Source organism: Bidens hawaiensis, unplaced genomic scaffold, assembly GCF_021521415.1.
Source record: "Bidens hawaiensis isolate Kalapana, Puna unplaced genomic scaffold, B.hawaiensis_p1.1 tig00000097_1, whole genome shotgun sequence".
Classification (NCBI taxonomy): Eukaryota; Viridiplantae; Streptophyta; class Magnoliopsida; order Asterales; family Asteraceae; genus Bidens; species Bidens hawaiensis.
This window is the reverse complement of record NW_027491017.1, coordinates 1,168,841-1,240,929: the sequence shown is the minus strand read 5'-3', so window position 1 is coordinate 1,240,929 and position 72,089 is coordinate 1,168,841. Positions and strand designations below refer to the sequence as shown.

General features: G+C 37.4%; 1 long non-coding RNA gene across 1 annotated transcript; it reads right to left on the bottom strand.

The window, feature by feature from the left end:
- Nucleotides 1-43,214: 43,214 nt before the first annotated feature.
- LOC143570869 (uncharacterized) lies at nt 43,215-46,227 on the bottom strand. The gene is made up of 3 exons (XR_013142014.1): nt 45,258-46,227; nt 44,961-45,044; nt 43,215-44,338 (listed from the first exon to the last, which is right to left on the bottom strand). It is a non-coding gene; the product is annotated as an uncharacterized LOC143570869 (long non-coding RNA).
- Between the last annotated feature and the right edge of the window lie 25,862 nt (nt 46,228-72,089).

The window sequence follows — 72,089 nt, the reverse complement described above, 5'->3', positions numbered from 1 at the left end:
ACACAGTACCTGACTATGTGTGACGAAAAGTTTGACAATAGCCACACTTTAAATTAGGAAAAGCATTATGTGTGACAAACGGTAAGACAATGGCCACACCACAAATTATAAAAGAGTTTTTGACTAGCAAGTTCACATTTTTAGCCACATTTACAATAACCTCCAGTGTCTATAAGTTATGATTAGCCACACAATACTTCAGTATGTGTGACGAAAAGTTTTACAATAGCCACACTTTATATTAGGAAAAACATTTTGTGTGACAAACGGTAAGACAATGGCCACACTATAATCTACAAAGGAGTTTTTGAGTGGCAAGTAAATATATTTAGCCACTTTTAATGTAATATCCAGTGTCTATATAATATAATTAGCCACACTATTATTAATTTTAAGTGGCCATTGCTTTGCTATATCCACACGGTATAGGTCACAATGCACGCTTAACACAACCCTATTGGCCACATTATTATAAAATTCATGTGGCTGAAACATTAATTCATGTGGCTATATACGTGCAATGGTCACTCATAGTAAATATTCATGTGGCCATTTTCTACCGTTTAGCCACACTTATTGGAGAGGCTTCTTGATGGCCAGCCACTAATGCCTGTACCCTTTAGCCACACTTATTACCACATAAGGCCACTAAAAACTACGTGTGGCCATATCATACCCACGGTGTCGCGACCTTTGGCCACATATGATCTGAACCAAATGTGTGTGGCTAAAGGCCTACGGCCACACTTTTTTCGTGTGACCGAAGGTCAATTTTCACGTAGTGCACTAGACGACACGTCGTTGAAAGAAGGACAAACGGAACACAGAATGGCAAAACCAAACAATAAACCAAACATGAGCCAATATGCTAGGCCAACACTTGAAGGCTATGGCAATGGTATAGCACCCTCGAAATCACTGAAAACTTCGAAATCAAATCCAACAACATTCCTATGGTGGAAAGTGAGATTATTCAACCTACACACTCTCATTAATCACTGCCTAAAAATGAGAGTTTAACATCTCAACATTCACTATTTACACATAAAAGTGCAACCACTACTCCAGGTAGCATCAATCTTGATCATAGCCCAAATACATCTCTCACACCAAGATAGCCGAGTTTTTTCCTAAAAGAGTGTTGGTAGAAAAAGTATTTACCAAAATGATGTTTATTGAAAAATATTTACCTAAATAGTGTTATTGAAAGATATTTGTATTTCTCACTCCAAATATTATTGGGTAAAACTATCATAACATCAAGATCCCTCTTTTCTTTTTATTTTAAAGAAAAATAAAATTAACTTAAATCTAAAATATTTTTTTATACAAATATATACATTTCTCCATTTTTAAAATTTATACTCCTCTTTTAAATAAATCCTAAAAAGCTAAAACAGTATACATACTATAGAATTTATAAATGCGCTAAATTAAAAATTTATTTTAATGTGATTAGCACTTCTCACTCGATTAATATAACTGAAGTTAGTTATTTGTTTTATTATATTTCATTTTCATTTTATCTTATCGCTTTCAATTCTAACACTTTCATTATTTAGATTGAAAATCACATGGAACTAGAGGTTGGTGAAAAAACTGATTAACCGATCCTACTAAAAAATCAAACCAAAGTCAAACCTGTTTAATTAAATCATTGAAAAGATTTATTTTACACTTTCAAAACGCTCAAAAATAATATAAACGAAGTTCTAACCATCTTTTGTTAACTGTATCAAAATTAAAATGAATTTAGTGTAAACCATAATTTTTTTTTTCAAAATGTCCAGTGAATGCAACTAAAATATTAAGCAACCATCCAAAGAATTATATCTCAAATTAACAGAAGAAATAATTTGTGAACTTGAGAAAAATGGGACACCCCACGAGACAGATTATTCGAATGAAATGAAAAGATAAATGACTATAATTTAGAACCAATTGTGTGATTGGAAAATTAGATAGATTAATCGAGTGTAATTAATTATATACGCTATTTTACGATTTCTTTAAAATTAATAATAAGAATCAAACTAAATATATAAAAAATATTTATGTATTTTGAATATAAGTTAATGTTATTATTTTAAAGTTATTACAATAGATACATGTTATGGTCCTATCTTACTTTTACCCAATAAGATTTTGAGTGAGAACAAAAAATACTTTAAATAACACTATTTTGGTAAATATTATTTCATGAACACCATTTTGGTAGTTATTTTTCCCACCAATACTAGTTTGGGAAAAAACTCCTCTCTTGATATTCCCTCTACTTTGAACCCTCATATGAAATCTAAAGATCTACACAACTTATTTCAAAATACTCACAAGTTTAATTTAAATGAAGTCATAGATATGTATAGAGAAATGGATAGCTATGTAACTTTTCTTTCCACACTAATTCTTATCCTCTCACTTACGAGGTAGCATGTAAAGAGCAGAAGTGGAGAGAACTTTGAATAGTAAAATAAGTTCCATATTTAAAAAACACACATGGGATATAGTTGATATATGATATCAATCTATTGGAGTAAAGTAGGTATGTAAAACTAATTAAATGAGCATGGTGACGTTAATAAACTATAAGGCACATTTAGTAGTAAAACGGTACAAACAAAAATAAGGAACTGACTATCAAGATTTCCTTGCACTTGTTATACAATTTGAAATGGTTAGGTTAATTATAGCTTAATTTAGCTGCACAATATGGACGGTGTTTTGGTCAAAAGTTTCCTGACGATAATCAAGTAACTAAATTTTATTGTGAGGTAGGATTCTTGTAAGATGACGAATTGACTAGTATGTAAATGCTAAGGTTGGCACAATTATGTACGAGGAAAGTCCTTGATCATTGAGGATCTCTGACACAAAACCTCAAAAGGCGACTAAACATCGGCATGCCATTAAAAAAAATCAGACCTATATATAGTTACAACTTGAGAGTGATTATGATCGCAACTATAATTACATAAGTGTCTTTTGCGATTATATCACCCTTATATACAGTTACAATAGCAATAAATGCACTGTGAGGATCTTAGAGCTGTTAAAAAATATCATAATTTCATTATTTCCTTGATATAATAGCCCCCAACACCAAAGATATATGCTGGAGCAAGTCTTTAGCATGGAATTAATAATAACCGTTAAATGTATGACCAAGTCAAAGATATATGTCAGATAAAACCGTTAATGGATTAGGATGCTGTCTTCTATTCCAAATTCTGGCATGCCGTTAGGATCCTGAATCTGACTATGAACTCTGAGATCCTTAAATTTTACCCATAACAGTTGATGTCTCCATAAAATGGACGTAGAATCATCCTTTCTAAACGAATATCTACATGAAAAAGTATACATTGGTCAACATGAAGGATATATAAAACAATGAGAAGAAGATAAAGTATGTTTTCTCCGAATGACCTTATATGGGTTAAAGCAAGCACCTAGAACTTGGTATAGTAGTAGATTGTTATTCCTCAAACCATAGGTTCAAGAAATTCACATTTGAACATACATTGTTTATGAAGAAAATGATAAACAGAAGATTACTAATTTTTCTTTATGCCGACACTCATTATAGCCCGTGAATCTCTAGTAGAATATTATCATTATAGAGAAAACATGAAACATGAATTCGATATGACCAATATTGGGATCTTATACTACTTCTTGGGCATGGAAATGTCTTAAATTTGAAAAATATTACAATATCACAACAAAAGTATACAAAGAGAATTATTGATCATTTTAGAATGATTAATTGGGTACCCATGACTAAAACCATGGAACAAAACAAGAAACTATCCATGTACGAGTATGGGGAAGATGCTAACCCTCAAATAAATAGAAGGTTGGTCGAATGTTTAATGTATTTGACTTATACACGACCTAATACATTTTACTTTTTCATTTCAATATCGTGAGTTAGGGTTTTTTTGTTAGCCTCAATGTTTTATCACAATGTGTCTTCTTTAATTAGTATTGAGAAAACGTAAATTTGTATCAGTGTTCCACCTTAACTGGTATTGCATCAAAGAAACATAACTTCCATATGTTGGAAAATAACTTACATTAAGTATGGCCTTCTAGATTATTCCTTGAATCTAACCAAATGACAATAAAATGTCTCTATTAAATATTGCAATTATATAATGGGTGTAATTGCATAATGTGAAAACACTTAAACTCTTGCACTTTGATGTCTTTTATATGTGTATAAATATAGATTACTCTAACACCAATTGATAATCTAATATACACGCTCTCCATAAAGTAAAACACATCTAAAAGGATGTAATAAATGCGAGGAATTTGGCTTCATCCTACTCAAAAATAACAATCCCTACAAGTAAGTAACATTAATTTGATGTCCAATTTATCATCATGATTGAGTAGGGTTGTATGATATTTACCCATATGTTTGGATATAATTAACATGTGGTATCAGAGCGTATGTTAATTATATAACTCAATCATAAAATTTAATTTCAGTTCCTTGACAACGGTTAAATTAGTATACAGTTTTCTGATTGAAATCCAATTTTGATTTGAATAACACCACTGAAATTAATAATTCAATTATGTGTAAATCAGTTTTGAAAATTTAAAATCGAAATCACAAACATAAAAACTTTCTGGAAAGAGATATATACCTATGATCATTGATGATTTGAAACTATATGCACAAGTTCATTAACTAATGTTTGCGGGATTATCAAGCGAGAACTATTGATGTTTGCATATACCTAAATTCATCTAACAAAAGCTCAACCCCATATGTTTTCGTTCATAACTGCGAGTTGTTGTCTTAAGATGCCATCGATCTGCGATAAACAAAAACTACAAGAAACTAGCCTTATAGAGACCAAGGTTATATTGAGGACAATAGCCGTCTCTATAACTAAACTTTTATCGATAAATTTTGTCGATATAGGATTGTTCAAACTTTTCTACATTTTATACCCTATATCGACGACATATCGTCGATATAGGGTGGGCCAAACTTTTGGAGGGATTTGCAAAATTTGGCAACCAACTTGAAACCCTTTTTCGACGACTTTCGTCGCTATAGCTTGAACTATTTTTTTCTTTTTATTTTATTGATTGATAAATTAATAAAAAGGAAAACAACTTAAAAAATATATGAATCACCCTGTTTCGATGACTTGTCGTCGCTGCTACTTTAGTTAACTTTTTTACTATTGGTTAATAAGTAAATAAAAAAGAAAAAAAATCAAAATAAATAAATAAATAAATCACTATGTTAGGATGAAATGCCCTTGCTAAAGGTTAAATTAATTTCATTATAACAATTGATAAATAAAAATATATAATTTTAAAAGAAACTTTTTCCCGCTCTTTATATATTTAAATGCATGTGCTTTACTAATTATTTTATTTTTCTTATAATATGTTTGTGTAATTTATAGATGGGTGGGTGGGTGGATGGATGGATTCAATGGATGGATGGATCGATCGATGATTGAATTAATGGATGGATGGATGGATGGTCGATGAAGGGATGAATTAATGGATGAACGAATCGATGGACGGATCAATGAGGGATGGATTGATGGAAGGATGGATGGATGGATTGATAGTTGGTTGATGGATGGATGAATGGCTTAATGGGTCGATGGGTCGATGGATGAATGATGGACGGAAGGTGATGAATGTATGAATCAATGGACGGACGGATCTGTAAGGCCCCGGTCCCCTGCTTTGGCGTTGGATTTACTCATAAACACAATTATAAATATCAGAGTGAATTAAAACTTTTAGCGGAATATAAAAACGTTAATCACTCATTATAAAACATTCTTATTGAGGCCCAAGTATTAAAGAACGTGCCATGTTGTATTTGGAAGCCCAAGATCGTGCTTCCAAAGGTGGCCCACGAAAATGGGCATAACTTAGCCCATGAAGCTCCGTTTCAAGCCTATTACCAGTCAAATCGAAGCTTGAGACGAGGAGCACATTGTGGCAAACAGCCTATAGTGTTTGGCCCATGTCCGAAGCCCAAAAACGCCTCCTAAATAAAGTTATGGGCCTTTTTATGTTTTTATGTCGGTTTTTGCATTTTTCTTTTTGGGTTTGTGTTTGGCCCATGGCCTTTTTTGGGCCCATTTCGTATTAGAAACTCTATTTATATGTTTCTTATGTAATTTGGAGAGACAGACTTAAATTTGATTAATAAATATTTTCTCTTCATTTTCCCTAGCCTTTTGGGTGGGATTTGGGAGTTTGGAAGTTCAACACGGGAATTCGTAGAATCAACGTGTCTTGATCTTCATTTTCATTTTACCGCTGCATCAGTTGGTATTAGATCCGAATTCCTGGCTCAAAATGCCTTCAAGGAGACGGACACCGATCGATGAGGTTTATGAGCGAGAGTTGGAGCAACGACTTATGACACGCGTGAAGCAACGATTGGATCAAGTGGTCGATCAACTCATTGATCGAATGGCTGACTTGATGAATCCTAGAAGACAGGCCCTAGAAAACAGGGAGGGGCGTGACTTTGATAATCCATTTTTTGGTCATGATGATTCGTCTTCCGAAGAGGGGTATGCTAGGGGACCAAGGAAAGAACATGGAGATGGCAACCGGCGTTGGGATGCTAGGATCCGAACTGATATCCCAGAATTTGATGGGGCTAGTTTGGATCCGGAAGGGTTCATTGATTGGTTGGTGATTGTGGAAGAGGTGTTTGAATTCCGGGAGGTTCCTGAAAATAAGCGGGTACCTTTGATCACTACTAGGCTACGCGGGAGGGCGTCTGCATGGTGGCAACAATTGAAGTTGACACGAAATAGAGTTAGGAAGTCACGGATCGTGACATGGGCCAAGATGAAAAAATATTTGCGGATCAACTTTTTGCCTCAAAACTTTCAACGGTTGATGTACCAACGGTTGCAGAATCTGAAGCAGGGATCCAGATCGGTTGACAAATATATGACCGAGTTTTACCATTTGGTTGCTCGAAATGATATTCAAGAAACCGATGAGCAACTCGTTGCTCGGTATATTGGGGGTTTAAGGGTTAAGATCATGGACTCTGTAAATCTTTTTGATCCGTTAACAGTCCCCGAGGCGCACCAACGGGCCTTGGCTTTTGAAAAACAAACCGTCGGGTGGGCGGTTCGTATTCACCAGCCCCTGCTGGAGGAAATTCGGGTTCGGGTGGTGGAGGACCTCTTGGCGGGCCTAATCAGCAGAGGCCGAGGGTTAACAATACTGGGTCAACTTCTAAGGGGGCTAGTAGCAGCGGGGTTAAGTGTTTCAAGTGTGGTGAGACAGGCCATCGTCAAGTTAACTGTAAACAAACGGGTAAGAGGCATTTGTTTGCTGAATCTGAGGATGAACCGTATGAAGAATATGAAAAGGCCCCAGAATATGATGATGAACCCGAGTATGAGTAGGAGGTTGTGACCGGTGATGTGGGGGTGAACTTGGTGGTCAGGCGCTCATGCTATACACCAACGGCTGATGGGGATGAATGGCTTAAGCTTAACATCTTCCACTCCACATGTACCATTCTGGGGAAGGTTTGCACATTTGTTATCGATTCTGGAAGTTGTGACAATCTGAATTCTGAAGAGGCAGTCCAAAAGTTAGCCTTGAAGACCGAAAGTCACCCGAAACCTTATATGCTTCAATGGCTTAAAAAAGGTGGTGAGGTAACGGTCTCTAAGACAGCCATTGTTTCTTTTTCTGTTGGTACAACATATAAAGATGATATTTGGTGTGATGTGGTTCCTATGGATGCGTGTCACTTGTAGTTGGGTAGACATTGGGAGTATGAACGAAGTATAGAACATAACGGGCCATCCAATTCTTAAAGCTTCTTGTTTGGTGGGGTGAAGATAACTCTTGTTCCTAGCAAGCCCAAGCAGTTAGCCACAAAGCATTCAGGTAACCTGTTGACCATTAGTTAGTTTGAAGGTGAGTTGGGGGAGACAGAAAGTGTTTTTGTTTTGATAGGGAAGCCAGTGCCCAAGGAGGTTGAGATTCCTGAAGCTATGATTCCTTTACTTGAGGAATTTTCTGATGTTTTCCTTGATGAGTTGCCAGATGGGATACCACCTTTACGTGACATCCAACATCATATTGATTTGGAGCCTGGTTCACAATTGCCCAACAAGCCACATTACAGGATGAGCCTGAGAGAGCATGAAGAGTTATGTAGACATGTTGAGGAGCTGATTTCTAAGGGTCATGTTCGTGAAAGTATGATCCCTTGTGTGGTTCCTGCTTTGTTAACTCCAAAGAAGGATGGAACCTGGCGGATGTGTGTTGATAGTCGAGCCATCAACAAGATTACTCTGAGGTACAGGTTTCCTATTCCTCGACTTGATGATTTGCTTGACTATATTAGTGGTGCTACTATTTTCACAAAGTTGGATTTGAATATTGGTTATTACCAGATTCGTCTCAGACCTGGGGATGAATGGAAAACGGCCTTCAAAACTCGTGAAGGGTTGTACGAGTGGTTGGTGATGCCTTTTGGTTTATCAAACGCGCCTAGTACTTTTATGCGTGTGATGAATCAGTTGCTCAGGCCTTTTATTGGGAAGTTTGTGGTGGTATATCTTGATGATATTCTTATTTATAGTGCTTCTTTCAGTGAGCAAGTTGTGCATGTTAGGGAGGTTTTGGCCTTACTTTGCAGAGACAACTTCTTTGCAGCAACAAAGAAATGTGTGTTCATGACCCCTAAAGTTTTGTTCTTAGGGTATGTAATTTTAGGTGATGGGATACATGTGGATGACTCTAAAGTTACAGCTATTCAAAACTGGCCAACTCCTACCACCATCACTGAAGTCCGCAGTTTTCATGGGCTTGCTTATTTTTATAGACAGTTCATTCCACACCTATGTTCCATTATGGCCCCTATTACAGATTGCATGAAGGGAAAGACGTTTAAAGGAAAGGCTTACCACCGCACCAATTATGGTATTGCCTGACTTTTCGCAAGTTTTTGAACTTCATACTGATGCCTCAAAGGTTGGGATTGGCGGGGTTATCAGTCTAGGGGGTCGACCTCTTGCTTATTTTAGCGAGAAGTTAACAGGGGAAAAGTTGAGATATAGTACTTATGACCTGGAGTTTTATGAAGTGGTCCAATATGTAAAGCATTGACGTCAATATTTTTTTCATAAAGAGTTTGTTTTATTCACTGATCATGATTCTCTAAGGCATTTTCACACGCAAGATAGGATATCTCATAAACACGGGCGTTGGTTAGCATCTCTTGAAAAGTTTAATTTTGTGGTCAAACACAAAACTGGTGTTTCCAACCATGTTGCTGATGCCTTTAGTAGGATGGGAAATCTGCTTGTTTCTGTGAGAGTCAATGTGCTGGGGTTGGATGTTATTCGTGAGCAGTTAACCACTGACCCGTATTTTTCAGTTGTGTTGCAGGGTGTGCAAGCGGGTCAGAAGTCAGACTTTCTTCTGCATGACGGGTTTTTGTTCAAAGGGAATCAACTTTGCTTTCCTGACTCCAGTCTTCGGTTGAAAATTATTCAAGAGTTACATGGGGAAGGTCATGTTGGTCGTGACCGTACTTTACATTTGGGGCAGTCTTCCTACTTCTGGCCTACTATGATGAAAGAGGTAGATCTTCATGTTAAAAGGTGTCGTACTTGCCAAGTCTCAAAGGGCACGACTACTAATGCAGGTCTTTATATGCCCTTGCCTGTCCCTTCACAGCCTTGGACTGATAGTAGTATGGATTTTGTGTTTGGGCTGCCTCGGACTCAGAGGGGAAACGATTCGATCTTTGTTGTGGTTGATCGGTTTTCTAAGATGGTGCACTTTATCCCTTGCAAGAAGACGACAGATGCAGTTAATGTGGCTCAGCTATTCTTTCGGGACATTTATTGTTTGCATGGTTTACTATTTTCTATTGTTTCTGATCGGGACAATCGTTTCTTGAGTCATTTTTGGTGTAGCCTATGGAAAATGGTGAACACTCAGCTTACCTTCTGGAGTGCCTACCACCCTTAAACGGATGGACAAACGGAGGTTGTTAATCGGTCACTTGGTAATATTTTACGATATCTTATGGGTGATCATGTGAAGTCTTGGGATCAAAAGTTATGTCAGGCGGAGTTTGCTCATAATCACGCAGTTAATCGGAGTACTGCTTTTAGCCCGTTTGAGGTGGTCTATTATGCTAAGCCCCGGGGTCTTCTCGATTTGATGTCACTTCCTGTTTTGGGTTCTGTTCCCAAGAAGGTACAAGATTTTGTTATGGGGTTACATGAAGTTCATGCAGCTGTGTAGGAAAACTTGGCCAAAGCTAATTCAAAGTACAAGCGAGCTGTAGACAAAAGCGTAGGCAAGTTGATTTTGAAGTGGGTGATTTTGTGTGGGCTGTTTTAAATAAAGATCGTTTTCTAGTTGGGGAGTATAATAAATTGTCAGCCAAGAAAATCAGGCCAGTGGAGATTGTGCAGAAAATAAATTTGAATGCTTACCGTTTGAAGTTACCAAGTCATATTCGTTGTTCGGATGTTTTCAATGTCAAACACATGCTGCCGTTTCATGGGGGTTCGTCTGATAATGATCTCACTACATATGCGAGGTCGAATTTTGTCTATCCAGGATGGAATGATGGAGGCCTAAGTATTGAAGAACGTGCCATCTTGTATTCGGAGGCCCAAGATCGTGCTTCCAAAGGTGGCCCACGAAAATGGGCATAACTTGGCCGACGAAGCTCCGTTTCAAGCCCATTACCAGTCAAATCGAAGCTTGAGACACGGAGCACATTGTGGCACACAGCCTACAGTGGTTTGGCCCATATCCGAAGCCCAAAAACGCCTCCTAAATAAAGTTATGGGCCTTTTTAAGTTTTTATGTCGGTTTTTGCATTTTTCTTTTTGGGTTTGTGTTTGGCCCATTTCGTACTAGAAAATCTATTTATATGTTTCTTATGTAATTTGGAGAGAGAGTTAAATTTGATTAATAAATATTTTCTCTTCATTTTCCCTAGCCTTTTGGGTGAGATTTGGGAGTTTGGAAGTTCAACACGGGAATTCGTAGAATCAACGTGTCTTGATCTTCATTTTCATTTTACCGCTGCATCACATTCCAAATCTTGATTTTAAACTTTCAAATTGTCTTAACCTAAAACACTATAACTTTTCTTCACGAGATGCCAGTCAGCTCAGTCCACGCCATGTGCCTCCATCAAGTCAGCTCTTTTATCCTATTTACCTGCGTGCATACTAAAAGTCAGCTACACAGAGTTAGTTCTAGTCAATCAGGCAACATACATTATATTCACATACGTACATATATGTATCCGAAGATACATATTACATACTAAACACGTTTTCTTTATTTAATGTATACATACACACATACATTATTTCTTTCATACTTTCATACTCCCTTACTTTCACACTTTCATACTTTCTCGTTTATCTCATTTAATACATACATAACTATCTCTACGTTTTAAAGATCATTCTGTTCTATAACTCACATATATTATTAGGGTACGGTCCCTACCATCACAGATATTTTAAGGGTCTAGTCCATAATATCACATATATTATAAGGGTCTGGTCCCTAACATCACAGATATTATGAGGGTATGGTCCCTAACATCACAGATATTATGAGGTTCTGGTCCCTTCATTCCGTACCGCCATTCAACCATACAACCATACGACCATACATACATTTCTTTTATTTATATATATACATACTTCTAACTCTTTCTACATTCGTTCAACATTTCTATATCATTCAGATATCGTTCATAAAACATTCATATAGTATACACTTACCACGTAAGGTAAGTGTATTAACTAATCACATCGATTATTGACACAGCCACGAAAATATTACAAGGAAATTGGGCTAGAAACTCACCAGAGTCATGTTCTTCTCCAATAATACTCTTCCTTGGCTATGCACGACTAACCGTGTAATAGTTATAAGTATCAATTAACTACCTCTAACTATATCATCTAATCGAATAATCATTCTAATCGAATGACAGTTCTAATCGAAAGACAATTCTAATCGAATGACCATTCTAATCTAATGACAGATTCTAATTGAATGACAAGTTCTAATCGAATGGCAGATTTTAATCGAATGATCTATCTAATCGAATAAAAATCGATTCGATTACTTTGCCCATTCGATTCGATTACTTTATCCATTCGATTCGATTACTTTTTTCTCATTCGATTCGATTACTTTGTCCATTCAATTAGATTACTTTGCCCATTTGATTCGATTACTTCGTACATTCGATTCGACTACTGTGCTTGCCTATTCAATTCGATTACTTTCTATTCGATTCGATAACCTTTCTTTAAATAAAGTATCTAAAGGGGTTGATTCATATATGGCTTCTATTCTTATCACTTTCAAGCCTTTCCTTTCGACTCGTTTTGCCCATTTTGCATAAGAAATGATCCTTGGACTATAACCACATCATTTCCTTGCATTAACCCGGTCCAAACGTTACCCTTTTGTCATGTTTCATTCCAAACAACTTGTTTACATTCAAGTATACATTTTTCTTACATAATAAGGCCCGATTTACTATCCTACCAAGTTTCATGCAAAACCGACTTCGTTTACCCGTTCTTTTAACAAAACGAACACTACTCGTTTTACCCGAAATGAACCAACTAACCCGTTTACTCGCAAGTTCATTACTTTGTCAATAATCGTGGCCTGTTCTGTCATCCTACCAATTTTCATGCAAATCTGTACACAAAAAGTAAACCTTTTTTACAAAAACGTACCTTTGAGGTTTATGTTCGAAATCACCCGAATAGACCAAAACCATATCAAACAAACTCAAAATTGAGTGACTCAAGTTGCCACGAAACTGTCTCGCCCCGATTTACAAACCCATCAGCTCGCCGTCACTGGAAACCGCTGCTATAGTTGCCGGAATCTTCTATTTTAGCTATTACGGTTATACTGTTAAAAACTAGACTTCCCAACCATGAACACTCAGTTAATTTTGAGACTGATCCGATGGTTAGATCTCTGGAATCATTGTGTCTTTGTGGGTGGTTTTCTTAAAAATGAGAATTATGGTAAAGGAGTTTGGAGGCTATAATTGTTATGAATGAGATGGTGGCTACATTTATAGGAAGAGGGTAGGGTTTCATGTTTAACTTTTCATCTAATTACATTTATTCCCCTCATAGTTTAGATAATTACATTTATCTTCTATAATTTAATTAAACTCAAATTATTTAAATGCCGACGAAACTTGGGATATTACAAGTCTTCCCTCCTTATAAGAGGTTTCGTCCTCAAAAACTGCTTAGTGATGTGCTAGAAACAATCAATTAAATATTAACTAAACTAAACAAGTAACAAAAACTAGACTTAAGACTCAACTACACAAAACACCGGCAAGTGAACCGGTCAATTGTACTAAAGCTAAGTAAGTCCGGAATATCGCACCCACAGGACTCTATAAATTACGTTAATTAACTAATTAGACTCGACTTACGATACGACTGTTTATTATTAATGTTTAAAGGGGGGTTTTAAACTAGGATTTAACTAAGAAAGCAAATAAACAAGTAAGAAATAAGCAATTAAACACAAGATCGAAACCAATCAGAGAAGGAATCTACCTAGGTAAGAATCCCATGCATCAACAATCATCAAGCAATGGACAAATAACATGATTATGGAAACTGATTTCTAAACGTATTCATCTAACAAACCCTAAAGGACCTTTGACTGAATCAAATGAAATCCCAAAGAACAATTATTAGATTATTAAGCAATCAGTTGAATTGATTTTCGCAAAGTTATCAAATAGGGTTAATTAATAGTATCTAAAGAAAGCAATCTTACGAAACACTAAACCCTAGATAACTTGATAAGCTAACATGACATCATGAACATGGATCAACACAATAAGCAAGAATATTGTCACTACTATCCTAGCATGCAATTGACCAAGATACATGAACAACTCTTCACCTCACAGCTATTGGAATTTAGCAAAACATTCAAAACCCTAACCAACTATCAACTAGCTTCTATGATTCAATGGGCCCATTCAATCACAATAATCAAAACACCAAGTAATGATTCAATGGGCCCATTCAATCTTTTGAACACAATCAAAAGATTAGAGATATATGTGAATCAATATTTAACAATTAATCAAGATAACAAACATTCATATGCATCATGAAAGCAAAATCAAGTCTTTTACTATTAAATCAAAAAACCATAATCCAAGCATAAGTCCAAAGCAATAATCAAGTCTCAAACATGTTGATCAAACCTAGGTAGACATGAAGTCTAGCCTAGCATCATTATTAAAAACAATACTAAACAAGTCTTAAAAACAAAGAGGCAAGACATGATAAATAATGAACAAGGATCGAAAGTTAGAGCGATAAAACCCTTGTTGATCGATCCTTGAACACCCGTATGAAAGCTTTCTTGATCCCCCTTGATTCCTAGCTCCAAAACTCCTTCAAACCCTTGGTTCTCCTCTCAAAATCGGCTGGAATATTGTCTAAATCGGCTGGATTTTGCAAGAGATGTTTATATAAACGAGTTATCGGGCTTGGACTTGCAAAACGGGCTGGCCAGAAGACCTAGGCGCTGCGCGGAGGCCTTTGCCCCTTGCCTTCGCGCGGTGTGGCGCCCCTTTGGGTTGCTTCCGGATTTTGTTGTTAATTCTTGTTAAATCTTTGCCAAATCTTGATAACTAGCTCCCTTGATCTCCAAGTAATGATGAGAAACTTCTACAACTTGCTTCCATTGCTTCTCCAAGCCACCATATATATGAAAACATAACTTAACATTAGTGAAGCAATCACGTAACCGTTTGACGAACAAAACTAACATAAGCTTTGCATGAAATGATAGATAGAATTATATTTAACATGCAAGACACCAAAAGATATAAAAACACGATAAATATATAAATCTTGACTCAAAACCTTAAATAAAAAAAGATGAACAAAACACGAACTAAACCAAACTTAAAACATTAAATAAACAAAACTTTACACTGGATTCGAGATGTATAAATAGATGTATATCACTTAGTCATTGTAAAAGGAATACTTTCTATATTCACATCCTTTCTTGAACCGTCTTAGCTTCTTAACTTACCGGTTTATCCTTTTTTCTCACAATCATCGAGTGATGTTCATTAGTTTTAGTTGTCTTAGGTAGCTTGTCCATGAAGTCCTCGTTGATACGCTTCCTTATATAGACTTAGAAAGTCCCCATCATTTCCATAAGGGTGATTTTCTTTCTTGTCCTTCAAACGGAAACATTACACTTACCGTCACAAACACTTAGCACTGAATTACCCTTCTGTCCAATTACAACTTTTAGCAATTATACTGATTTGCAATACGTTTAAAACATATTATTTCCTGAGAGGAAACATTTCCATTTTCTCCTTAAGGATTGTTTCTTGAAATCCCCTTGTCTATTCCTTAAGATATAACACTTCTTGCAATTCTTGAGCAAATTCATTGGATAACTTGTCGGAGAATCCTTAAGTCACCATTTAAACCTTCATTCATTCTCAGCTCTGCATCAACATGTAGGGTTCATGAGTTATAGCGGTCTAATGTGGCTTGATCATGAAGTCCATGAGGATACATCTTCCTTTTCTTGACTAATAAAGTCTCACCTTGTCATATGAATTCATTGTTGTTTGCTGATGCATCTCAGGCTGCCTGATATATTATAACTATTTATCTTAAATGACTTCCTTTCCAGGCATGTCTTGACCTTCATATGGGCATTTATAATACCATTCTATGTTTATCGTTAGTGACATTTGTCAATTTTTATTCGTATTCGTATTCGTATTTGTATATGTATTCGTTAAACCGAACCGTTGTGTCGTTTCAATAAATTCGTTTTTGTCGTTTATCATTTAATATTAATTACAACGATTTATAGTTATTACTCATTCATTTCTCTTTGTTTAGTTCAAATAACGAATCTCCGAGCTATAAAAGTCTATAAAATAATCAAAGTTTAAATCTATCTGGTATAAAATGTAAGCAATCTAACGATATTAAAAATATAACAAGTTTTATTCAACTTTGCAAAATTATAAAGTTAAAGGTTCAAAGTGTAAACAAAGTTTAAAATAAGTTTATATACATTCTTGAGTTTAAATTGTTAATTGTATTTTTAAAATATAATATAATAATATTATAACCCTACCGGCCCCCCCCCTTCTCTCCCCTTCGTTTTTCCGGCGACGAGGATGAGGTGACGGCAGAAGTTTCCGGCGACCATTAAATCACTTCAAAACGCCAAATTAACCCAGCTTTAATGATTTAACACCGTTGCACCATCATCTTAATACCTAATCAAGTCTTATTATGTGTATTAACACCACCAACGCTCAGATTAATATCCCATCCCGTCGGAATAATATTAAAACCACAATAACTCGAATTAATCATCCCCATGTTCATTTATAACCATAAATAGCATCCTAACCTCCTTCTAAATGTGCTAAAAACATAAAATTATAACAACAAACTCTCTAATATCACTGAATAACTCGTCCAAGAAATATTCCGGCAAAGCTCCGTTCGCCGTCATTCCGGCACCATCTAAGGTATTTATTGCATGGTTTTGATTCGTTTTAACCCGACAAACAAAACCCCTAACTTTAATTTAATAAACATGGAACGGTTTTGGATAATTGAATCTAGGGTTTTGTGAGGAAGAAATATGAATATGAGAATCTGTTTATAAATTAAAGTTTCCATCTCTTAACAACAATACTGAATTGGTCCAGTGGTTGTGTATGTGTTGTGTGGTCATGGAGACCCGGGTTCGAACGCGGGTGACAACAAACCCATTTGATATCTTTTTAAAATCATTTTTATTAATTATAATAAATCACATATATATATATATATATATTTATAAATCATTTCAAAATCAATAAATTTATTTTTTGGTTAAATAAATGTTGTTTTAGATTCCGTTAGCAATTTTGTTTAAGAATCAACTTTTACAAACCCGGCAACACTCGTTAAAACTCGTAAAATAATTATATAAATAATATATATATGTATATATATATATAATAAACGTTGTAATTTTATAAACCCTAAACCGACAAATGTTCATACTAAAAATAAAACATACCGGTAACGACAAATCCCGTAAATATTAACCTTAATCTTGTTAGTAATATTATAATAATAAATCGTTAAAATCCATTAGAACTAAGTATTTATATACTTAAAAATATGTAACTATATATATATATATATACACGAAGTTTAAAATCGACATATTATTCCATTAAAATTAGTTAGTAATTCCCGTGTTTTTATTATCTTAGCTCGTGAGATTCGATCGTTCGATTTCATATAACGCACTTATTATATGACTTTCAAGTTATCATCCAACCTCAAAGGTGAGTTTCTCACACCCCATTTTTTAACGCGTTTACACATTTTGGGGGTAGCATATATATCCTATCAACAATTCAATTTCTTTTATTTATTATTTACAAACTACAATTCGTTACATGGACTTGTGTGTTTACTTCTTACTTGCTACAATATTACGTGCATGGAATTCTTCGATAAGTATGATCATAAGCCCCCCTGCACTCAGGAACATTATTTCTAGTGGAAAAGGGATTCCGATCTGAGTACGTTGATGCACAATCCTAACTGGAAAAGACCTTCAATTATTCTTTACACTCAGGACCTTTGTTTATAGTGTAAAGAATCCATATGTGCTTTTCACAAGTTTTCATGGAATTGTATGGTTTTTATGTAGTATTTAAACTATTTGAACTCACCAACTATTAAGTTAGTTGACATAATTATATATATATATATATATATATATATATATGTTACATGTACCTTTATTAGAGGATGTAACGGATGAAGTCACTAGAAGTTAGGTTATTTAAATAATAAAAAAGAAGACATTTGTTTTGTTTCATTCCTTTGTATTTGTTTTATTGAAAACTTGTGTACTTGGATATTGAATGAATAAATGATATTATTGTCAAATAGTGTCACATGTGTTTTGAGCAATCTGTACAACACACCCGGGCGTATTCCTCTTTAGCCGGGGTGTTACAAATTGGTATCAGAGCCGTGACTATAAGATAGGACATTAGACGTAGTGTTCTAGTTAGTTATAGTTTATTTGCTTAATTGTTTAGGTTGCATGATTAGAACATTATGTGGGCCTTATGTGATTTTTCAATGCACTTGCTTAATATTTTATTGTCAATTCATTTACGTCTCATGTACACAAAGCACACACAAGTCCAAGGCTTATGCCTAAAAGCAAAGATTTTTCAAACATTTTCAATAATAGATTTTTTTTGTGATGTTCCGATATTTCTTCTTCTTAAAGATGGTTCATTATGGCGGGTATGTAGTAACTGGAAGGGGGACGTGCTTGTTTTCTGAAACTCTTGACACCAAGGTTATTGAAACATAAGGATAAGCAATGCGTATAAATCTCAATCAGACGCGGGACCCGGTTGCTTACCTGGAGAGTTAGGAAAGGGCATGAACTCTACTAGGCCAAAGCATACCACTCCAATGCCATATGAACCATAAATTTATGTTTTCAAATGTGACCATGTTCTCTTTGTGAAAAGAATATGGTTGCACTCCTAAGGATGTCACGCAAGTCATGGTGGTTCATGCGACGTGTGACACCGACCCTTTATGTTTTACAATGTGTTTTAACTGAAAGTCTGTACATGAATACCAAGCTTTTGCTTCGATGTGATTTTGATTTCTTTGATTTTCTTTTGGAAAATAAGAGTCAATGGTGGTTCATGAAAACTCTAAAGTTCCACACAAGATTTATTACCATTGTTATGATTTTTTTATTTTGTATTTATTTATTTACTTATTTATTTATTTCTTTAAATCAAACTTTAATAAGTTTTTTTACCACACCCTACTCCGAGTCTCATGATTTTCGTTACCATTGTTCGCAGAATGTCTCTCTGTTTCAACAAGCGCCGTTCTTTTGAAAACCTCTAGCCACAAGTTAACTGCTCAAATCACCAAACAACTAGCCGTGGTCATTCCTGATATGATGACCCAAATTCACCAGAACCTTTCTGCTAGTATCACCTCTGCTTCAAGTGAGCCTAAAGCATCTCACTGTTCTTTGAAGACTTTCACCAGTACCACACCCCCAGAGTTTGACGGCACCGAAGGTGCTATTGCCCTACTTCAGTGGTACGAACAAATGGAGAGAAAATTTCTCCACATTGAGTGTCCCGATAACAAGCGAACCCGTTTTGCTACCAGTGTCTTTACAAAAGGGGCACTTACCTTGTGGGTGAAGGAAAAGACAACCCTTGGTGCCGAATCTGCCATGGCTATGCTATGGGACGAATTGAAAGAACTGATGACCAAGCAGTTCTGCCCTGCAAATGAGCTTATGAACTTAGAAGCTGAGTTTTGGAACCTCAAATAAAAGAGTGGTGAGCACGCAGCTTACACTTCTCATTTCATTGAACTTAGTGTGTTGGTACCTCACCTTGTTACCCCAACTTCGCGTGCCATCGATAAGTACATTTGTGGACTACCGAGAGAAATTCAAGATAGTGTCTTGAGTAGTGCTCCCAAGGAACTAGGTGATGCGATTAACCTTGCTGCAACCTTAAATGATAATCATGTTAAATTTGGGATTTTGACATCGAAGAAATCGAAGAAACCTGCTGATAAACCCTCTACCGAACCCAAAGAGTCGAAACCCGAGCCATCCAAGCCTTCTCATTCCTCAAACCACAAGAAGCTCAAGAATTACGCGCTAACCCAACAAAATGCAACCCAACCCAACTTTGCCCCACCACTCAGGAAACCCTACAACAGACCTCACCCATTGTGTAACAGTTGTCAACGACATCAGTTAGCTAGTATGGTGTGCCATCAATGCAGTCGTTGCAACCATTTTGGACACCTTAGTGCCACTTTTCGGGAGGTCACAATTGCACCAATTGCTCCTCCAAGGTTCACTCAACCCAACCCCCGTCTTGTGCCCTATGTTCAAGCCATAAACTAGGTACGAGCTTGCTATAATTGTGGTGACCCTAACCACTTTCGCAGCGCGTGTCCACGACTCGCACATGTGAACGCACTTCATCTTGCTCCAGCTCCGTTGTATCAGGTTCATACGTACCAAACCCATCAAGCTTATCAGCCATAGGTTCCACCATTGTTGGCTAACCAAGCTCAAGTTCAGCCGCCTCCCACAAATTTAGCTCCTGCACCACAAGGTGGTTAAATTGTTCAAGCTACTTAAACTCCTCAAGAAAATCGTGGGGGTGCCTTTATGATTAACGCCAATCAAGCTCAGCAAAACGGTGATGTGGTGAACGGTACGTTTCTCGTAAATTACCACTTTGCAACAATTTTATTTGATACCGGTGCCGATATGAGCTTTGTGTCTTTTGAATTTGAACCTTTACTTGCTAAAACCCGATCTAAGCTTAAAAACTCGTACTCTGTTGAGGTAGCTAATGATAAATCTGTATCAGTTGACTCGGTTATTCGAAATTGCAAATTAAATCTAAATGGACACAAGTTCTCGACCGAACTTATTCCTATGCAACTGGGAAGTTTCGACATCATAGTAGGCATGGACGGGCTATCTGTTCAACGTGCTGAAATTGTTTGCTTCGAGAAGTTCATTTGTATTCCGCTTGCCGATGGTCAAATCCTTCGTGTCTCTGGTGAAAAGCCTTATTCTTCGAGTCTAAATCTTATCACTTGTTTTCAAGCCCAAACGTAACTACGCAAGAAGTATGTAGCATTCATAGCTCATGTGGTGGAAAAGAAGGAACGAAAAATTGAAGACATTCCCGTTGTTCGCGAGTATCATGAAGTGTTTCCCGAGGATATTTCTGGTCTTCCTCCTTCTCTTGAAGTTGAATTTCGAATCGATCTCGTGCCTGGTGCAACCCCTATTGCTAGGGCTCCCTATCGTCTTGCTCACTTTGAGATGCTAGAGTTTTCTGATCAACTCCAAGAACTTTCGGACAAAGGTTTCATTCGCCATAGTTCATCTCCTTGGGTCGCACACGTTCTGTTCGTGAAGAAGAAAGATGGATCCTTTCGTATGTGCGTCGCTTACCGCGAACTCTACAAGCTCACAATCAAAAATCGCTATCCTTTGCCTCTTATTGACGATCTTTTTGATCAACACCAAGGAGCTTCATGCTTCTCAAAGATTGATCTTCGTTCAGGTTATCATCAACTACACGTGCATGAAGATGACATACCCAAAACCGCTTTTCGGACTCGTTATGAGCATTACGAATTTATGGTTATGCCTTTTCAGCTAACCAATGCACCCGCGGTGTTTTTGGATCACATGAACAGCGTATGCAAACCATACTTGGATAAATTGGTAATTGTTTTTATTGACGAAATTCTTATTTATTCCAAGTCCAAAGCCGAGCATGAGAAACATCTTCATTCGGTCCTTGATCTCTTAAGGTAGGAACAACTCTATGTTAAGTTCTCAAAGTGAGAGTTCTAGTTGAAAGAAATTCCATTCTTAGGGCATATAGTAAACGAAAAGGGTATCCACGTGGACCCAGCCAAAATCGAAGCCGTTAAAAATTGGAAAACTCCAACGACTCCTACCGAAGTTCGTTCATTTCTTGGTCTTACAGGTTATTATCGTCGCTTCATTCTTAATTTTTTCCAAGATCGCTTTGCCCCTAACCTCACTAACTCACACGGATAAAACTTATGTATGGGGGCCAAAGCAAGATGAAGCTTTTCAAACTTTTAAGTGCATGCTTTGCGATGCACCGATCCTTGCACTTCCCAAGGGCAATGAGGATTTTGTTGTCTATTGCGATTCTTCCAACCAAGGCCTCGATGTGTCCTTATGCAATGAGGTAAAGTTATTGCGTACGCTTCACGGCAACTTAAGGTTAATGAAAAGAATTATACAACACACGATCTCGAACTCAGTGCCGTTGTATTCGCATTGAAAATCTGTAGACATTATCTCTATGGCACTAAGTGCGTGGTATTCACCGACCACAAAAATCTCCAACATGTTTTCGACCAAAAAGATCTAAACATGCGGCAACGACGATGGGCTGAACTACTTAGCGACTACGACTGGGAAATTCGTTATCTTCCTGGTAAAGCGAATGTTGTAGCCGAAGCCCTTAGTCGTGAGACCCATGTGAAATCAATCCTGCTTCATTGTGTGGCCGTTCAAATTGATCTCCAACTTCGTATCTTTGAAGCCCAACATGTTTATGTCACCGAGGGTAATATGTATGATGAAATGTCCTGTGGTGTCGAGAATCAACTTGGAACCAAGCGCGATGGTTTGTTGTATTACCTCAATCGTTTGTGGGTTCCTAATCGCGACGATCTTCGCACATTTATTTTGGACGAAGCTCATAAGTCTCGATATTCCATTCATCCCAGTGCGGATAAGATGTATTTCAATCTACGGTCCACATTTTGGTGGCCCGGTATGAAGAAAGACATCGCGTTATATGTGGGAAAATGCCTTACTTGCGCTAAAGTTAAGGCCGAGCATCAAAGACCATCTAGTTTGCTCGTTCAACCACACATCCCTGTTTGGAAATGGGAAGATATCTCCATGTATTTTGTGTTCAAGCTCCCGACTACCCGAAACCGCCACGACGGTATTTGGGTTATAGTTGACCATTTGACTAAATCTGCTCATTTCATTCCGATCAAAGAAAAGTTTTCGGTTGATCAACTCGCTCAGATTTATATTCAGCGTATTGTCTGTTGTCATGGTATAACTTTGCGTACCATTTCCCATCCTGATAGCCGTTTTACTTCTCACTTCTGATCATCGCTTCAAAACACGTTGGGAAATCGATTGGATCTTAGCACGTCTATCATCCTCAAACCAATGGACTATCCGAGCGCACGATTCAAACGCTCGAAAATTTGCTTAGGTCATGTGTCATGGATTTCGGTGGAAACTGGGATTCTCATCTTCTCTTGATTGAGTTCTCGTACAATAATAGTTTTCATTAGAGTATCTGTATGGCTTCGTTCCAAGCTCTCTATGGTCGTAAATGTCGATCACCTATTTGTATGAGTGAAATTGGTGAAACCCAAATCACCGGTCCGGAACTTGTTCAAGAAACCACTGATTTAATTGCACAAATCCGACAAAACCTATTGACCGCTCGTAGCCGTCAAAAGAGTTACGCTTATAAACGACGACTCCCTCTTGAGTTTAATGTTGGTGACCGTGTCCTTCTCAAGGTGTCCCCTTGGAAAAGTGTTGTTCGTTTTGGCAAGAAAGGCAAACTATCTCCTCGTTTCGTTGGACCTTTCAAGATTGTTGCTCGTGTTGGTAGTGTTTCTTACACACTCGAACTTCCTCAAGAGCTTTCTAATGTCCATCCGACTTGTCATGTTTCAAATATGAAGAAATGTCTTGCTGAGGGAAACTTCCATGTACCACTCGACGAAGTGCGTATCGATGAAACAATGCACTTTATCGAGAAATCGGTGGAAATCATGGGTCACGAAGACAAGGAAACTAAACGTAGCCGTATTCCTTTGGTAAAGGTTCGTTGAGAATCCAAGCGTGGCGCTGAATTCGTTTGGGAACGAGAAGATCAAATGCGAACAAAGTATCCTCATCTTTTTGTTACAGATTCTTCTACTTAATTTCGGGACGAAATTCTCAAAAGTAGGGAATGCTGTGAAATTTGTCATTTTTTATTCGTATTCGTATTTGTATTTGTATTCGTTAAACCGACCCGTTGTGTCTTTTCAATAAATTCGTTTTTGTCGTTTATCATTTAATATTAATTACGATGATTTATAGTTATTACTCATTCATTTTCTCTGTGTTTAGTTAAAATAACGAATCTCCGAGCTATAAAAGTCTATAAAATAATCAAAGTTTAAATCTATCGGGTATAAAATGTAAGCAATCTAAAGATATTAAAAATATAACAAGTTTTGATCAACTTTGCATAATTATAAAGTTCGAGGTTCAAAGTGTAAACAAAGTTTAAAATAAGTTTATATACATTCATAAAGTCTAGGGTTTAAATTTTAAATTGGATTTTTAAAATATAATATAATAATATTATAACCCTACCTGCCCCCCCACCCCTCTCCCCTTCGTTTTTCCGGCGACAAGGATCCGGCAACGGCAGAAGTTTCCGGCGACCATTAAATCACTTCAAAACGCCAAATTAACCCAATTTTAATGATTTAATACCGTTGCACCATCATCTTAATACCTAATCAAGTCTTATTACGCGTATTAACACCTCCAAAATTCGTATTTAAATTCCAACCCGAAGGAATTATATTAAAACCTCAATAACTCGAATTAATCATCCAACGGTTCAGTTACAACCATAAATAGCATCCTAACCTCCTTCTAAATGTGCTACAAACATAAAATTACAACAACAAACTCTCTAATATCAATGAATAACTCGTCCAAGAAACATTCCGGCCAAGATTCGTTCGCCGTCATTCCGACACCATCTAAGGTATTATTACATGGTTTTGATTCTTTTACCCGAAAAACAAAACCCCTAATTTTAATTTAACAAACATGGAACGGTTTTGGATAATTGAATCTAGGGTTTTGTGAGGAAGAAGATGAATATGAGAATCTTCTTTTAAATTACAGTTTCCATCTCTTAACAACAATACTGAATCGGTCCAGTGGTTGTGTATGTGGTGTGTGGTCATGGAGACTCGGGTTCGAACCCGGGTCACAGCAAACCCATTTTATATATTTTTAAAACCATTTTATTAATTATAATAAATCATATATATATATAAATCATTTCAAAATCAATAAAATTATTTTTATGGTTAAATAAAAGTTGTTTTAGATTCCGTTAGCAATTATGTTCAAGAATCAACTTTTACAAACCCGACAACAGTCATTAAAACTCGTAGAATAATTATATATATAATATACGTTGTAATTTTATAAATCCTACACCGACAAATGTTCATACTAAAATAAAACATACCGTAACAACAAATCCCGTAAACATTAACATTAATCTTGTTAGTAATATTATATTAATAAATTGTTAAAATCCATTAGGCTTAAATATTAATATACTTTAAAATATGTAACAAAATAGATATATAAAAAATATACAAACTTTAAAATCGATATATTATTCCATTAAAATTAGTTAGTAATTCTCGTGTTTTTATTATTTTAGCTCGTGAGATACGATCGTTCGGTTTCATATAACGCGTTTATTATCTTAGTTTCAAGTTATCATCCAACCTCAAGTGTGAGTTTCTCACACCCCCTTTTTTAACGTTTTTACACATTTTGAGGGTAGCATATATATCCTATCAATAATTCAATTTCTTTTGTTTATTATTTACAAAGTACAATTCGTTACATGGACTTGTGTGTTTACTTGTTACTTGCTACAATATTACGTGCATGGACTTCTTTGATAAGTATGATCACACCCCCCCCCCACCCCAACCCCGCCCCCCGTTGCACTCAGGACCATTGTTTCTAGTGGAAAAAGGACTCTGATCTGAGTACGTTGGTGCATAATCCCAACTGTCAAAGACCTTCAAGTATTCTTTACACTCAGGATCTTTGTTTCTAGTGTAAATAATCATTATGTGCTTTTCACAAGTTTTCATGGAATTGTATGGTTTTTGTGTAGTATTTAAACTGTGTGAACTCACCAACTATTAAGTTAGTTGACATTATTTTATATATATGTTACAGGTACCTTTATTAGAGGATGAAACGGATGTAGTCGCTAGAAGTTAGGTTATTTAAATAATAAACAAGAAGAAGTTTGTTTTGTTTCTTTCCTTTGTATTTATTTTATTGAACAACTTGGGTACTTGGGATTTGAATGAATTAATGATATTATTGTCCCGTAATAGTGTCACGTGTGTTTTGAGCAATCTGTACATCACACCCGGGCGTATTCCGCTTTAGCCGTGGTGTTACATCGTTCTAAAGGACTTCTCGTCCATGATCACATGATTATCAGTTACACACTAATCATTTGTGTTAAGACTTAATTCCAATAACATCCGTCTAAGCCATCTCTACACCTTCCTTGCATACCTTTCCAGCTTTTGTCATTGGTTTCTTGCATCCTCTTGTTGTGTTACTATCGGTTTCACCTTCTTAACACTTGTGGTTTTTCTTGTCTGTGTAGGAAAAGTATCCTGCCTTTCCACAGTTGTTACATACTGTAAACTCATTTTTACTTGGATTCGACTTAAGGGTTTCACTTTCATCAGTATTTTCCTTCATTGGGATATTTCCTTTCGAAACGTTGATGTTAACCGATTATCTAGACTTATGAGCTTCATCTTGGATTTGGCCTCGAAGATCTCCATGACGTGAAATCCTCAGGCGACCAAATCTTATTTTCACATAATAAGTATTATCTTCCAAATCTCGGTGTAACCAGAAATTTCATTCATTTTTCATCTTACTCGCATCCTTTATAACTTCTAACCGTGCCTCGCGGATCTCGCTCATGAAATCCAAAGTGCTAACAAATTTATACAACTTAATTTTCTTGATTACCTCTTCACCTTTACGACTTATTGCGTTAGCGACCACATTAACCTTACTAGGGAAATGCTTGATTTCACAATCAGAATCCTTTATTAGCCTTAACCATCATCTTTGCCTCGTATTCCGTTCTTTCTGCTTGAAGAGATATCCAATATCTTATGACCTGTATCAATGGTACACCTTGAAAACCTAGCATACAGTTACTCTTTCTTCAACGTTTTCAACACTTCTCTCAAGTGTTCAGCATGGTCGGACTTATCCCTTGAATAAATCAGAACTATCTTTAATAAAGGCAATGATATATTTGTCTTAATATCGGATGACCTGACCTATTCATCTTAACCATAAATGCTGCTTGAGCATTCGTCTATCCAAACGATATCACGAGAAACTCGTAGTATTCATATCGCGTCTGAAATGTTGTCTTAGGGATGTATGCTTCTTTCAATTTCAATTGATCATCACTAGATCCGAGATCTATTTGGAAGAACCAACTAGCACCTCGTAACTAATCGAACGGATCGTTAATTCGTAAGCTTATCCAACTCGCGGTAATCTATACACATTCTCATTCTTCTATTTTTCTCCTTCAAGAACATCACCGATACACTCCACAGTGGAACACTCGGCATTAAAGTACCTTCTTCGAGGAGTTCTTGCGGTTGGGACGTTCACTCTTTCATCTCGGACGACGCCAGGCGGTAAGGTGCTTTCGCAACGGGTTGTGCTCATGGTATTAACTCTATATGGAATTCTTCCTCTCGTTCCAGTGGTAGCCCCAGAAGGTCCTCTAGGAACAATTCTAGATAATTACACACTATAGGAACATTTTTCACTTCTTTCGTCTCGGCCTTAGCTTTGACAACATGCGCTAGGTAGGCAATGCATCCTTGTCTTAATCAAACCTTCAGCTGTTATCATTGAAATGATGTTTAGCCCTAAACTTTCCTTAGTACCATAAATCGTCACTATACCGCCACCTAAAAACTTCAACCTTATCAACTTACTCTTACATGCTATACGAGCCTCAACTCAAACAGCAAATCCATTCCCAAACGACATCGAACTCTCTTAAGGTCAAACAATAAGAGTAACAAGGAACTCACGTCCCTCTAGTTCTACCTTACAACTCTTAATCATTCTCATACTTTAACTAAAGTATCGCCAGTGGTCTCTTCCATAAAGTATCAGGTCCACAACTACATTCTTCTTAGCGCATGAGGACTCAATCATCTTCAGATTCGAACCCACTCGTTGTGGATGATGAAAGTTTTCTTGATCCGGAGAATATGATGAAGATACATCCAATTCAAATGAGGAAGACGAAGATGATGATAATGACACAATAGTAATAATTTCCATAGTGACAATGCCAATAGTGGCAATAACAAAAACGATGAGGATAATGATTGTTCCAATTAATTGTATGCTAATGTGTTTATATTTATTGTTTGAATATTCTATAACTAGTTAACACATACACATACACATACACATACACATACACATACACACACACACACACATACATCATCATCGTCATCGTCGTCGTCGTCGTCGTCATCGTCATCGTCATCCTCCAAAAGATGTGTTTTTTAATCTCTTTAATAATGTTTAGTAGTTTATAGAGTAAGAAAACAGGAAAATCATGACACATTGATGTTTGGTATGATGCGCACTTCAAGAATGGGGTTTGGGCGAACAAGAAGGCCGAAAACAACTGGGTAAGTAGTAACCGGGACCAACTTTAATACACCTAATATATAATATATGTAACTTTTAAAGCTTAATTAAGTATTATGCTTCCTTCTTCTTTATTTTTTTCCTATAATAGAATCTGCCAGGTATTTTTTGTTTTCTATTCTTTTTTCCATTTGTGACAAGGAGGTTTGTTCCTATTTTGTTCTATTCAATTACAAAATATGACATTAATTATACATATTTGTTTTTCATATTCTGTTGTTCCAGCTACCACCATTCCCATCCTCAAAAGAACCAGACAGATATGGCAAGAAGCCAAAGGTGCAAAGTACACAACGATAGGCTGGGTGACCAAACACAAGACAAGGAGCAGTGTCAAGAAAACCGACGCCTTAGCTAGTATATAGGTAGTCGTTATTTTGTATTTTGTAAGATATTTTGCATATATCTTACAAAAAGATGTATACATTTGCTTAAGTGAATATTATTGTTAATATAATTTGTTTCAAATTTTGTTTTGTCATGGTTGCTTACAACTGTTTTATATTACTGCACAAAAAATAAAAATAATTATATATTGCCTAATTACACACTATTTGGCCACATAGAACACATTAAATAGGTGTGGCCAAAAGTAAGACAATAGCCATACCTCAAATTACAAAAATTAGAGTCTATAAATGACCATTAGCCACAAAAAAAACATTGTTGTGTGACGAAAGGGTAGCAAAGTTGATGGATATAACAAATTATGTGTCGCTAAAAGTGTGACATAGCCACACCGAAAACTCGTGATTTAATATATCGCCATTACCCGCACCATGCTTGCTTCGTTTTTTTGTGTGTGTGACGGAATCATATAAAACGTAATATAAAAAAATCACCAAGTGTGACCAAATGGCATAAAATAACCACACTAGCCATTGGCCACACTTTCATCACTTGGTATTTGTTTGTGTGGCGGAACGAGATCAAACGTCATTGGAAAAATCACTATGTGTGACCAAAAGTATGATAATAGCCACACTTTATATTACAAAAGCATTATGTGTGACAAATGGTAAGACAATGGCTACACCACAAACTACAAAAGAGTGTTTGAGTGGCAAGTTCATATTTTTAGCCACATTGACAATAACCTCCAGTGTCTATATGATATGATTGGCCGCACAATACATCACTATGTGTGACGAAAAGTTTGACAATAGCCGCACTTTAAATTAGAAAAATCATTATGTGTGATAAACGGTAAGACAATGGCCACACCACAAACTACAAAAGAGTGTTTGACTGGCAAGTTCACATTTTTAGCCACATTGACAATAACCTCCAGTGTCTATATGATATGATTAGCCACACAATACCTCACTATGTGTGACGAAAAGTTTGACAATAGCCACACTATAAATTACGAAAAGCATTATGTGTGACAAACGGTAAGACAATAGCCACACTATAATCTACAAAGGAGTGTTTGAGTGGCAAGTAAACATTTTTATCCACTTTTAATGTAATATCCAGTGTCTATATGATATAATTAGCCATACTATTATTAAATTTAAGTGGCCATTACTTTGCTATATCCACACGGTATAGGTCACAATGCACGCTTAACACAACCCTATTGGCCACATTATTATAAAATTCATGTGGCTTTATACGTGCAATGGTCACTCATATTAAATAGTCATGTGGCCATTTTCTACCATTTAGACACACTTATTGGAGAGGCTTCAGTACGGCCAGCAACTAATTCATGTACTCTTTAGTCACACTTATAACCACATAAGGCCACTAAAAACTGTGTGTGACCATATCATACCCATAGTGTCGCGACCTTTGGTGACATACGACCTGAACCAAATGTGTGTGGCTAAAGGCCTACGGCCACACTTTTTTCGTGTGACCATGGTCAACTTTCACGTAGTGGAGGGCATCATATATATATGGAATATAGTTTATGGTATTATTTATTGTAGATAATTTTTAGTAAATAACAAAAAATTGTGAGCAATATGCAAGATGAAGTAGATTGTGAGGACATTGATGAGGTTGTGTGTTTAAAACAAGCATTAGGTGAACGGTGCGGTCATGTTCGAGGTATGGGTCGAACAGTTAAAAGTGTAACCCCCGACTTTACTTCGACTTCTTATGTACCTGCCTCGCAGTTTAATAAAATGCAACAAAAGTGGGAAGAATAACAAAAATTGAATGAATGACATTAAAAGGTAAATCAACAAATGCAAAATCAGTTAGCTCAATTACTTGCAATGGTCAACAAACAATCGGGATCTTCAAGGAAACATGATGAAGATGATGAAAGTGATGAAAGTTATTAGGTATGTACATTCACTTTTAAAAAAATGCATGTGTAAATATAATAGAAGCTTATTTAACTTTGTTTGTTTAATATTATAGGTGGGTGGTAGAAACTCGGCACGAGAGATTTTCGTTTATGTTTTGTATAAGAATGTAGACTTACGGTGATTTAGGATGTCGCGTGTATGGATGAGCAAATTCGGTATTACCAACCGGTATCGGTACCGGTACCAATTTGGTACCGTCGGTACCCGATTTGGTACCGTCGGTACCCGATTTGGTTCCGTCGGTACCCGATTTGGTTCCGTCGGTACCCGATTTGGTTCCGTCGGTACCTAATCGGTACCAAAGTTTTGAGTTTCATGATCGGTAGCACCGTACCGGTATATTTTCCGAATTTTAATATTCAATACCGTTACTGAACCGAATATTTCGGTACCAGTACCGTATCAAGAATTTGTGATTTTCGGGATCAGTATTTTCGGTACTGGTAGCAGTCGGTACAAGTATGGTACCGAGCTCATCCCTAGTGACATGTATCAGAAGTAATATTTTGATACTTATGGAATTTTAGGATGTGGCATGTATTAAAAGTAATATTTTAATACTTATGGTAATTTAGGATGTAACATGTATTAGAAACATATTTTGACACTTATGGTAATTTGTATTTGACATCTATTAGAAAAAATTTTCTATGCTATTTTGTAGTCTTTTCTATGTTAATAAAAATTAAAGTTTTTATTTAAATAGCCTATATCGACAACTTTTCGTTGATATAAGAACACAAATTTTTTTAGAAAATACCTTGTACCGACGAAAAGTCCTCGATATAAGAGATTTAATAAGATTTAAATCAATTTTTAAAAAGTAGGTTATATCGACGATTTTTCGTCGTTATAGCCGTAGCTGTATTGACAACTATTTTCAACTTTGCAACAAAGAAGTTGCGACGACTAAGCTATCTCGACGACAAACTAGGGTCATAGAGACGACAATTGTTATTGAAATAGGCCTGATTTGTTGTAGTGAAACTTGAATTGCGATTTCCGTATTAATGAATTGTTTCGGATAATCGTAGACTGAATTAGCGATTGAATTGATATGAAAAACTCAATTCGTAAACAAATTTACATACAAAAGTAATAATTTTCTTTCGTGTAGTGCTCGACTTCAAATGAACTGCCTAATGTCAAATTTGACGTCACCTAATTTGTTTAGATTCACATTAAATTTTTATTTTTTTTTATTAGAAAACTTTTATATGGTCCACTGAGCGTGTTTATTTTTATGACCCGCAAATAATGGCCCATTAATATGTTTTAAGTTTTATATAAGTTTAAGTATGCAAATTTATTTATATCTTTTGCATATAAATTTTAAATTCATATGAACTAATTTTACGTGGATCTTACGTAAGGAACACAACTTTCGCTCAATTATTTCCTATGTATATATTTAAAAATTTGTGCCCTCATGTAAATTGTGTCAAAATTGGTAATCAGATTAACTTCAAATCACTTGAACTTTATTGAACACGAAGATACGAACCATTACAGAACAGCGGAAGACAATTATCTTTCAGAAATCAAGAAGACTCACCAGATCATCAACATGATGATCTGATTATTACAATTACTCACTAACAGATTCTACCCTCACTCAACAAGATGAACAAATCCTAGATGAATAACAAAACTAAAGAGAAAAATAACTTACGAGATATTTTTTGTGTTACTCAAAAAATGACCATCAGCACATTATATAAACGAACTAAACCTTGAGAAAACTCAACAGGCCTTGAAGTGTCTTTAGGCCCATTAGCCCGTCTTGAAGTCTCTGGCCCATAATGCACCTTGTTATCCAGCCCATCCAGACCTCCAAGCCCATTTAGCCGCCATACAAAACAAAAAATAAGATAAAATTAATGAGTAAAATGTAATCTATTAACTATATTGAATTGCATATTTCAACACCCCCCACAATTCAATGACCAAACACATCAAACATACCCAAATGTGTACATAGTTCAGTGTGTTGATTTATCAAAAGCCCTTTCGTAAATATATCAGCTATTTGATCTTTAGACTTAATGCCAACAGTTTTAACACACCCCTTAGCAACTTTTTCTCTTAAGAAAAACAGATCCAATTAGAAATGTTTAGTCTTGTCATGAAAGACAGGATTTGCAGCTATAGAAATAGCTGGAGTGTTATCACAATACAATTTTACAGGCAATTCCACATTCACATGTAACTCACTTAACAAATTTGTAATCCACATTACTTCACATGTTGCAGAACACATGGCCCGATATTCTGCTTCTGCGTAAGATCTAGAAACAGTGGATTGCTTTTTTAATTTTCCAATATACTAGAGTTTTACTCAAAAACACACAAAAACCAGTAACAGATTTTCGAGTCTCTAAACACTTAGCCCAATCTGAATCAGTGTATACACTCACCTCAAGTCCCGCATCTTAGCTTATTAAAATACCTTTACCAGGGGACCTTTTAAATATCTAAGTAGTCTTAAAGCAATATTGAGATGACAACTAGAGGGCTTGTGCATATACTGACTCAAGAAATGCACTGAGTATACAATATCAGGCCAAGTGTGAGACAAATAAATCAATTTACCCACAAGTTTTTGATAACCAGTTATATTGGTTAAAACAATATTATCCTTTATACACATATTTGTAATAATAAAATGTTTCTTAACTGGGTTACTAACCGGCTTGGAACCAGTTAAACCATACTCAGCTAATAAATCTATGCAATATTTCCTTTTGAGATAAACAAACTCCAGACTCGGATCTAATGACCTCAATTCCATGAAAATATTTGAGATCACCTAGATCTTTAATCATAAACTTGGATTTAAGACTTAGTTTTATCTTTTCAATTTCACTTTTACAGTTACCTGTGATTACTATATCATCAACATATACTAGTAGCACTACAAAAACAAAATCTGTATGCATAACAAACATAGAATGATCACATTTACTTTGAACAAACTTTAAATCAAATAACACATTTACAAGCTTTTCATTCCACATTCTAGGAGCTTGTTTTAAGCCGTATAAAGACCTTTTTAATTTGCACACTCTAGATTCAGTTTTAGAATAATACCCTTGTAACACCCCGACCGATGGCGGATTATACATCGGGGCGCCACGTATTGTTTCATTACTCGTGACACTATTTGGGTGTCAATATTTAATAAATACATTTTCATTGCGCACGCGCAGAACACAAATCGTAAAGTAACATAAATCATATCATAAACTCAAAATATTCAAATAACATAATTTGTCTTGTTACATTTTATTCTAGGTCCAAAGAAAAAGAAAACATCCTACGTGTCCTTGAGATTTCCAAAAGCAGCTATAGCAAACCTGAACACGTGTTAAAATAAAACGTCAACACTTGCGTGTCGGTGAGAAATCAAGTTTAATAGATATAAATAGATAATAACAATCACTGCGCGCAACATGTGCTTAACTGGGGTTTAACATAGGGTGTAATCAGATTGTGATCAAGCCTAAATAGATCATAGCTCATAGTTCAATCCGTGCTCCCAATCGAGCATAAAAACAAATAATCATACGTGCATGTGTAAACAAAACAAGAAAACCGTAAACGATAGGTCTCCCGTGTTCATCTAATGGATCCATGAAAACTTCGGAATAGGCCGAACAAAGCGGTTAATGATTCACACATACAAATAAACAGCCAAGTAAACGTCCATAACACATGGGGTTTTGCGCACATAAATTTCATAAACATGTTTAAGACTCAAGTTGTACGAACACATGAACATCCCAAAACGTTAAAAATAAAAGGGGATTAAGTACGAGATTACTCACTTGTAAAAGGTGCGTTGAAAGATAATGCAAGAACCAACTTTTAAACAAGCGAAAGTTAACCTATAAATAAGAGGTTATTGGTTTAACTATTGGTTTTTATGTCTTGAATATATGCAGTAAGTATCGATTTTTGTTAGTTAAACAAATTAAAACAAAATATATATATTTATTTTTACCGAGATTCTGGGCAGAACAGAAGAGAAGACGGAGGCAAAGAGAGGAGTGGAGTTGCAGAGGAACTACGGCAGAGAACAAAAGGGAGAGAGATTTGGGGAGTGTTTAAGTGTAGTGTGTGTAGTGTTAATAAACAAGAATTTAGCTTAATTTATAGGAAAACCCAAGGGAACACAATCCCTTGAAAGGGGAAAAGATCTTATCAAATCAAGCAAAAGATATTAAAAAGCACAAGAAACCAAAAGCAAAAGATATCAAAAGATATGCCGGCAGCTGCAGGGGATGGGGAAAAGCTGACAGGTTACAGATTAAAGCATGGTAGGTGTCAGATAAAACACTGTTCAAGACATGCAAAAGAAGATTTCAAAAGATTATGCCAGTCACTTTTTCTGTCAACCAATAGGATTGGTGCGAATGCTGTGCCGAAAGTGGCTTTTCGGACAGATGTCGGAACTGACCTAAAGTGCTCATACAAAAGATAAGATATTTCAAAAGCATACAAGCTGACCTAAACTGAAGAAAAGACTTAAGGTCTAGCGCGAGAAGGCTTGAGTGCGCGAGGGCGAAGGCAGACAGAAAAATCCTTAGCGCGCCGCGGGAAGAACTTAAATCCTTAGCGCGCTGCGGGAAGAGCTACAATCCTTAGCGCGCCGCGGGAAGACCTACAATTCTTAGCGCGCCGCGGGAAGAACTACTATCCTTAGCGCGTCGCGGAAAGAACTACAATCCTTAGCGCGTCGCGGGAAGAACTACAATCCTTAGCGCGCCGCGGGAAGAACTACAATCCTTTGCGCGCCGCGGGAACAGTTCGCCTCGCGTATCGCAGGAACAGCTGGTCTTCACGCAGGCTTCCTTGTAAGGAGTCTGGCGCGTGGAGCTGCGCAGACATCCTTAGGCGGGAAGAACCAAAGGACAAGCAAAGAGTTAAGAGAAAAAGGGGTTCAAGGCTTAAGGGTTAAGCAGAGGGGCGGGACGGCGACAAGAGAGAAAAAGAGAGGCGGGACGGCGGAGAGAAGAAAGAAAGGGACGGGTCGGCGGAAAAGAAATTATTATTATTAGTAAGTAATATAAAAATATATATAATTTATTTAATGTTAAATTTACAAAGATTAATAATCAAATTTTAAATCAAAAAAAAGAATCGGATTCGAAAACGGGTACCTGGGTCGGGTCGGATTGGGCAGTTGTCACAGTCTCCCCTACTTTAAGAAATTTCGTCCCGAAATTTATCTTGAAGTAGGTTGCGCAGAGAAAAGGTGCGGGTACTTGATCTTCAACTGATCTTCCCTTTCCCAAGTGAACTCGGATCCGCGCTTGGACTGCCAACGAACTTTGACAATAGGGATGCGACTGCCCTTGGTTTGCTTTACCTCGCGATCCATAATCTCCACAGGCTTCTCAACGAAATGCATAGACTCATCAACTTGAACTTCATCAAGTGGTACGTGGAGGTTCTCGTCAGCTAAACATTTCTTGAGATTGGATACATGGAAAGTTGGATGCATATTGCTGAGCGCGGGCGGCAGGTCCAGTTTGTAGGCAACTTTTCCCACCCTCGCAAGAATCTTGAACGGACCAATATAACGAGGTGCAAGCTTACCTTTCTTCCCAAAGCGGACAACACCCTTCCAGGGCGACACTTTGAGGAGAACAAGATCACCAACTAGAAATTCGAGAGGCTTCCGCCTGCGATCTGCGTAACTCTTCTGTCGGCTTCTGGCAGTCAGCAGATGATCACGGATCTTGGCGATTTTATCGGTTGTCTCTTGAACTAGTTCGGGTCCTGTGATTTGAACTTCACCCACTTCATTCCAACAAATCGGTGAACGGCACTTTCGACCATAAAGTGCTTCAAATGGGGCCATACCGATGCTGAAATGATAGCTGTTATTATAAGAGAACTCGATCAGAGGTAGGTGTGAATCCCAATTACCTCCAAAATCAAGAACACAAGATCGAAGCATATCCTCAAGGGTTTGGATGGTTCGCTCAGACTGTCCGTCAGTCTGAGGATGATATGCAGTACTCATGTCCAACCGAGTTCCTAACGCAGATTGGAGAGATTTCCAAAAGCGAGATATAAAACGGCCATCGCGATCGGATATGATGCTCAAGGGAGTACCATGACTGCAGACAATTTCTTTGACATATAGATGCGCAAGTTGTTCAACACGGTAGGTTTCACGAATGGGCAGAAAGTGGGCAGACTTGGTCAATCGATCCACTATTACCCAAATGCTATCATGTTTGCTTGCGGTCAAGGGTAACTTGGTGATAAAGTCCATTGCTATACTTTCCCATTTCCACGTAGGAATTTCAGGTTGTTCGAGCAAACCAGATGGGCGTTGATGTTCAGCTTTTACCTTAGAACAAGTTAGGCATTTAGCTACGAACACAGCAATATCCTTTTTCATATCGGGCCACCAAAAGGTAAGGCGCAAATCTTTGTACATTTTGTCAGCACCAGGATGAATGGAATACCGAGTTTTGTGCGCTTCACTCAGTATGACAGTGCGAAGAATCTCATCATTGGGGATCCAGATGCGATTGAGATAACAGAGAATTCCATTCAGGTTAGGGACTAGATGTGCTTCTGCACCACACGCTAACTCGGCGCGTAGGTTGCCTTTGCTGATCGATGCGCGTTGCGAATGCGCGATTCAAGATCGTTTTGGATCGGCGCGAAATGAAGCTGTGTGCGCGGCAAGATACAGTTGAGTTGACTGGGTTTGCGGCTGAGCGCATCGGCTACCACATTAGCCTTTCCAGGGTGATATCGGATCTCACAATCGTAATCGCTGATGAGTTCGTTCCATCGGCGTTGTCTCATGTTAAGTTCCTTTTGATCAAAAATGTGCTGAAGGCTTTTATGGTCGGTGTAAATGATACACTTAGTCCCATAGAGGTAGTGTCTCTAGATTTTTAAGGCAAATACAACCGCACCAAGTTCGAGGTCGTGAGTCGTATAATTCTTTTCATGAATTTTGAGTTGCCTTGACGCGTAAGCGATAACCTTGCCTCGTTGCATAAGTACACAACCGAGACCTTGGTTGGAGGCATCGCAATAAATGACAAAGTCGTCAGTACCCTCAGGTAACGCTAGAACAGGAGCTTCGCACAACAATTGCTTGAGCGTTTGAAAGGCTTCTTCTTGCTTCGATCCCCAAATATACGGTTTGCCTTTGTGCGTTAATGCTGTTAAAGGCAAGGCGATTTTTGAGAAGTTCGAGATAAATTGTCGGTAGTAACCAGCTAAGCCCAAAAAGGAACGGATTTCGGTAGGAGTGGACGGTGCAATCCAGTTCTTAATTGCTTCAATTTTGGATGGGTCGACATGAATACCCATCTTGTTTACAACATGACCAAGAAACTGTACTTCATTCGACCAAAACTCACACTTGGAGAGTTTGGCATAGAGTTGTTCGGTTCGAAGCTTTTGCAACACCAACTGAAGATGTTGTTCATGATCGGCCTTGGTTTTGGAATACACCAGAACGTCATCGATAAACACGATCACGAATCGGTCCAAGAAAGATCTACACACCCGGTTCATTAGATCCATGAAAACAGCGGGTGCGTTGGTTAAACCGAAGGGCATGACCAAGAATTCAAAATGACCGTAGCGGGTTCGAAAGGCAGTTTTGGGAATATCTTCTTCGCGGATACGCAACTGGTGATAGCCAGAACGGAGATCGATTTTGGAGAAACAAGAGGCACCTTGGAGTTGGTCAAAGAGGTCGTCAATACGCGGTAAGGGATACTGGTTCTTAATGGTGAGCTTGTTCAGCTCGCGGTAATCGATACACATGCGAAACGATCCGTCTTTCTTTTTAACAAACAAAACCGGAGCACCCCACGGCGAAGAGCTGGGGCGAATGAATCCTTTATCGGTCAACTCTTGAAGTTGACTTGCTAATTCTTGCATTTCAGAGGGTGCAAGTCGATAAGGAGATTTGGCTACGGGGGATGCACCAGGGACAAGATCGACACGAAACTCGACTTCCCGAGCGGGAGGTAAACCAGAAAGATCATCGGGAAAAACTTCAGGAAAGTCACGCACGATGGGGATTTCAGAAAGTTTCTTCTTTCCTTCATCGGGTTTGACCACATGAGCTAAGAACGCGACACATTTCTTCCGCAAAAGTCTTCGGGCTTCAGAGCATGACATAAGTTTAAGACCGTTAGATAGTTTCTCGCCGTAGATATGAAGATCTTGACCATTTTCCCGAGGAATGCGAATCAACTTCTTGGCGCAGATTACTTCGGCGCGATTTTGCGAGAGCCAGTCCATTCCAATAATCACATCAAAACTTCCAAGAGGCATGGGAATGAGGTCGATTAGAAAATCGTGTTCATTAAGGTTAAGCGTGCAATCTTTGATTACGGAGTTTATTAAAATAGTTTCACCATTAGCCAATTCAACTGAAAAGTTTTCGTTTAAGTTTACTCGTGGTCGCGCAAGTTTTTGTTCAAATGCGCGAGAAATAAAACTTCTATCGGCGCCAGTATCAAAAAGTATAGATGCATATTGTCCGTTAAGTAAAAATGTACCATTAACCACGTCATTATTCGCTTGCGCTTGGTGCGCGGTTATATTAAAAGCTCGTCCGCGCGTCACTTGGTTTGAAATTTGGTTAACCGGATTAGCTTGCGTAATTTGTACTTGCAGTCTCGGGCACGCGTTCCGGAAATGACTGGGGTCACCAAAGTTATAGCACGACCTGGGTCGTGGATTAGGGTATGTTGGTTGTGGGTTTAGCGGGTAAGTTGGTGGTGTTTGCGCGATTAGGTTGGCGGGAAGGACTCTACAGTTCTCAGCAGTGTGACCAGTACGGCCACATCGGTTACATTGCCGACACGGGACTTGAGTTGGATGGTGAAGTCTACAGGTTGGGCAAAAGGGTTGGTTTCCTGTGTAAGGTTTCTTAGTTGACGGGGCAGGGAGTGCGGGATTGGTTAAGGCATAGTTATGGACTACAGGGGGTGTTGGGTAGGTTGACAGTGGGTTAGGAGCGTATACTGGAGGTTGGTAGGCGGGTTGCTGGACAATGAGCGGGTTGGTAAGCGCGTAGGTTTGATGATTGGGTCTGCGCCTGCGTTTGAGGTTGTTACGGTTTGAGGGTTCTGGCTTGGTTTCTGTTGGTTCTGGGACAGTCTTGGTGAGTTTGGTCTTCTCGGCTCCTCACAGGAACAGGGTTCCTGCCCTGACATGGTTGTCGCTGAGCACAGCGGCCAACTCGATGGCGTCAGAGAGGGTTACTGGGTTCCTGGCCCATACAGAATCTTGAATTTCCATGGGGAGACCCCCAAGAAACTTTTCGATGGCGCGGCGGGAAGGGGTAACTAGGTGCGGGACAAGCAAACTTAGTTCGTGAAAGCGCGTAGCGTACTCACGCGCTTCGCCACTGTACTGCTTCAAGTTCCAAAATTCCTCCTCAAGGCGCTTTATTTCGTTGGGAGGGCAGAATTCTCTAGTCAAAAGTTCCTTGAATTCCTCCCAGAGCATGCTAGAAGCAGCCTCTGCGCCACGCGCGTGAGCTACTCCGTTCCACCATGTAAGCGCCCTTGATTCCAGGACACTTGAGGCGTATAAGGTTCGTCGGTCTGAAGGGCAATGGGTATGGAGGAAGGTGTTCTCAATTTTCTCGAGCCATTGGAGCATTACGGTGGCTCCTTCAAGCCCTGTGAATTTCGGAGGGTTACCCGCATTAAAGGATTTAATATTGTATCCGGAGGGGTTGGTATTGTTTTTGTTTAAGGCTTGGGCTATTGCGGCGGCCATTTCCTGGGAACGACGCTGCATATGTCTGCGCGAGGCTTCTCTCCTCTGATGACGGCGAGCTGATAGCGGAGGCATTCTATAAAAGTTTTAATTTTTGTTAATATCTTGGTATGGGAAATCGTTTTAGCGCAAAGTATATCGTCGTAAAGCTTGTTTCGCGGAGTTAAATGCTACCAAATTTTGAAGTAAAATATGAATTTAAATGCAAACTTAATACAGGTAATGAATTCGAATTGAAAATCGACAATTCATGCATCACCATGACTTTCCGAATTCTCAATTTAAAATATCGAGTAAATGAATATTGGAGATTGACAATTCATGTATCACCATGACTTTTCAAATCTTCAATTTAAAACATAAAGTTAATGGGGATTAAAAATCAACTATTCATGTATTACCATGACTTTTCGGATTCTCAATGCTAAATCCCAACAACAAACGAATATATAAGTAAAGAAATAAATTGAAATTTAACAATAAAAATCGTAAGATCGCGGATAAAATAAGAAATCATGTGTTGCGTATGCGCAAGCATATTTTATAAATATCGAGTAATTCACAACTAGCGCGCAAACATGAGATATTTCTCATGCGCGAGAAGGGACTCTTAGGTATTCTAGGTCGTTACGTCTAACCACCTATCCTAAAGTCACGGAGCTCTGATACCAATCTGTAACACCCCGACCGATGGCGGATTATACATCGGGGCGCCACGTATTGTTTCATTACTCGTGACACTATTTGGGTGTCAATATTTAATAAATACATTTTCATTGCGCACGCGCAGAACACAAATCGTAAAGTAACATAAATCATATCATAAACTCAAAATATTCAAATAACATAATTTGTCTTGTTACATTTTATTCTAGGTCCAAAGAAAAAGAAAACATCCTACGTGTCCTTGAGATTTCCAAAAGCAGCTACAGCAAACCTGAACATGTGTTAAAATAAAACGTCAACACTTGCGTGTCGGTGAGAAATCAAGTTTAATAGATATAAATAGATAATAACAATCACTGCGCGCAACATGTGCTTAACTGGGGTTTAACATAGGGTGTAATCAGATTGTGATCAAGCCTAAATAGATCATAGCTCATAGTTCAATCCGTGCTCCCAATCGAGCACAAAAACAAATAATCATACGTGCATGTGTAAACAAAACAAGAAAACCGTAAACGATAGGTCTCCCGTGTTCATCTAATGGATCCATGAAAACTTCGGAATAGGCCGAATAAAGCGGTTAATGATTCACACATACAAATAAACAGCCAAGTAAACGTCCATAACACATGGGGTTTTGCGCACATAAATTTCATAAACATGTTTAAGACTCAAGTTGTACGAACACATGAACATCCCAAAACGTTAAAAATAAAAGGGGATTAAGTACGAGATTACTCACTTGTAAAAGGTGCGTTGAAAGATAATGCAAGAACCGACTTTTAAACAAGCGAAAGTTAACCTATAAATAAGAGGTTATTGGTTTAACGATTGGTTTTTATGTCTTGAATATATGCAGTAAGTATCGATTTTTGTTAGTTAAACAAATTAAAACAAAATATATATATTTATTTTTACCGAGATTCTGGGCAGAACAGAAGAGAAGACGGAGGCAAAGAGAGGAGTGGAGTTGCAGAGGAACTACGGCAGAGAACAAAAGGGAGAGAGATTTGGGGAGTGTTTAAGTGTAGTGTGTGTAGTGTTAATAAACAAGAATTTAGCTTAATTTATAGGAAAACCCAAGGGAACACAATCCCTTGAAAGGGGAAAAGATCTTATCAAATCAAGCAAAAGATATTAAAAAGCACAAGAAACCAAAAGCAAAAGATATCAAAAGATATGCCGGCAGCTGCAGGGGATGGGGAAAAGCTGACAGGTTACAGATTAAAGCATGGTAGGTGTCAGATAAATCACTGTTCAAGACATGCAAAAGAAGATTTCAAAAGATTATGCCAGTCACTTTTTCTGTCAACCAATAGGATTGGTGCGCATGCTGCGCCGAAAGTGGCTTTTCGGACAGATGTCGGAACTGATCTAAAGTGCTCATACAAAAGATAAGATATTTCAAAAGCATACAAGCTGACCTAAACTGAAGAAAAGACTTAAGGTCTAGCGCGAGAAGGCTTGAGTGCGCGAGGACGAAGGCAGACAGAACAATCCTTAGCGCGCCGCGGGAAGAACTTAAATCCTTAGCGCGCCGCGGGAAGAGCTACAATCCTTAGCGCGCCGCGGGAAGAACTACAATTCTTAGCGCGCCGCGGGAAGAACTATAATCCTTAGCGCGTCGCGGGAAGAACTACAATCCTTAGCGCGTCGCGGGAAGAACTACAATCCTTAGCGCGCCGCAGGAAGAACTACAATCCTTTGCGCGCCGCGGGAACAGTTCGCCTCGCGTATCGCTGGAACAGTTGGTCTTCACGCAGGCTTCCTTGTAAGGAGTCTGGCGCGTGGAGCTGCGCAGACATCCTTAGGCGGGAAGAACCAAAGGACAAGCAAAGTGTTAAGAGAAAAAGGGGTTCAAGGCTTAAGAGTTAAGCAGAGGGGCGGGACGGTGACAAGAGAGAAAAAGAGAGGCGGGATGGCGGAGAGAAGAAAGAAAGGGACGGGTTGGCGGAAAAGAAATTATTATTATTAGTAAGTAATATAAAAATATATATAATTTATTTAATGTTAAATTTACAAAGATTAATAATCAAATTTTAAATAAAAAAAAAAGAATCGGATTCGAAAACGGGTACCTGGGTCGGGTCGGATTGGGCTGTTGTCACAACCCTTCTGGTAAATCCATATAAACATCCTCATTCAAGTCACCATATAAAAATGCATTATTAATGTCTAACTGATATAATGGCCAATCATTTTGAACAGCCAATGTTAAGACACACCTAATAGTTACCATTTTTACAACAGGTGAGAAAGTTTCAAAAAAATTAACTCCTTATTTTTGGCTAAAACCCTTAGCAACTAGCCTAGCTTTAAACCGTTCAATTTCACTAGTAGATTTATATTTTATCTTATAAATCCACTTGCATCCTATTGTTTTTCTACCAGGTGGTAGTTCTACAAGTTCCCACGTATCATTTCTATGAAGTGCTTCAATCTCGTTGCTCATGGCAATGACCCAATCAGGGTTACTTGCAGCTTCATGAAAACGCTTAGGTCCACTATTTTTATTTAACACTGAAACAAAGCACATATTCTGACTAGATAGCTTAGTATAATTAACAACTTTCTCTAGACCATATTTGACTTTACACTCTACAACATAATCATTCAAGGCTTTTGGAAAAATAACATTTCTTCTTCACCTCCTAAGAACTGTAGAAGTCCCTTGACTTGAATCATTACGCTCAGAATTATTTGTATACTCATTACTTCCTCCTACATCCTGAACCCTACCTGAACCAGTGGGTAGTTCACTGGTTTGCTGATTTCCAGCCATACTCAATGACTGATCCAAACTAGTACCAGATTGCTTAGACCCATGAGACGAAGTTCTATTATTGGTATTCTCATCATTGGGTATTAGGTCATCTACAGATTGCATGGGGTTAGTAACATCATATAAATCAAAAAACTTAAGGTGATCAACGTTATTATTTCTACTATCAATTTCTTGTAACTTCACATTATCTTTAAAAGGATATATGGACTCATAAAATTTGACATCTCTAGAAAAAATAATTTGTTTTTCCTCAAAATTCCAAAGTTTATATCCTTTTTTCTGATTTGAATAGCCAATAAAGACACACTTCTCAGCATTACTTCCAAATTTATCATGACTGTTCAAAACAATACTAAAACATAAACACCCAAACATCCTAAGATGACCTAAAACAGGCTTAAAACCATACACAAGTTCATAAGGTGATTTACCGCTCAGCACCGAAGAAAGTGTCCTGTTAATTAAGTAAGTAGCTGTTAGCACACATTCAGTCCAAAACTTTAAAAGGATTCCATATTGGAAAAGTAAGGATCTTGCCACATTCAACAAGTGTCTATGCATCATTTCAATAATCCCATTCTTTTGAGGAGTATATACACATGTTGTTTGATGATATATGCCATTTTCAACACAGAATAAGTTCATTTGATGATTAATAAACTCGGAACCATTGTCACTTCTAAAAGTTTTTATAGCTTTATTGAATTGGGTTTTAATCATACTCACAAACCCTTTTATATGGTTAAAAACTTCATATTTGTGTCTCATCAAATAAACCCACACATCCCTTGAGTAATCATCTACGATTGTTAAGAAATACCTAAATCCCTCTCTACTTTGGATCCTATATGTACCCAAACATCAAGGTGTATTAACTCACCTATTTCTTTAGTGAGATGATCACTCAAGGGAAAAGGTTCTCTATGTTGCTTGGCTTTGTGACAAACCTCACATGGATCATTACTTTCAACTATTTTAAGTTTTAAAGAATCTTTTAAAACTTTTAAAACCCCATCAGCTAGATGACCAAGTCTAGCATGCCACAAATTAACATTACTAAAACTATTAACACACACCTTATCTGTTAAAGAAGCATCACCACAAACAAACAGTCCATCAAGCTGACTACCAGTCACCAGGACATTCTTTGTTAAAGAGTCCTGAATATAACAATTTGTTTCATTAAAGGACACAGTTAATTTGCTATCCTTAGCTAACTTATACACAGACATTAAAATCACACAATAGTTAGGAACCACAAACACATCATTTAATGTAACCATATCATTCAATTTTATATTACCAATCTTGGTTACAATAGCACTAGTTCCATTTGGATGTCTAACTCTAATATAACCGAGGACTAAAGTTACCTGACACGTTACAACTTTGAGTGTTATCACCAGTTTTATCATTAAGAAGGCTTAACAATTTTGTCACTTGACCACGTGTAAGTCTACCAGCAGAGATAGAGGTGGATGCACCGGAACATTCAGTGACCGAGTTATTGCTAGTTCCATTCTTTTTCAATTGACCGCTTCTAGGTTTCATCCATGCAGGATACCCTATTATCTCAAAACATTTATCTACAGTATGTCCAACTTTATTACAATAAGAACATTTTAAATTTTGATTAGAATTTCTATTAGGGGTCTTTTTGTTGTCAAAAAATTGATTTGACTTGGAAACAAACCCAACTGTTTGCGTTTGTCCCTTTTGAGTACTACTATTAGAAGTTTTATGTGACTCTTCTCTTGAGATAATAGCAAAGACATCTTTGACAGTGGGAAGTTCCTCTCTCATTAGTATATTAGTTCTTACAGACTCATAGCCACTGTCAAGACCCATAAGAAACTGCATAAGTTTTATTAAATGGTTAAAATCATTTAATTGTTTTGAAGCATTACAAGTACAAGTTGGTAATTGAAGAATTTGATCCAACTGTTTCCACATTATATTTAGTTTGCGATAATAATCAGAAACTGACTGGTTATTTTGACTAAATCCATTAATCTTTTGATACAAATTGAATACCACAGACCCATCTACCTTATCATAAGTTTCTTTCAACTCTTTCCAAACATCAGAGACAAGAGTTGAATAAACTTGTCCTAAGTAAAGATCTTCAGACACAGAATTTAATAACCAAGTAAGAACCACTGAATTACATCTATCCCACTGCCTAGCAAGAATATCATTTGTAGTAGATCTAATACAAGTTCCATCAATAAAACCAATTTATTTTTAACTTGAAGAGCCAATTTCATAGCATTTGCCCAGACTCTATAAGTTTTAGTTCCATTTAATTTTATACTAACAATAGTAAGATTACAAGAATCACTAGCATGTAGATAAAGAGGATCACTCTATTTTACTGACAAGTGTTTCACTGTTATCACCCATAATCAAGTAAACATATATATTACAACGCCACTTAAAAATTAACCAAGAAGATAAAAAAAAATGCAAATACAACCCACAACGAACAGGAAATATCTCTCCTATTGTCCACCTACTGGACAAACCTAAACAATCAAAGATGCCTACACAAATAATTTGTGCAACAACAAATAGAAGATAAAGGAAAGATCTCACCGATGGGTGCCCAAGTTAGGGTACTCCTTCCAGTCGTCAAGATTGTAACCATCAATTAGGGTTACAGGGTTACAGATCTTGACAGAATATATGCGTTCACGACAGCTACGGATCTTGATAACGAAGATTGTCCACGGTTGGAATTCACGCCCAGAGAATCGAGAATAATAAACCCCAAAAATTAGGGTTTCAACTTGAAACCCTAGACTTGCAATTGACACCAATCGAAGAAGTAATGCCAAGATATCGAGCAATCAGCGCTCTGATACCATGTCAAAATTGGTAATCAGATTAACTTCAAATCACTTCAACTTTATTGAGCACGCAGATACGAACCATTACAAAACAGCGGAAGACAATTATCTTTCAGAAATCAAGAAGACTCACCGGATTATCAACACAATGATCTGATTATTACAATTACTCACTAACATATTCTACCATCACGCAACAAGATGAACAAATCCTGGAGAAAACTCAACAGGCCTTGAAGTGTCTTTAGGCCCATTAGCCCGTCTTGAAATCTCCAGTCCATTATGCACCTTGTTATCCAGTCCATCTAGACCTCCAAGCCTATTTAACCACCATACAAAACAAAAAATAAGATAAAATTAATCAGTAAAATGTAATCTATAAACTCTATTGAATTGCATATTTCAACAAATTGTGGTGCCCTCATTTTGCATCGAATATTTGATGCCATATTGCATAACTGGCTTTTTTTTACATAATTTACTGCTCAAGTATGAAATTTTGTTAATACTTTATTATTCTTTGTATAACATAAAACAAACTTTCATGTGGACCATATTATTTAACTTTTTTTATGCATGACGTGTGTTAAATCTTATTTTACTTTTCTAAGTTGAATTTGTTTTGGTTCATATTTTAGCATCGGTTATATTTGTGACTATTAATCTTCGCACAAACTTATTTCGCATGAAATTAATTAATTTCATATGCCCTAAAATGCTTTAATTTCGAATGCCTTATTTTATTTAACCTTCGTATATGAATAATATTTACAAAACTTAAATTTTCAATTACAATCCTGACGGGTGAACTTATACTTTAGTATACGATAACTATGTAAGTCTCGCATGTGTTATTCTTTTTCGAATGACCTATTTCATAAACATTCGAGTGTCTTTACTTTCACACAAACGTTCGAAACTTTTGTGGCTTAAACTTTTGAGTAGCCTACCATACGAATAGCCAAAGCTTAAATAAAGCTTAAGCTTTCGAATAACCGAACTTCCGTATGGTTAAACTAGCGAATAGCCTCATTTTTGGTATGGTTTAACTTAAGCATGTTCTAAACTTTAGCATGCCGCAACTTTCGGGTAACTTAAATTGTGTTTGCCAATTACTTTGGATGATTTAAATTAGTGAACGGACAAACTTTCTTGAGCCCTAACTTTCACAAAATCTAACTTTAAGATGGTCTAAACATTTGTGTGGTAAAACTTTTGTATGCCAATAATTAGCAGATGACCAAACTATTTGGATGGTCTTTGCTTACGCATGAAAGAACTTACAAGTTTTCACGACAACTACTAGACACAACAAGGAGAAGTTAGTGTTCTTATAATGGCACTAGCGAATGGAGGTGCCCGTACAAGCACCTCCACTTCCTCAAAGGTCAAAGTTCCCCAACCAACACCGTACGTTGGAAAGCGAGTGGCGGGAACCGTGGACGACTTCCTTTGGGAAATCGAACAATACTTCAAGGGCGTAGACATCAATGATGATGCTAAGAAGATCACTACAACACTCCTATACTCAAAAGACAATGCTACGTTATGGTGGAGACGCAAGAGTAAAGAAATTGAGCAAGGTACGTGCACCATTGTTACTTGGGAAGATTTCATAAAAGAAATCAAACACAAATTTTATCCGGAAAATTCTGTATACGAAGCAAGAATTCGTCTTCGTAATCTCAAGCAAAATGGCACAATCAAAGATTACATCAATGAATTCACTACCCTTATGCTCGAAATTCCAAATATTACTCGAATACCCCTGGGAATCACTGGAAAACTTTATGGATGGCTTACAACTTTGGGCTAGAAATGAGATCCAACGACGAAACGTTCAATATCTATCATCTGCCATCATTGTCGCTGAATCCCTACATGATTGTAACGAAACATGATCACCCATAAACACCTTTGCCATCAGAGACAACACTAAAGGTGGGGGAGCCAGACCCATTAACACTACATTCCGGAAAGAGGAAACTCGGAAGCCACTTCAAATCTCCAACGAACCTTATAACAAAGGATGCTTTATATGTGACGGACCGCATAACCCACGCTATTGCCAAAGAAATATAACCTAAACGCTGCAGTAAAGGTTACTAAAGAACCAAACGAAACCGAGGAGGCTCGCCTTGGGGCAATGCGACTACACACTCTTAATGCTTTAACTGAAGTCGAAGAAAGACCGTTCAAAATGGCAGCAAACGTCGACACCAACCCACGCCCACCAGCAAAAATGGGCAACACTACAAGTACGGGACCAGAAAAGCTTCGTTTCGTGACCATTGAGATAAAAGGTATACTTTCAAAGGCGCTACTCGAAACTGGAGCAAGTCATAACTTATCTCACCCAATGAGGCGAGAATACTTGGAATGGCGATCACATCCCATGAAGGATGGATCAAAGGGGCCAATGGGAACCAAAACCAATCGAAGAATTCGCCTGGAATGTTAAAACCAAAGTTGGAACATGGTCAGTAAAGATAAACTTTTCTGTCATACTTTTGGATGACTACCCCATCATACTCGGAATGGATTTCTTCCGAAAAACCAAGGCCCTCTCCGAAACAACCCGGAACAGCCCGACACTCTCCGGAACAACCCGGATGCGTGTGGAACAGCCCGATACCCTCCGGAACTCTCTTGATAGCGTAGTACGTTCTACATAGACCCAGAAGAACCAAGACACTTCTAGGCCAATGAAGAAGCTTCAAGATGCTGGAAATTTCTAGAAATCCAACCTTGATCTACTGTATGAAATAATCTAGATTAGAACTCTCTAGATCTTGTTGTATTAGTATAAATACGTGATATGGGATCTCATTTGAGATCACCCAAGTCTTGTAACACTAAAAGCCTTGTTCCTTATATTTCTTTTAATATAAACCATCTTTCTTGTATACTTGTTTCAAGTAATACAAGCACCTTTCTCTTGTTGAAATACAAGAACCAACACTCGTGTTTACACGAACCCAAGTTTCTCTCTAAGTCTTCTGCTACAAAACACTATATATCCAACCATTTATGCACTTAGACCAAGTTTTTAGGCCGCATGTGAGTCAAGAAGATAACTTCGTGACATTTGGTATCAGAGCACGTCGATTCATCGGGATGGCATCCGAATCAAGAAGGGTAAAAAGTCAGCAAAGGAACTCATAGCCAGCATGGAAAATCGTTTTGAAGATGTCGAGACATCAATGGTCGAGTACAAAACCCATAGTGATGCTCATTAGGCAAAATTCGAGATCTTAAAAGAGCATGTCAATGAATCATTACCAAAGGTGGAACCTTTGAGTGGCGAGATTGCAGTATTAGAAGAAAACTTCAAAGTTGCTCTCACTATAATGCCAAACGAGATGAAAGAGATGCTTATGCACGATCTGGGACAACTAAAAACCACCATGGCATATATGGAGAAAGAACTTACAAGTTGTCATGACAACTACAAGACACTACAGGGAGAAGTTAGTGTTCTTATGATGGCACTAACGAATGGAGGTGCCAGTACAAGCACCTCCACTTCCTCAAAGGTCAAAGTTCCCCAATGAACATCGTACATTGGAAAACGAGAGGCATGAGCCGTGGATGACTTCCTTTGGGAAATCAAACAATACTTCAAGGGCGTAGACATCAATGATGATGCTAAGAAGATCACTACAACACCCCTATACTCAAAAGAAAATGCTACGTTATGGTGGAGACGCTAGAGTAAAGAAATTGAGAAAGGTACGTGCACCATTGCTACTTGGGAAGATTTCATAAAAGAAATCAAACACAAATTTTATCCGGAAAATCCTGTATACAAAGCAAGAATTCGTCTTCGTAATCTCAAGCAAAATGGCACAATCAAAGATTACATCATCGAATTCACTACCCTTATGCTCGAAATTCCGAATATTACCCGAATACCCCCTGGGGAATCACTGGAAAACTTTATGGATGGCTTACAATTTTGGGCTATAAATGATATCCAACGACAAAACGTTGAATATCTATCATCTGCCATCATTGCCGTTGAATCCCTACATGATCGTAACGAAACACGATCACCCAGAAACACCGTTACCATCAGAGACAACACCAAAGGTGGCGGAGCCAGACCCATTAACACTATATTCGGAAAGAGGAAACCCAGAAGACAATTCAAATCTCCAACAAAACTTATAAGAAATGATGCTTTATATGCGACTGACCGCATAACCCACGCAATTGCCAAAGAAAAATAGCCTAAATGCTGCAGTAAGGGTTACTAAAGAACCAAACGAAACCGAGGAGGCTCGTCTTGGGGCAATGCAAATACACACTCTTAATGCTTTAACTGAAGTCGAAGAAAGACCGTTCAAAATGGCAGCAAAGGTCGACAACAACCCACACCCACCAGCAAAAATGGGCAACACTACAAGGACGGGACCAAAAAAGCTTCGTTTTGTGCCCATTGAGATAAAAGGTAGACTTCCAAAGGCGCTACTGAATGCTGTAGTAAGTCATAACTTATCACACCCAATGAGGCGAGAATACTTGGAATGGCGATCACATCCCATGAAGGATGGATCAAAGGGGGGCAATGGGGAACCAAAACCAATCGAAATATCCGCCTGGAATGTTAAAACCAAAGTTGGGACATGGACAGGCAAGTTAGACTTTTCTGTCATACCTTTGGACGACTACCCCATCATACTCGGAATGGATTTCTTCCGAAAAACCAAGGCCCTCTCCGAAATAGCCCGGTACACCTTGGAACATCCCAACACTCTCTGGAACAACCCAGATGCGTGTGGAAGAGCCCGATACCCTCCAGAACTCTGTGGAATAGCCTAGTACATGCTACATCGACCCGGAAGAACCAAGACACTTCTAGGCCAATGAAGAAGCTTCAAGATGCAGGAAATCTCTAGAAATCCAACCTAGATCTTTTGTATAGAATTATCTAGATTAAACACTCTAGATATTGTTGTATTAGTATAAATAGGTGTTATGAGGTCTCGTTTGAGATCACCCAAGTATTTTAACACTCGAAGCCTTATTCCTGATATTCCTTGTAATATAAATCATCTTTCTTGTATACTTGTTTCAAGTAATACAAGCACCTTTCTCTTGTTGAAATACAAGAACCAACACTCATTTTTACACGAACCCAAGTTTCTATCTAAGTCTTCCGCTACGAAACACTATAAATCCAACCATTTAAGCTTACTTAAGCCAAGTTCTAAGGCCGCATGTGAGTCAAGAAGATAACTCTGTGACATTATGTATAAAAACTGTAGCTTTCACATATCTTTCGCTTGAGTAAGAATGCTTGCATAAATTAAAATTTTTGTATGTGAGATAAATTTCTTTATTTCAATAAACCTTTAATTAAATATTAAAAGATTGAATCAACGGGATATTACTTGATTTGATGTTGAATTTTAAATAATGTCATTTTATGTAAGTATGTTTGTTGTTAAAACAATAAAAATCCAACGAATAATTGTTTGATGATATATATGATGAATTGTTAGCTTAATTGGGTAGAATCATAACATAGGGACTTTGTTCTACATGATTTTTGATCAAAGTCAAAGTTCATATAGAACATTAAGATATTATTAACTATGTTCGTTCATAATATTTGAATTTTGGTCATAGCCAAAGGAAGCCAAAATTCAAATAGAATGTTACTTTAATATGTTCGTAACACTTGAATGTTGGTCATAGCCAACACGAAGCCAACGTTCATGTAGAACATTTGTTAATTTCTTTATAATATTTAAATTTTATTCATAACCAATGTGAAGCCAAAATTTAAGTAGACCCCTACTTTAATTAAGTTCATAATACTTGAATGTTGGTAATAGCCAACGTGAAACTAACATTCAGGTAGAACCTTATTTATTCTATTCATAACATTTGAATGGTGGTCATAGCCGAATGTTCAAGTAGAACGTTTCTTTTAGACTATTATTTTGGTGTTATAATAGGTTTTATCTTCAAAATATTTAATTATGTTTGCCCTATATTACTCCTAATTTAGTTTATATCAATTCTTCTATTTGTATCAATCTAGTATCCACTTTAAATCCTAGCTTTGGAATTAAATTACTGGCTCGAAGAACTTTGCCACATGAGGGGGCTCAATTAGACTAACTTTTGGAATGTTGAAACTTGACTATCACTGTGATATGACGCTCTTAGTGCTCTTGCTGCAGAAAGTATTGCAGACAGAAACTAGAGCACTAAAATTTGTTGAAGTCAATTCGAATGTCTTTGGCTATGAAGAATTGAATCTTAAGTGCCATAAATGGAGCTACACTCTAATTATAAAGATAATTTAGTATTTTAAGTCAGTGGTGTGGGGGGCACATAAACGATTATAAGTGACATGTCTTATAAATTAAAGGGAGTAGACATGTGTTGGTGCATTTTGTGACCGTTGCTATGTAATTCTGTTCAGCGTTGTGGAAGTACGAAGTTAGAACAACTTCGCCATAGGCGAAGTTAGAATAACTTCGCCATAGGCGAAGTTATAACAACTTCGCCTATAGGCCCAAGCCCGCGAAGTTTATATATATATATGTGTGTGTCGTTTTTAGGGTTAGTGAATCCAAAAAGTTAGAGTTTTGAGTGTTAAGTTCAATTGTCTAGAGAGAAACCGAGAGGGAGAGTCGTGTGGGACGGCCCGAGGTAGAGCTCACCTCGGGTCGGCCGTGTTTTTGTTTATGTTCGGTATTTAACGTGGTTTTGATTATTATAAAAGATCTGCAGATGTGTTTATTCCATTCGTGTGTTTGTTCGTGTATGTGTTTATGTGTAATCGTGTTCTTCGTCTTCTACACCATTAACGAGTCTAGGAGGATTCCGCACTCCTAGACCTCGTGCGGATCTCGTATCGATCAGCGACGCCCCGGGGGGACTTACAACATGGAAATAAACGATGGTTTTCTAGTGTACTTCATAATGACTTATCTTTCTGCACATTTTGATGTTTTCTCAAATATAACACTCTTAGAGACAAGTGTTCAATGAGTGAATTGATTAAATATGTGTATAGGAGGATAAACAACTAAAGCTAGAAAAATGAAAAACGACTTATGTCGCTAGCACTAACTCACCTAAGAGGAAGAGGAATTTTAAAGGGAAAAGTGGCACTATGAACTTAAAAACAACATTTCATATACTGAATATGATTTCTTCTAAGTGTGTCCCTAAGAATCATTTATAGATTTGGAACAAAAGGAAGCCTAAGTTTAAGGTATATGAAAGTACGATATTGTCATGTCATTTCTAAATTTTATAACTTTTTTCAAAAGAAACTTGACATGCGAACTATCAATTTCTACTCTGTAGAGTACAGAGTATCCTGAACTGCAAAGGGATTTAGATTCTATTTCCTTCCTACATTACTCACAGAGTAGGAACTCATCATGCTATGTTTCTAAAAGACCCTAAGATTAGTGGGAGCAGTGAAAATGAAGTCTTTGATTTACAAGAAGTGTAAGACGAGGAGGAGGACGGGTTCTTCGAATTTACCTCCTATTACACATCTTGTACTTGACACTACACCACCTCATGTTTTCTCATGATAAATGATTCTAATATCCTAAGACTGAAGGCACATTATATAACACCCCGACTTTAAGCGTAATACGCCCGGATTCAACGTACATATCACTCATAAGCTCGTAACACTATCAATAGTGACAATATATTTATTTTATTCCACAATTTCATAGGTACATAAATAGTTTTATAGTAAGGAAGACAAATAACATTACATCAAACTGAAACAAGTATTATTTATTAGAATAATCCTAAGATAGAACTAGTTTTCATGTCCTAGCACTTCATCGTATCAACTTGCAGCACGTTTAAATAATATATTTTGTCAACAAAATATGTTGGTGAACTTTCATAAGTTTTGCACACACACACACACACACATATATATAAATGCACGATTCAACGACTGTCATACAATAAATATTCAAACATAAAGTAAATGAAATCAAATAGTGTCGTCCTCCCGTTCATTTAGCCGAAACCGTAGTAATAGGGGAAATGAGAACCACCATACGAAACAACCAAAGTCGTAACGCTAGACGGCGTATGTATGTCCTGTCGGATCCTCCCACTTTGCGTTTGCGATTGCTATTGCGCCTCATCATAAAGCGGTAAACATATTGCACATAATACATGTATACATTATAAACAATATGTATGAATAATAACAACATGAGCGATATAGTGTGAATTGGTTTGCAAACAAATGCATAACTAACAAGATAAAATTTGTGAAACGCTACACCCCAAAAGTATTGTAAAGCGTTAAAAAGGGGCCATGACAAACTCATATTGATTAGAGAGTGAAAATATAAGATGTTGGTGTGACTTGATCAATTCTAACCATGAAACCCTATACCAAAGTTTAGAAACTTTTTTTAGGCTAAGGATGATAAATACTAAAACGAATTGAACAAAGGGTAACATAAAAACAAGGTAAAGATCAAAGAGGAAGATGGAATACAAAATCAATTTTTGAACAACAAACTGTTTTGTTTCGTTTTAGATTATTAAAATATCAAACAAAATTATTGGATTATTAGAAATCAAGACTCTCCAGTCTTCTAAATAAGGATGTTTTTAATAACTTTCATTTAGAGATGTTTTACAAATTCAAAACTTAAATATGCCAAAATAGCCGTTTAAACAGAGGGTAGGAATCTGTGTAAATTATTGGTTGTGATTCATACAAATGAATTAAAATGTGTAAAAAATGTTTAGAACAGTATTTAAAAGAAGTTTATCATAGTATCTGGTCTTGAACTTTTTCAGCTTGTTATCAACAAGATATGGCCCTTCCTTTGATGGCTGAACCTAATGTCAAAATTGAAACATTTCTAGAAGAAATGTTTTGACAGTTTTAAAAAAAAAATTGACGAAAATTTTTTTTTGACGTTTTAGGATTTGATAATATAAATTTTATGAGTACATATCATTAATAATACTTAGGTCATTAGAATAAAATATAATAATTCAAAACAGAAAAAAATAAAGATGTAAACATGTTTCAAGTGTGACATTCGTGTAATCGATCATCTCCTTGTGTTCTTTGTCTCATCTACCCTATATACCATGGTGTAGGGATTATGTGGATTCCTAGTCATTATTTTGTTGTGACCGTATGACCATTTGATTAAATAACATGCATAAGAATAAAAAGAGAAATAAAAATAAGATGAAGAAGACGTAAATAATTTAAATCCTACATTTGAAGAGTAAAAGAAAAAGAAGAATAATCTAGAACTTATCAAGGAGTGGTGCAAAAATGAATGGATGATTAGGCTTCTATTTATACTAAAAGGTTGAGGAAACTTTAAGAATTCTTTAAATGATAAAATTGATTAGGGTAGTGATTTGTGGAGTGAATTAGGGAGGAGGTTTGACCCTTTCTAAAAGTGTTTAAAAAAAATGGTTAGAAAAGATGTTAATGGTAATTTGATGAATGCACATGTTAGTCAAATGTCTAGTGTAACATCCAATGTGTCATAAGTGTCAGTATATCCATAAACAACAAAATAATATAAAATCCAAAACTTTATTGATTAAATAAGAATCCAAAAATTTAAAACGAGTTGGGTTTTCGGGTTAGAAAATTAAAGAATGTTACACATTAATGAAAGTGTTTTGAATTTAGAGAGCCTATTGATCCAACCTCTTATAAAGAAGTTATTAGTAGTGATCAGTATTCTAAATGGAGTACATCAAGCTATGATTTATGAGCATGAATCTCTGAGTCGAAATGACTTTTTTGGAATTGGTTAAGTTCCTCATGGGTGTAAAACCTGTAGAATTAGAATGAGCTGATTGCTCAAAACGCTATAAAGCAATATTGGTTGCTAAAGGCTAAATTGAAAAGGGGAAATTGGTGTCAAATGCCAACCTAAGGCGGAAACGCCCGGGCGTGAGCTGATTGCTCATAACGCTCAAGGTACTATCATGTAATAATTAATATGTGACAGTATCTACTTATTTAAGTTAAATATTCAACAAATTCAAATAATACAAAGTACATACTTCATATAACAAAATAATTAAAAATTTAAGTTTAACTAAGTCTTGATTTATTGTCTTGATAATGTTCTTCTAACATAAGCAATCCTAAGTCTTCACCAATCATGAATCAATTCAAAAGATAACCTTCATACGCGTATACAATAGAAATAATTTTGTCAACATATGGTTGAGTGAGTAAAACACCAGTTAAGTGAGATAAAATATAATATATAATATATATATATATATATATATATAAAAGAAAACGCATACTATTTTTGTGAGATAACAATTAAGCCATATTATGTACACAATTCAAACAGATAATAAAGAATGAGCTAAACCGTTGCCATGCGAATCGGTCATTGGTTACCAAAAATGAGTTGTCGGTGAAACCATCGTCATACGATTGAACGCCGGCCACTACGACGGTTGTATGATCAAACTATTACTATGATGGACCTCTCTGAATGCTGTAAAATAAAGCAATTAATCATATAGCAAGTTATGCATCAAACTGATATAAACACAAGGATTAACATTTGCAATTGTATACTATATAATATGAAAATATTTAAGTTACACATATTTCCCCAAAAAGAAAAAAATAAGTAAAAACGAGAGTGAAATACTCACCTTAGAAATTAAACGAAGGAATAAAGGTGTTAAGAATGGTAAGAGAATAAAGGTCGCACTTGTCGAGGTGTATCAACCAAATCCTATGTATTAATGATAATGGAGAATATTATGGATTACTAAATGAACTATATATATTAATAATGATTTGAGATCGATCGGGTATTCAAGAGTTAAAATGTTGTATTTAAAAATAAATTTTATAAAGGTTATCAAAAATATATAATGACAACAAAACCAAATCCTTTTAATTATAAGTATTTATTTTTCTTTATTAAAAGTTGTATTAAATAATATAAAATATTAGTTTATAACAATACATTTGTTTAGAAAATAATTTACCAATGATTATTAGATATATTTTTTTGTTTTAATTATGTATTTTAAACTAGAAAATTTTTAAATTATTTATTATTTACAATCCTTTAATACTTATAATCTATATACTTATACATACACACACACATATATATATATATATAGGATTAGGATCATGTGAGAACTATTTTGAAATTGAGAACTTTGAGAACCATTTTAGAACACAAAAAACACTCTTTTTAACAAAAATTAAAAAAATTATAAAACAAAAAACCCGAAAATAAGAAAAAGTAAAAAAAACAAAAACTTTTATTTTAATTCCGGTTTTATTAAAAAAAATTGAAAAAAAAATATCGGTTTAACAAAATTATACACATATGTACAATACTTATTTTATTAATTTTATACATGTTTTTATACACGTATGTACAATTTAAGATAATTGATAATGTACATATGTGTATATTATGTAACTAAAGATTTAATGAAATTATACACATATGTATAATACGAAAGTTTTTTTTATTATTATGAAACCGGAATGAAATATAAGAATTTTGGTTTTTTTACCTTTTAAAATTTTTTGTTTTATGATAGTTTTAAAATATTTTTTTAAAGATGTTTTTAGTGGCTTAAAATGGTTCTCAAAGTTCTCAAATTTTTAATGGTTCTCTTAGGATCCTTATCATATATACATACATACATATATATATATGGTTTTAACAAAGGTTTCGAAAAATGACTAGTTAATATGTTGGGCTTAATAAAATATAAGTTATTTATTGTATTTGTAATATCAATAATATTATTTATATGATTAAATATATAATATATAATAGTTTAAAACAATTTTACAAATGTAAAGAGATAAAAACAGGCTGGGGGGGGGGGGTGTTTCGAACCTGTGCCCCCAGCGAAGCAGACCACATACTCGCACCCTAAGCTAACTGAGCTGGGGTGCCAGTTTGTTTAAAGATGATACAGAAACGTTAAGACCAAACAAACAAAAGCCCAAATTTCACTATGAACCCTAGAATTGTCAATCAGCCAAAATATTAATCATTTGACCGATTGACCTTGGGGCTTTTGCTACTGGAATCAAGACGAGTTCAAACATATAGTCAGTTACCTAATACGCTGATAAAGCGATGGTCAATTAGAGTAAACTTGTAACACCCCGTAACCGTAGCGGAAACGTAAACGGGATGCAACAGACACCTCTGATATCAACCACATTGTTTATAAAGAAAACTGAATACATTAATATACTTCAAATTACATTATCTCATATTTCATTACCGTCTAGGTGATACACACATCATACAATACGATACATAATCCTATTTAATATACTGTATCCTAACATCCCACACGCAATTCTTACACACATCAAGCATTTAGCACGTAAGCAATCACTTCATCTTAATTGTACCTGAAAAGCATGTGAGAAAACGGGTCAACTACGAATAGTTGGTGAGTTTCACAATTTGAGTAAACCATGATAAATCAATATCATAATATAATATTATCGATGTAATTATGCTGAGCCCACAAGTGAAACCTCTAACTATCCACACACAACCCCCGTGGCATACTCCGCCCACGGACCTGCCACAAACCGCTATGTCTAACATTACATAGCAAAATATATATAACAACAAAATAGACATGTGCAACTGGCTGGGAAACATCAGCAAATCCATGCCGGACCAGTTGGGTTTGTCAGACCAATAGTACTATTCACACTCTACCGGCTTTAAGTTAATCACTCGTGTTGCGGGGCCTTACAATGTTAGCAACTCAGACAATTACCATCTTAGTACATTTCCGTACGATTCCCGTACAATAAAATATATATAAATACACGCAAATCTATGCGTTCAATATGTACTTAAACATTTCAATAGTAACATGCTTTCCGCCTCGGGAAAATATTTAAAAACAATTCAGAAAAGGGGCTCGTGAAACTCACCTTATCGTAAACAAGCAGGTAACACAGTACACAAGCTTTTAATCCGGATCTGTAACACGATCCCTAAGTTCGTTACTATACAATCACTATTAATATAACTTTCACCGTGTTAACCGGTACATCTGGGGACACTGTTAACCCAGTACTGTATCCGTTCTGGGGGCAATGTTAACCCAGAAACACTTCTCCGGACTCAGATTGTGATATCGTTTAGAGTTCACCAGTCAAAATTACTATTAGTCGTTTTTCCCGTTTTGCGTGCCTAGCACGGTTATCCGTTTTTACGTTTCAAAAATGAGTTTGGTCACACACGACCCGAAAATGGTTGTTGACTGATAATTTAATTAAAGCTGTGAATTTAGAGCTCGGTTTAGACGCCCCGATTGGCCGCGGGACCCGTTTCCGTATTTGGCGTACCGGAAACTGTTGAATCGGTTAAAATTACTCAAATCATCCGAATTATTTTCGGATGATTTACATTTAACTCAGTTATATGAAAATAGTTCATTTTTAGGGTTTTTATACACCAGTTAGCTCGCTTAGGCGAACTTTACCGGTTTACGCGTTTTAAGCTTTAAAAGTTTGTTTTTATTTTCTTTTTAGTACAAATAATTATCCGTTTAGTCTCGGATCTTGAAATTTTGCACAAATCACTTTTTGACAGTGGGGAATTTTATAAAAATATTTCCAGAATTAATTTTTATATTTAAAATTTATTTATCTATTTTTAAACACCATTTAACACTAAATATGTCGTAAATACCAAACGATCTTAGAAAAATCCCAAATTTTTCCTGGATGACCCCTGCCATCCACATAGTCCCCTGTAATTTTTCCAGAACCAAAATCCCTTTTTACATGCCATTTTCACTAAAACCGAGCTAGAAAACCCTAGAACTCGTTTAATAGAAAAGCCTACTTAGACTTCTCCAACGGACCTAAAGTTTTTTGTGTGACTTTTACATGTTATAAAAAGCTTATATGGAATTTTCCAGAATTTTTCATGATATTTAACTATTTTTCACCATTTTTGGCCAAAACCGAGCATTAAATTCACCAAATATTCATCCTTTGTCCAAAAATTACCAAAATTTCACAGAACTCATATTTTCATATATCTAACACCCCTGTAAAATTTCATGACCTAACTCTAAACGTGTCACAATCTGTCCAAAACACAAACATTATACAAAAACCGAACTACCTTGTGTTTTTAGCTTCAAATCGCAAGGATCTCGCTTTCTAGCCTTGGTTAACAACTAGATACAGCACCTACAAGCACAATAATATCACACCAAGCAAGTTACACCCACAATCAAGCCATTTCTTTCATGGTTTCGGTTATGATTTAAAAACAAAGATTTGAACCGTAAAAATTCGTTTTTGGTTCGTTTAACTCCTTTCTTGGACCAAGATCCCTTGTATAACCTGTATACATCAATTGATCATGCAAGAATTGGTTTTCATCTTTGAAACATCATTTTCTTGCAATTAAACTCAAGAAAGAAAGGTGAAAACATACATAACTCGATCTTTACCTCGTTGTTCTTGCTACAATTCTCGGTTTTTAGTTCATGATGTTGAGAGGAAATGAAGATTGTTGCAATGGATGTCATAAAAAAAATGATAAGTAAGGGGGTATGAACCCCTTATCCGATCGGAATTCAATGGGGGGTGGGGTGGGACCCACCTCTCTATTTCTAGCCACATGTTTGGATATCAGAGATCTGGATAATGTTTTGGATAATCTGGTTCAGTTTGTTTTTCGGTTAAATGTTTAATTCGGCTTAAAACGAGGCTAAAATGGTCGTTTTCGGCTTAAAAAAAGAAATTTATTTAAAACCGATTTAAGAACTTTAAAAACTTAAATCATGACATTTATTATCTTAAAACATCATATTATTAATAATTGCGCATCTTTTTCGGCTTGATCGATCGTCTCTTGCTTGGTTTGGTATTAAAGGTTTCGTTTAACGTACTGACGTACCGTTAAATCGAAATTCTTTTTCTGTGCTTTAATTCACTTATCCTGAAGCTTTAATACTTCGTAAACATCACTAAATATCATATATCTCGTCTATAATGTAATCCTCGATTCGTTCGGGCTTCAATAACCGTTAATCGGTTAATCGTACTTCCAATACGATTAACTGTATAATCGAGTATAATCCGTAATGTGAATCATACGTACTCGTATAAACGCATTATAATTCACATATTCATTATCAAATAACACATAAATAGTATATACCGGCTAGGGTATACCTGAATTTGCCGGAATCGTTACAAAACTGTAGCAGGTCATAAATCGATCAAGAACACTATGCACCAAGTAATAATAATCCAGTTCCTTGTGTGGGGGGGGGGGGGTGGGGGTTGTTGGCGCTAGGTATAAGAATGCACAGATGGGATGAATTGTCCTATTACATACTATAAATGGTATACTGATTTTATGATGAAGACGGTTATATTAATATGTTAATATGTATAATATTGATTCCAATTTCTTAATCAAGAGTGTCGGCAAGGTCGATTAACGCAAGATTATCATAGTGATTGGTTCAATTACCAAGTTTATTACGAGAATTGTAGTCCAAGACGTTAAACGGGTCGTCGGTTGTCAAATGGATACGGTAACGGGCACATGGGTTATGTGTAATTTATATAATATAATAATATATTCACAGATTTGCAAATTTGGTCATCAAACTCAAGGTGGATACATAATAAGGTTGAAGTAAGGGTTAGGGTTAAAATTGTATACTTTTCATAGTTATATATATATATATATATATATGGGAGGGATATTTTGAAAACTTGATGAGTTGTAAGAACTTTACATATGAAATATACAGTTGGGATTAAATGTAATTACAAAAGACCGAATTACAGAAATTGTCCTTTATGTTTATGTAAGGCCCCGTTACCGGTACCTGACATTTGGACGTTGTATTTACTCATAAACACAGTTCATAATATCAGAGTTAATAAAAACATTCTCGGAAACTTAAAACATTCAAACCATCATATTACAAAACCATACTTTGTTGTCTTAACGGGCATTCAAATCATTTTAAACATAAAACATTGTCTTTAGGATAACATAACATTTCTTGAGATGCCAGCTTCTTCAAGTCCATGCCATGTGCTTCCTCTTATGCAAGCTGCCTCAATAAACTCACCTGCGTGCATACTGAAAGTCAGCTACGCTGAGTGAGTTCTAGTTAATCATACAACATACAATCTGTTCTCATACTTGCACACGTGCCCGAAGGGGGTGTACATTATTCATACTTACTTTTCATACATAACTATCTGTTCTATTTAAAGAGCCTTCCGCTCTATAACCTCACAGATATTATAAGGGTCTGGTCCCTAACATCACAGATATTATAAGGGACTGGTCCCTAACATCACAGATATTATAAGGGTCTCGTCCCTACCATCACACATATTATTAGGGTCTGGTCCCTACCATCAAAAATATTATTAGGTTCTGGTCCCTTTGTTTCATGCTACCTGTACCATACCTGCTCTTACATAATTTCCCTGACAATACGTGCAATCTCCGAAGAGCGTTCACGCACCATCAACATAACATACATACATTATGCATACGTCATATATTCATACATACATCATATCTTGCATCATACGTATCAATCATATCTTTAACTACCACCTAACGGTACATGCAATATCTGAAGATCGTTCACGCACCGTCAAGAAATCATCATACATAAATCATACGAGGCATACACTTACCACTTAGGGTAAGTGTATTAACTATCACATCGAGTATGCACACAGCCCCGAAAACATAACAAGGAAGTGGGGCTAGAAACTCACCTCAATGCGGTTGCGTTCACCGTTTACGGTTATTCCCTTCTTGAGCTGTGCACGACTAACTGTATAATAATTATACGTTTCAATAAACTATCACCACACGTATCGCCTTTCTAGTTTAATTATTACCCTCAACGAGCAGGGGTCCGGGGGCAGCGCCCCTGGCAGCGGGGTTCTAGGGGCGGCAGCCCCTAGCGAGGTCCAAGAAGCAGAGCCCCTGGCAGGGGTTAAGCTGCCAAGTCAGCTTGGAAAAATTTTATTTTCATTAACTGTCTTAACACATTTTCCATTAGCATTTTGAATCATGGAATAATATGCTACTTAAAAGTTCAAGGGCTTATTTGTAATTAAATCATTCTTTTCTAAGTCCAGGGACCATTCTGTCATTCTGTTAAACTTCTAATTCGTTACTTATCCTTAACGAACTGACTTGTAACAAATTGGAACCTTTAACGAACTGGTTACTTACACGAATTTGACTTTTAACGAACTGGACTCTTAGCGAATCAGTCCATGTAGCGAAACAGTCCAAGTAGCGAATTGGACCTTCTAATTCGTTATCTCCTTTAACGAACTGGTCATATCGAATCAAGGATAATTCGTTACCCTTTTCCCTTAACGAATCAGAGACGAATAATAGACGAACTAGAGCTAGTTCGCTGTGCTCCCTTAAGCGAATCAACTAACAAATCACCTTCAATTCGTTAAGTCCCCATAACGAACTAGGGTTAGGTCAGGGAATGTCAGAACATTCCCTGACATTCCTTATCCTCGTACCACTATTCCGGCGCCGCCTTTGCCGGAAAGCCGCCGGAAAACCGCGAACACGTCGGAAAAACGAGTTTCACCGTTTTTCGTCCCGTTCGATCCAGATCTGAGCTAGGGTGGCCCCTAAGCTCATCATAGGTTCGGTTTATACCCGATTCTACCCGGATCTCGTGACTTAAACGGTTTAACGGTGTCGGCTCGTCGTTTAGTGTTCATAACTAACGGTTTTAAGCTCAAACAATAAAATACTATCATTACCTCGGGTCGGTTCTCGGTTTCCTTCTTGATATCGGTTTAGAGAGAGAGAGAATCTTTAAGTGTGTGTTTTGCATGGTGTAAGGGATATGTGTAAATGAATTAAATGGAGGATTAAGGGTATATATATTTTTTATCATGGGCTTAAGCCCATGGTCTTTCCTTCATTCCTCCATAACCCAAGTCCATAACCCATATCCATTTACCCAACACAAGTCCATCTCGTATTCTATTCAACTAAACCGATAACGACCCGCTATAAAATAAACAAACTTTATTTTAGACAGAATTACAAATTTTGTCCTTTAAAAAAAGCCAAATTACGGTTCGTGTCCTTTGTTAAGTTTCCTTGCAGGCGGTGTACTTTAAACATTTTTTTCCTACACGTTATGTCCTTTACGCTAACTGGGTTAGAAAAACTCAGTTAAGTATGACATGTGCCAGACATGTGATGGGCATAATTGTAATTTTAGTGTATCTTTAAATTAAAAAAAAAAAGAAAATATATATAATCCCTTCCTTTCTCTCTTCTTTCTCTCTAAGCCACCACCATCACCATAACTCCGGCCACCATAAATTCCGGCCACCGCAAACGATCCCTATCACCCGAACCCGACCCATCCTTTTCCAAAACCCGTATCCCTATCACCCGAACCCGACCCATCCTTTTCCAAAACCCTCCACTGAGATCTGCCCGAATCTCGCACCGCCGACTGGGACGCCGTCGCCGAAATATGGATCGTTTGCGTGGGACGCCGTCGCGAAATAAATATTGATTTTATATTTATTTTAAGTTTCTATAAAATAAAACATACAACCAGATCTCAAAATAAATATAAAATCAATATTCTAATATATTGAAGCATCACACCACACCCAGATCGTGTTCATCTTCTTCATTTCTTCATATGTGAACCACCACCACAACCCATCATAATCACCGGCCACCACCCCCAAAAATAAAAACCCACCAACAAATCAATAATCATATGTCTCTCTCATCACCATACCTTCACCGTCTCTCTACTCACCATACCTCCTACCACCCGTGTCATCATCCCGCACCACACTAACTTCGCTCAACTTCCGGCCATACAATGGACGATTGGACAGAAATCACTTAAATCGGAGTGCTAATTGTACCCTACCTCATCGATTTGGGGGTAGGGGCGGCGATGACTTAGGGCACAAGATGAAAGTTGACGATGATGCGTGGGGGGTTTCATCGGTGAATCGAGTAGGAGTCACGGTGGTGGTGGATTTGAGTCATGGCATGAGGTGCGGCAGCCAGTAGAGGGCAAGATCTCCGGCAATATGGTAAGTGGCAGCGGTGACTTAAGAAGAAAGGGAGTTGGTTTGGTGATGGTAGTTGTGGTGGTCACGGCTGAGAACGGTGGTTGGTTTGGTGGTTAGGTAGTGGTGGTGTTGGTGTAGTGAGAGGGAGGGAGAGAGTAGAGAGAGAGAAAGAAGACGGGAAGAGAGAGAGAGAGAGTATATATTTAATATCTATTATTTATTTTTGTTATAATATATTAATTTATTTTTTAATTATAAATAACTACCAGTAGACGAAAAGACAAAAATGCCCTCACATGCGCCTCACGTGAGGGCATTTAACTGAGTTTTTCTAACCCAGTTAGCGTAAAGGACATAACGTGTAGAAAAAAAAAGTTTAAAGTACACCGCCTGCAAGGAAACTTAGAAAAGGACACGAACCGTAATTTGGCTTTTTTTAAAGGACAAAATTTGTAATTCTGTCCTTTATTTTATTAATATAACCGAAAGTAGGATGTTACATGTCTTCCCTCCTTAAAGAGGTTTCGTCCCTGAAACCTAACTATTACATAAACAGATTCGGATAAAACTTGCGCATCTCATCCTCAGCTTCCCATGTAGCGTCCGATCCCTTGCGATGCTTCCATATCACTTTTACTAGGGGTATAACCTTGTGACAAAGTTGCTTCTCCTTGCGATCGACAATCCCTATCGGTTGCTCAATGTAGTTCAGCCGTTCATCAACCTCAATGTCCATCAATGGCACGTGTGACGTGTCATCAGCTAGACACTTCCTTAGATGAGAAACATGGAAGGTTGAATGAATTCCTTCTAACTCACCGGGTAAATCCAGCTTATAAGCTACTTCCCCTATACGATCTAAAATCTTAAACGGTCCAATGTACCTCGGATTCAACTTTCCTCTCTTCCTAAAACGAATAATTCCTTTCCAAGGCGAGACCTTGAGCATCACATTGTCACCAAAGTTAAACTCAATTGGTCGTCGCCGCTTATCAGCATACGACTCCTGTCTGTCTTGAGCAGCTTTCATCCTTGCCTTAATCTGATCAAACTTTGAAGAAGTTTCTTGAACAACTTCTAGGCTTCCCATCTCTTTCTGACCAATCTCTCCCCAGCATAATGGAGTTCTATAACGTCTTCCATACAACATCTTGAACGGTGGCATCCCAATACTTGAATGGTAGCTTTTGTTGTAAGAGAACCCTGCCAGATGCAGATGATCGTCCCAACTACCTCCAAAGTCCAAAACACAAGCACGTAGCATATCCTCAAGGGTTTGGATCGTCCTTTCAGACTGCCCATCTGTTTGAGGATGATACGCCGTATTGATGTTCAATCTTGTTCCCATAGCTTCATGGAACTTCTTCCAAAACCTCGAAGTAAAACGAGTATCTCTATCAGACACGATCGATAACGGCACTCCATGCTTAGATACAACCTCTTTATTGAACAAGCTTGCCAACGTTTCTGACGAGATAGCCTCTCGTATAGGCAGAAAGTGAGCACTCTTGGTTAAACGGTCCACAATCACCCAGATGGTATCATGATGCTTAGCTGTACGAGGTAGCTTAGTTATGAAATCCATGGTGATGTGTTCCCATTTCCATTCTGGTATCTCTAAAGGCTGCATTTTCCCATAAGGCTTCTGATGCTCTGCCTTGACTTGTAAACAAGTTAAGCACCTACTGACGTAATCTACCACATCATTCTTCATTCCTGTCTACCAGTAGTCTCTTTTCAAATCTTGGTACATCTTAGTAGCTCCTAGATGAATAGAATATCTTGACTTATGAGCTTCTTCTAAGATTCGACCTCTGAGATCTCCATGGCATGGAATCCACCTGCGGTCAAACCTAGTCTGAACACCATGCGTGTTTTCCATCAACTCGTCTTGCTGACCAAAATCCTTTCTTTCTTTACTAGCCCTTCATCTACCAGCACTTCAGACTGCACCTTGATGATTTCTTCAAATAAGCTTGAGTTCATAACTAGCTGATATGACTCTACTGTTGCAATGACTTCCTTATTCTTACGGCTTAGTGCATCAGCAACCACATTAGCTTTACCAGGGTAGTACTTAATATCGCAGTCGTAATCCTTTATCAACTCCAACCATCTTCTCTGTCTCATGTTCAATTCTTTTTGCTCGAAGAAGTACTTTAAACTCTTATGATCTGTGTAGATGGTACACTTAGTACCATACAGATAATGCCTCCATATCTTTAAGGCATGCACTACTGCTGCTAGCTCCAAATCATGCGACGGATAAGTACTCTCATGGACTTTCAACTGTCTAGACGCGTAAGCTATCACTTTTCCTCGTTGCATCAACACGCAACCTAACCCACGATGCGAAGCATCAGTACAGACAACCAAATCCTCGTCACCATCGGGTAGAGCAAGGATTGGAGCTTGCGTGAATCTCTTCTTTAATTCCTCAAAGGCTTCTTCTTGAAACTTTCCCCAACTGAATACTATCGACTTTCGGGTCATACCGGTCAGCGGTACGACTATCTTGGAGAAACCTTCGATGAATCTCCTATAGTAGCCAGCTAACCCTAGGAAGCTTCGTATATCAGTTGGATTCTGTGGAGTCTTCCAATTCGTTATCGCTTCAATCTTAGCTGGGTCCACGGTAATCCCCTCCGGATTAATCATGTGACCTAGAAATTGCACTTCTCTTAACCAGAACGCGCACTTCGAAAACTTAGCATACAACTTCTCTTTCTTCAGAGTCTCCAATACCTCTCTCAGATGCTCAGCATGGTCAGACTCGCTCTTTGAATAAATCAATATATCATCAATGAAGACGATAACCGACTTATCCAACATCGGCCGACAAACCCTATTCATCATGTCCATAAATGCTGCGGGAGTATTCGTAAGACCGAATGACATTACGAGGAACTCGTCGTGTCCATACCGTGTTCAGAACGCTGTTTTAGGGATGTCTGCCTCTCTCACCTTAAGTTGATGATAGCCTGATCTGAGATCTATCCGTGAGAACCAACTTGAACCTTGCAGTTGGTCAAACAGATCATCAATCCTTGGCAAAGGATATCTATTCTTCACCGTAAGCTTATTCACCTCATGATAGTCTATGCACATTCTCATACTTCCATCCTTCTTCTTTACGAATAACACTGGTGCGCCCCACGGGGAAACACTTGGTCTAATTAAACCGTTGTCGAGGAGTTCTAGCAGTTGGGACATCAATTCTTTCATCTCGGACGGAGCTAGACGGTAAGGTGCTTTCGCGACGGGCTGGGCTCCTGGTATTAAATCTATCTGGAATTCTATCTCTCGCTCCGGTGGTAACCCCGGAAGATCCTCATGGAACACTCCTGGGTAGTAACACACGATAGGAACATCTTTCATTTCTTTCGTCTCGGCCGTAGCATTGACAACATACGCCAGGTAGGAACCACATCCTCGTCGTAATAACCCTTTGGCTTTTATCATCAAAATGACGTTAAACCCTGAACTTTCTTTATCACCGTAAACCGTCACCGCACTACCATCTAAAGACCTTAGCTTTATTATTCTACTCTTACATACTATCTAAGCTTCAAACTCAGACAACCAATCCATTCCCAAGACTACATCGAACCCTCCTAAGGTCATAACATACAAAGTAACAGGGAACTCATGTCCCTCTAACTCTATCTTACAATCCTTAACCTTTTTTGTTGTTTTAACCGAAGTGTCGCTGGCGGTTTCTACTATAAAAGTTTCAGACACTCGGCAGCATTTCATTTTAGCTAGTTTACTAAATGTCGTAGCTACAAAACTTCTATTCGCACCAGAATCAAATAATACGGAAGTAGAAATGCCGTTTACTAAGAACGTACCGGTCACAACATCAGGAATCTGTCTAGCTTGTTCTTGGGTCAGCATATAGGCTCTGGTCCTCGGCCTTGCTTGATCAGAATCTTTCTTCCCACTACCTCCAGTCTCACCTTCAGTGCACTCTCTTGCCATATGGCCTGTCTTGCCACATTTGTAACATGCTGGCTTCGTACTGCACTCATTGGCATAATGCCCTACCTTCCCGCACTTATAACAGGCATTCGACCCCATTCTGCATTCTCCACCATGAGCCTTTCCACATTTGACACAAACATCAAAACTTCTACCCCACTTGCACTCACCACCATGCATCTTTCCGCAGGTCTTACACGATCTCTTTTCCCAAACTCTGGGTTTCTTGTTCTTGGGGTTCCATAACTGAGTACCAGGTCGCTTGGCAAGAGCGATCCACTTTTTCTCTTTCTTCTCTTCCATAACCGCTTCATCTATCAAGTCCTCATAAACCGTTTCTGCGAGTCCCACAGCAGAGTCAAAGATACCCGGTCTACCAGTCTTGACCAAGACGCGAACATTCTGCGGAAGTCCCCTAAGGTAACATTTGATCCGCTTAGTCTCGGTGTCCACCATATCTGGCACCAACCTTGACAGGCGGTTGAATTCAGTGAGGTATTCGCGGTGTGTCATCTTACCCGCCTTCAGACTCAAGAACTTCATTTCAACCTTCTCTACCTCAGCATCAGCACAAAATCGTTTCATCACTAACTCTTTCAGATCGTCCCACCTCAAGGCGTTGATCTCTTCTCGACTCTTCCTCTGCTCAACTGTCTCCCACCAGTACATCGCCTCCTCACCGAAGGATTGGGTAGCATACCCCACAGCTTGGTCAAGACGAAATTTGCTAATTCGGATAATTTTGTCCATCGCGGTTATCCATTGGAGAGTAGCGATAGCGTCTCCCAAGCCGGTTAGCTCCGGTAGACCACAACTTTTGAAAGACTTATAGTTGCACCCACCTCGGCCTATTTTCTTATCATCAACCTCCACTGACTTCACCACGCTTGATTCTTTCCCTTCCCCTTCACCATTTTTCTTATCATCTCCTTCCGCCCTTTCAGCGGTTCTTTCACGGCCTCCAGCAGACCCTTCAGCATTCCAGTTCTTCGCAGCAGCTGCTACCGCTTGAGCAATGGCAGCTTGAATATTAGGGTCAAGTTGATACCCCTCGTTGTTACTCGGATTTCCACCAGCTGCACTTCCTTCTCCCTCATTATTAGTAGCTGCTTCCACTGACGGTTCTCGGACAACGCGTAGCCTGTCACGACGTCCCGCACGTCCTCCTTTTCCCGCAGCTTTCTTAGCTCCAGCCATTCGTATTCTATAAGGAAACACAAATGTCATCACTTATGGAACCATTTAGTACAAGGATAGTAAGGCTAACAGGTAATACCAGTGGCCAGCTGTGATTAGCTGATCACGTTACTTTCCGTGTCCTATACACTTCCCTTTATGAGTCTATTTATGTTGGTTCTACTTCTAATAGTTAGACAATCAAGAATTTCATATTATCTTACACCCCTATCCCTAGCAATTAAGCTAGCATTCACACATTCTTTATTTAGCAATTACGCAACCATTCATTCATTATTTTACTTTACATGTGAATTTAATCACGTACTTTACCTTTACTTAGCTTGCTTGAGTGACACATGGCATTCTCGTACTGGCATCTTCTTTTTTTCTTACTTTTATCCCATTCTCTGTTCGAGTCTAAGCATGTAGGATGCCTAAGTCTCTCGAACTTTGCTCTGATACCAACTTGTAAGGCCCCGTTACCGGTGCCTCACATTTGGACGTTGGATTTACTCATAAACACAGTTCATAATATCAGAGTTAATAAAAACATTCATGGAAACTTAAAACATTCAAACTATCATATTACAAAACCATACTTTGTTGTCTTAACGGGCATTCAAATCATTTAAAACATAAAACATTGTCTTTAGGATAACATAGCATTTCTTGAGATGCCAGCTTCTTCAAGTCCATGCCATGTGCTTCCTCTTATGCAAGCTGCCTCAATCTACTCACCTGCGTGCATACTAAAAGTCAGCTACGCTGAGTGAGTTCTAGTTAATCATACAACATACAATATGTTCTCATACTTGCACACGTGCCCGAAGGGGGTGTACATTATTCATACTTACTTTTCATACATAACTATCCGTTCTATTTAAAGAGCCTTCCGCTCTATAACCTCACAGATATTATAAGGGTCTGGTCCCTAACATCACAGATATTATAGGGGTCTGGTCCCTAACATCACATATATTATAAAGGTCTGGTCCCTACTATCACAGATAATATTAGGGTCTGGTCCCTTTGTTTCATGCTACTGTACCATACCTGCTCTTATATAA